We start from the raw sequence: 72089 nt of genomic DNA on the forward strand, positions 1-72089 counted from the left end.
AACTAAATAACAAAGAGTCTCTTGTGTCCCCAGCACACCCAATACAATGGTAAATTGTATAGGTGCACTAGTTCGGCGAAGAGATGGTGAAACAAGTGGTATATGGATGGTAGATAATAGTTTTTGTAATAATAAAAACAGCAAGGTAATAAGTGATAAAAGTGAGCGTAAACGGTATTGCAATGTGTTTAAACAAGGCCTAGGGTTCATACTTTCGCTAGTGTAAGTTCCCTCAACAATACTAACATAATTGGATCACATAACTATCCCTCAACATGCAACAAAGAGTCACTCCAAAGTCACTAACAGCGGAGAACTAACGAAGAGATTATGGTAGGGTACGAAACCACCTCAAAGTTATTCTTTCCAATCAATCCGTTGGGCTATTCCTATAAGTGTCACAAACAGCCCTAGAGTTCGTACTAGAATAACACCTGAAGACACAAATCAACCAAAACCCTAATGTCACCTAGATACTCCAATGTCACCTCAAGTATCCGTGGGCATGATTATACGATATGCATCACACAATCTCAATTCATCTATTAAACCAACACATAGAACCTCAAAGAGGGCCCCAAAGTTTCTACCAGAGAATCACGATGAAAACGTGTGCCAACCCCTATGCATAGGTTCATGGGCGGAACCCGCAAGTTGGTCACCAAAACATACATCAAGTGGCATGTGGTATCCCATTGTCACCACAGATATCCACTGCAAGACATACATCAAGTGTTCTCAAGTCTTTAAAGACTCAATCCAATAAGATATCTCCAAAGGGGAAACTCAATTCATTACAAGAGAGAAGAGGGGGAGGAGAAACATAAGATCCAACTATAATAGAAAAGCTCGCGATACATCAAGATCGTGCCAAATCAAGAACACGAGAGAGAGAGAGAGATCAAACACATAGCTACTGGTACATACCCTCAGCCCCGAGGGAGAACTACTCCCTCCTCGTCATGGAGAGCACCGGGATGATGAAGATGGCCACCGAAGAAGGATTGCCCCCTCCGGCAGGGTGCCGGAACGGGTCTAGATCGGCTTTTGGTGGCTATGGAGGCTTCTGGTGGTGGAACTCCCGATCTATTGTTCGTTTCGGAGGTTTTAGGATACGTGGGTATATATAGGCAGAAGAAGCACGTCAGGGGAGCCACGAGGGCCCCACGAGGCAGGGGGCGCGCCCTAGGGGGGTGGGCGCGCCCCCCACCCTCGTGGGCAGCTCCCGTATCTTCTGACGTGGGGTCCAAGTCCATCAGGTGTGTTTCCTTCCAAAAATAACTTCTCTAGTTGATTTCGTTCCGTTTCGACTCCGTCTGATATTCCTTTTCTTCAAAACACTGAAATAGGCATAAAACAACAAATCTAGGCTGGGCCTCCGGTTAATAGGTTAGTCCCAAAAATAATATAAAAGTGGATAATAAAGCCCAATATTGCCCAAAACAGTGGATAATATAGCATGGAGCAATCAAAAATTATAGATACGTTAGAGACGTATCAAGCATCCCCAAGCTTAATTCTTGCTCGTCCTCGAGTAGGTAAATGATAAAAAAGATAATTTTTGATGTGGAATGCTAGTTGGCATAATTTCAATGTAATTCTTCTTAATTGTGGTATGAATATTCAGATTAGAAAGATTCAAGACAAAAGTTTATATTGACATAAAAATAATAATACTTCAAGCATACTAACAAAGCAATCATGTCTTCTTCAAAATAACATGGCCGAAGAAAGTTATCCCTACAAAATCATATAGTCTGGCTATGGTCCATATTCACCACACAAAGTATTTAAATCATGCACAACCCCGATGACAAGCCAAGCAATTGTTTCATACTTTTGATGTTCTCAAACTTTTTCAATCTTCACGCAATACATGAGCGTGAGCCATGGATATATCACTATAGGTGGAATAGAATGGTGGTTGTGGAGAAGACAAAAAGGAGGGGAAGATAGTCTCACATCAACTAGGCGTATCAACGAGCTATGGAGATGCCCATCAATAGATATCAATGTGAGTGAGTAGGGATTGCCATGCAACGGATGCACTAGAGCTATAAATGTATGAAAGCTCAACAAAAGAAACTAGTGGGTGTGCATCCAACTTGCTTGCTCATGAAGACCTAGGGCAATTTTGAGGAAGCCCATCATTGGAATATACAAGCCAAGTTCTATAATGTAAAATTCCCACTAGTATATGAAAGTGACAACATATGAGACTATCTACATGAAGAACACGGTGCTACTTTGAAGCACAATATATGAGACTCGCTATATCATGGTGCTACTTTGAAGCACAAGTGTGGAAAGAGGATAGTAGCATTGCCCCCTTTTATTTATTTTCTTTTTTTTGGCCTTTCTTTTTTTGGCCTTCCTTTTTTTATTTGGCCTTTTTTGGGACAATGCTCTATTGAATGATGATCATCACACTTCTATTTATTTACAAATCGATGATTACAACTCGATTCTGAAACAAAGTATGACTCTATATGGATGCCTCCGGCGGTGTACCGGGATATGCAATGAATCAAGAGTGATGAGTATGAAGAAATTATGAACGGTGGCTTTGCCACAAATACTTATGTCAACTACATGATCATGCTAAGCAATATGACAATGATGAATGTGTCATGATGAACTAGATGGTGGAAAGTTGCATGGCAATATATCTCAGAATGGCTATGGAAATGCCATAATAGGTAGGTATGGTGCCTGTTTTGAGGAAGGTATATGGTAGGTGTATGATACCGGCGAAAGGTGCGCGGTATTAGAGAGGCTAGCAAAGGTGGAAGGGTGAGAGTGCATATAATCCATGGACTCAACATTAGTCATAAAGAACTCATATACTTATTGCAAAAATATAGAAGTTATCAAAGCAAAATATTACGCACATGCTCCTAGGGGTATAGATTGGTAGGAAAAGACCATCGCTCGTCCCCGACCGCCACTCATAAGGAAGACAATCAATAAATAAATCATGCTCCGACTTCATCACATAACGGTTCACCATACGTGCATGCTATGGGAATCACAAACCTTAACACAAGTATTCTTTAAATTCACAACTACTCAACTAGCATGACTTTAATATTATCACCTCCATATCTCAAAACAATTATCATGCTTCAATATTTTCTTAGTATTCAACACACTCAAAAGAGAATTTTATTATTCTTGAATACCTAGCATATTAGGATTTTAAGCAAATTACCATGCTATTTAAGACTCTCAAAATAATATAAGTGAAGCATGAGAGTTCATCTATTTCTTCAAAATAAAACTACCACCATGCTCTAAAAGGTATAAGTGAAACACTAGAGCATCGACAAACTACTCCGAAAGATATAAGTGAAGATCAATGAGTAGTTGAATAATTATGCAACTATGTGAAGACTCTCTAACATTTAATAATTTCAGATCTTGGTATTTTATTCAAATAGGAAGCAAAGCAAAAGAAAATGACATCTAATAATAGCAAACATCATGTGAAGAAGCAAAAGCTTAGGATCAACCGATACTAACCGATAGTTGTTAAAGAAGAAAGGCGGGATGCCAACCAGGGCATCCCCAAGCTTAGATGCTTGAGACTTCTTGAAATATTATCTCGGGATGCCTTGGGAATCCCCAAGCTTGATCTTTTGTGTCTCCTTAATTCCTCTCATATCACGGTCTCCCTAAATCTCAAAAGCTTCATCCACACAAAACTCAACAAGGACTCGTGAGATAAGTTAGTATAAACCATTGCAAAAACCTTACAATACTCTACTGTAGAAAATCACTAAAATTATTATTCAACATTGCATACTAAATGCCTCTGCATATTTAATAGTCCTATCCTCAAATAGAATCATTAAAGAAGCAACCATATGCAAACAATGCAAACATAACAGCAATCTGCCTAAACAGGATAGTCTGTAAAGAATGCTGCAACATCCATACTTCCCTACCTCCAAAAATTATGAAATAAAATTACCACTGTAGTAAATTTATCAGATCTTAATATGCAAATGGTTTCAACATTTTATCACATTCTGACTTTTCTAGGGAATTATTGCAACAGCGGTAAACTTTCTGTTTTTAAACAGCGACATGTATACTTGTAACATAGGCATAGTAAAGGCTATCAATGCCACTTTTATTGAAATAAAAGATGCAAAACATTGTTCTAAATAAAATCAAGCAAATACTAACAAAATAAATTTATGCTCCAAGCAAAACACATATCATGTGGCGAATAAAAATATAGCTCCAAGTAAAGTTACCGATGAACGAAGACGAAAGAGGGGATGCCTTCCGGGGCATCCCCAAGCTTAGGCTTTTGGTTGTCCTTGAATATTACCTTGGGGTGCCTTGGGCATCCCAAAGATTATGCTCTTTCCACTCCTTATTCCATAGTCCATCGAATCTTTACCCAAAACTTGAAAACTTCACAACACAAAACTTAACAGAAAACTCGTAAGCTCCGTTAGTATAAGAAAATAAATCACCACTTCAAGGTACTGTAATGAACTCATTCTTTATTTATATTGGTGTTAAACCTACTGTATTCCAACTTCTCTACGGTTTATAAACTATTTTACTAGCCATATATTCATCAAAATAAGTAAACAACACATAGAAAACAGAATCTGTCAAAAACAGAACAGTCTGTAGTAATCTGGATCAAACGTATACTTCTGGAACTCATAAAATTCTCAAATAAATTTCTGGACCTGAGGAATTTATCTATTAATCATCTTAAAAAATAATTAACTAAATATCACTCTCCAAATAAAAATGACAGCAGTTCTCACGAGCGCTAAAGTTTCTGTTTTTGACAGCATGATCAACAAGACTTCCCCAAGTCTTCCCAAAGGTTCTACTTGGCACACACACTAATTAAAAGCATAAAACCACATCTAAACAGAGGCTATATGAATTATTTATTACTAAACAGGAACAAAAATCAAGGAACTAAAATAAAATTAGGTTTCCTCCCAACAAGCGCTATCGTTTAATGCCCCTAGCTAGGCACGATGATTTCAATGATGCTCACATAAAGGATAAGAATTGAAACATAAAGAGAGCATCATGAAGAATATGACTAGAACATTTAAGTCTAACCCACTTCCTATGCATAGGGATTTTGTGAGCAAACAACTTGTGGGAGCAATAATCAACTAGCATAGAAAGGCAAAACAAGCATAACTTCAAAACTTTAAGCACATAGAGAGGAAACTTGATATTATTGCAATTCCTACAAGCATATGTTCCTCCCTCATAATAATTTTCAGTAGCATCATGAATTAATTCAACAATATAACCAGCATCTAAAGCATTCTTTTCATGATCTACAAGCATAGAAAATTTACTACTCTCCACACAAGCAAAATTCTTCTCATGAATAATAGTGGGAGTATCATAAGAGACTCGAATACTATAAATTACTTCCACATTAAAAGAGTAATGTTCAGAGAAGGGGTAATCATAATCATGACAAGTTTTATAAATATAATCACTACTTTTTATAGCATAAGTATCATCACAATAATCATCATAAGTAGGAGGCATGCTATCATCATTATAAACTTGCATATCAAAACTTGGGAGACTAAAAATATCATCTTCATTAAACATAGCATCCCCAAGCTTGGGACAAACATTAATTGCAGAAAATATATTCTCAAAAACATCATCTTCATCAAACATAGCTTCCCAAAGCTTGGGCCTTTTCATATCATAAGCATAATCACTCTCATCATTAATAGTATAGATAGCAGCAATAGTATAGCAATTATCATATTCTTCCAAGCAAGTGCCAAAAAGATTTTCAAGATCATAAGAAGTATCATTATCTTCCACAATTATATTTTCATGATGCACAATAGTAATAGGAGCAGCATTATTTGAGAGAGATATCTTTTTACCTCTCTTCCTTTTTCTTTTCTTCTTCTTCACCACATCATGTGTGGGTTCAATCCTCTTTTTGGAGCTCCTTATTAATGAGATTGGTTGAATAGGAGGCTCCTCCTCGTTACCTGATTCATCATAAGAAATAATAGGAGGATATTGGGAAGTCTCTTCCCTTTCATTAGTATTCTCTTCATCTTCTATTTGTTTTCTTTTCTTTATGTAGTTGGCAATATAAGGATTTTCAATGCAATTCACCGCACAATACATATAAATTTTCTCTAGATCAAAATCAAGAACTCTATCTAGATTAAACTTTGGAATACCCTCAGTTATATGTTTCATTTCTTCATAACCCAAAAGAAGGCTAAGCTCTTTATGATGCTCAAGGGTAATGAAATTATCACAATGTTTGGACATGACTTGATCATGAAACAAATAGCATTGGAGCTTTAAATGACCATGTTCATTGCAAAGTTCACAAGGGGAACGAAAATATTGAATCTTCCAGCACATTCATCTAGCCTTTGTTGCAACAATTTAGTTTCTAAGTACTTATGCCTCTTGCAATATCTATCTTCCCTTCTTGGTGTGTACTTACAAACCCAATGCACTCCACAAAAATTTACATATTTATAGGAGACATTTTCATCATAACTAGTGCAATCATCATTAGTATCATGGATATTCAAAGAATTCGTACTAACGACATTGCAATCATGCTCATCATTCACATATTTAGTGCCAAACATTTTATAGATTTCTTCTTCTAGCACTTGGGCACAATTTTCCTTTCCATCATACTCACGAAAGATATTAAAAAGATGAAGCGTATGAGACAAACTTAATTCCATTTTTTTGTAATTTTCTTTTATAAACTAAACTGGTGATAAAACAAGAAACTAAAAGACTCGATTGCAAGATCTAAAGATATACGTTCAAGCGCTAACCTCCCCGGCAACGGCGCCAGAAAAGAGCTTAGTTGACGGGGTGTGTTAGTGCCGCTTTCCTTGCCTCCTCGGCAACGACGCCAGAAAAGAGCTTGATGTCTACTACACAACCTTCTTCTTGTAGACATTGTTGGGCGTCCAAGTGCAGAGGTTTGATTTCCCTCAAGTGGATGACCTAAGGTATATCAATCCGTAGGAGGCGTAGGATGAAGATGGTCTCTCTCAAGCAACCCTGCAACCAAATAACAAAGAGTCTCTTGTGTCCCCAACACACCCAATAGAATGGTAAATTGTATAGGTGCACTAGTTCGGCGAAGAGATGGTGAAACAAGTGGTATACGGATGGTAGATAATAGTTTTTGTAATCTGAAATAATAAAAACAGCAAGGTAACAAGTGATAAAAGTGAGCGTAAACGGTATTGCAATGTGTTGAAACAAGGCCTAGGGTTCATACTTTCGCTAGTGTAAGTTCCCTCAACAATACTAACATAATTGGATCACATAACTATCCCTCAACATGCAACAAAGAGTCACTCCAAAGTCACTAATAGCGGAGAACGAACGAAGAGTATTTGGTAGGGTACGAAACCACCTCAAAGTTATTCTTTCCAATCAATCCGTTGGGCTATTCCTATAAGTGTCACAAACAGCCCTAGAGTTCGTACTAGAATAACACCTTAAGACACAAATCAACCAAAACCCTAATGTCACCTAGATACTCCAATGTCACCTCAAGTATCCGTGGGCATGATTATACGATATGCATCACACAATCTTAATTCATCTATTCAACCAACACATAGAACCTCAAAGAGTGCCCCAAAGTTTCTACCGGAGAATCACGACGAAAACATGTGCCAACCCCTATGCATAGGTTCATGGGCGGAACCTGCAAGTTGGTCACCAAAACATACATCAAGTGGCACGTGGTATCCCATTGTCACCACAGATATCCACGGCAAGACATACATCAAGTGTTCTCAAGTCTTTAAAGACTCAGTCTGATAAGATAACTCCAAAGGGGAAACTCAATTCGTTACAAGAGAGAAGAGGGGGAGGAGAAACATAAGATCCAACTATAATAGGAAAGCTCGCGATACATCAAGATCGTGCCAAATCAAGAACACGAGAGAGAGAGATCAAACACATAGCTACTGGTACATACCCTCAGCCCCGAGGGAGAACTACTCCCTCCTCGTCATGGAGAGCACCGGGATGATGAAGATGGCCACCGAAGAAGGATTGCCCCCTCCGGCAGGGTGCCGGAACGGGTCTAGATCGGCTTTTGGTGGCTACGGAGGCTTCTGGTGGTGGAACTCCCGATCTATTGTTCGTTTCAGAAGTTTTAGGATACGTGGGTATATATAGGCAGAAGAAGCACGTCAGGGGAGCCACGAGGGCCCCACGAGGCAGGGGGGCGCGCCCTAGGGGGTGGGGCGCGCCCCCACCCTCGTGGGCAGCCCCCGTATCTTCTGACGTGGGGTCCAAGTCCATTAGGTGTGTTTCCTTCCAAAAATAACTTCTCCAGTTGATTTCGTTCCGTTTCGACTCCGTCTGATATCCCTTTTCTTCAAAACACTGAAATAGGCATGAAACAGCAAATCTGGGCTGGGCCGCCGGTTAATAGGTTAGTCCCAAAAATATTATAAAAGTGGATAATAAAGCCCAATATTGCCCAAAACAGTAGATAATATAGCATGGAGCAATCAAAAATTATAGATACGTTGGAGACGTATCACTACTTTGAAGCACAAGTGTGGTAAAAGGATAGTAACATTGTCCCTTCTCTCTTTTTCTCTCATTTTTTTATTTGGGCCTTTCTCTTTTTTTATGGCCTCTTTTATTTTTATTTTTTTTTCGTCCGGGGTCTCATCCCGACTTGTGGGGGAATCATAGTCTCCATCATCCATTCCTCACTGGCACAATGCTCTAATAATGATGATCATCACACTTTTATTTACTTACAACTCATGAATTACAACTCGATTCTTAGAACAAAATATGACTATATGAATGCCTCCGGCGGTGTACCGGGATATGCAATGAATCAAGAGTTACATGTACGAAAGAATTATGAATGGTGGCTTTGCCACAAATACGATGTCAACTACATGATCATGCTTGCAATATGACAATGATGGAGCATGTCATAATGAAAGGAACGGTGGAAAATTGCATGGCAATATATCTCGGAATGGCTATGGAAATGCCATGATAGGTAGGTATGGTGGCTGTTTTGAGGAAGGTATTTGGTGGGTGTATGATACCGGCGAAAAGTGCGCGGTATTAGAGAGGCTAGCAATGGTGGAAGGAAGGAAAGTGCGTATAATCCATGGACTCAACATTAGTCATAAAGAACTCATATACTGATTGCAAAAATCTAGAAGTTATCAAAGCAAAGTATTATGCGCATGCTCCTAGGGGGATAGATTGGTAGGAAAAGACCATCGCTCGTCCCCGACCGCCACTCATAAGGAAGACAATCAATAAATAAATCATGCTCCGACTTCATCACATAACGGTTCACCATACGTGCATGCTACGGGAATCACAAACTTTAACACAAGCATTTCTCAAATTCACAACTACTCAACTAGCATAACTCTAATATCACCATCCTCATATCTCAAAACAATTATCAAGCATCAATTTCTTCTTAGTATTCAACACACTCATACGAAAGTTTTATTATTAATCATTCATACCAAGCATATTAGGATTTTAAGAAAATTACCATGCTATTAAGACTCTCAAAATAATCTAAGTGAAGCATGAGAGATCAATAGTTTCTATAAAACAAATCTACCACCGTGCTCTAAAAGATATAAGTGAAGCGCTAGAGCAAAATTATAAAGCTCAAAAGATATAAGTAAAGCGCATAGAGTATTCTATCAAATTCCTAATCATGTATGGCTCTCTCAAAAGGTGTGTACAGCAAGGATGATTGTGGTAAACTAATAAGCAAAGACTCAAATCATAAAAGACGCTCCAAGCAAAACACATATCATGTGGTGAATAAAAATATAGCTCCAAGTAAAGTTACCGATAGAAGTAGATGAAAGAGGGGATGCCTTCCGGGGCATCCCCAAGCTTTGGCTTTTAGGTGTCCTTATATTATCTTGGGGGTGCCATGGGCATCCCCAAGCTTAGGCTCTTGCCACTCCTTGTTCCATAATCCATCAAATCTTTACCCAAAACTTGAAAACTTTACAACACAAAACTTAAAGTAGAAAACTCGTGAGCTCCGTTAGCGAAAAAAAACAAAAGACCACTTCAAGTTACTGTAATGAACTCATTCTTTATTTATATGGGTGTTAAACCTACTGTATTCCAACTTCTCTATGGATTATAAACTATTTTACTAGACATAGACTAGTAATAATGTACGTGCAATGCACGTTTATATTAGGTAGGATATTAGTTGCACGTTATATTAGGTAAGGTGTATCTGTTGCACGTTGGTATTTGGTAAGATATCAATTACTTTTTCGCGGGAATGGTAGGATATTAATTACATGGCAGATTTCAAGGGATAGCGTTGAGTCAAAACGTGTTTATAACCAATGGCAGTGGTGGGTAATTAGATCGTTAAACGTGTTTGGTGATCAACATTGAAGCGATTTGAACCGCTAGATAACATGATTTAATGATCGAGATGGTTTGGATCTGCCCATTTGGGTCTTTTTATATTGGTATAGATTCATGAAAATAAGCAAACAACACATGAAAAACAGAATCTATCAAAAACAGAACAGTCTGTAGTAATCTGTAGCTAGCACAAGATCTGGAACCCCAAAAATTCTAAAATAAATTGCTGGACATGAGGAATTTATTTATTAAACATCTGCAAAAATAATTAACTAAATATCACTTTCCAAATAAAAATGACAGCAGTTCTCGTGAGCGCTAAAGTTTCTGTTTTTTACAGCAAGTTCAACAAGACTTTTCCCAAGTCTTCCCAACGGTTCTACTTGGCACAAACACTAATTAAATACAAAAAACACAACCAAAACAGAGGCCAGATAATTTATTTATTACTAAACAGTAGCAAAAATCAAGGAATAAAAATAAAATTGGGTTGCCTCCCAACAAGCGCTATCGTTTAACGCCCCTAGCTAGGCATAACAAGCAAGAATAGATCTAGGTATTGCCATCTTTGGTAGGCAATCCATAAGTGGCTCTCATGATAGATTCATATGGTAATTTTATTTTCTTTCTAGGGAAGTGTTCCTTGCCCTTTTTTAATGTAAATTGAAATCTAATATTCCCTTCCTTCATATCAATAATTGCACCAATCGTTCTAAGGAAAGGTCTACCGAGAATAATAGGGCAAGAAGGATTGCAATCTATACCAAGAACGATAAAATCTACGGGCACATAATTCCTATTAGCAACAATAAGAACATCATTAATTCTTCCCATAGGTTTCTTAATAGTGGAATCTGCAAGATGCAAGTTTAGAGAGCAATCATCAAAATCACGGAAATCTAGTAAATCACACAAAGTTTTGGGAATAGTAGAGACACTAGCACCCAAATCACACAAAGCATAAAACTCATAATTTTTAATTTTAATCTTAATAGTAGGTTACCACTCATCATAAAGTTTTCTAGGGATAGAAACTTCCAATTCAAGTTTTTCTTCATAAGATTGCATCAAGGCATCAACGATATGTTTAGTAAACGCTTTATTTTGACTATAAGCGTGAGGAGATTTTAACACGGATTGCAACAAGGAAACACAATCAATCAAAGAGAAATTTTCATAGTTAAATTCCTTGAAATCCATAATAGTGGGTTTAGCAACATCTAGGGTTTTAATTTCTTCAATCCTACTTTTATTAAATTTAGCATCAGTATCAACAAATTCCGAATTCTTAGAACGCCTTCTAGGTAAAGGTGGATCATATTCAGTCCCATCATTATCAAGATTCATATTTCAAAACAAAGATTTAATAGGGGACACATCAATAACTTTTAGATCTTCATCATTATTTTCATAGGAACTAAAAGAACACGCTTTTATAAAGGCATCTTTCTTAGCACGCATCCTAGCGGTTCTTTCTTTGCACTCGTCAATGGAAATTCTCATGGCTTTGAGAGACTCATTGATATCATGCTTAGGTGGAATAGATCTAAGTTTCAAAGAATCAACATCAAGAGCAATTCTATCAACGTTCCTAGCCAAATCATCAATCTTAAGCAATTTTTCTTCAATCATAGCATTAAAATTCTTTTGCGAAGAAATAAATTCTTTAATATTAGATTCAAAATCAGAGGGCATATTATTATAATTTCCATAAGAATTGTTGTAGGAATTACCATAATTATTAGAGGGATTACTAGGATAAGGCCTGGGATTGAAATTTCCTCTATACGCGTTGTTACCAAAATTGTTCCTACCAACAAAATTCACACCCATAGATTCATTATTATTCTCAATCAAAGTAGACAAGGGCACATCATTAGGATCATAAGAAACACTCTTATTAGCAAATAATTTCATAAGTTCATCCATCTTTCCACTCAAAACATTAATTTCTTCTATCGCATGCACCTTTTAGTAGATCTTTCAGTATGCCATTGAGAATAATTAACCATAATATTAGCTAGGAGTTTAGTAGCTTCTCCTAAAGTGATTTCCATAAAAGTGCCTCCCGCGGCCGAGTCTAAAAGATTTCTAGAAGCAAAATTCAATCCGGCATAAAATTTTTGTATAATCATCCACAAATTCAAACCATGAGCAAGGAAATTACGTATCATTAATTTCATTCTCTCCCAAGCTTGTGCAACATGTTCATGATCAAGTTGTTTAAAATTCATAATATCGTTTCTAATAGAGATGATCTTAGCGGGAGGAAAATACTTAGAGATAAAAGCATCTTTGCACTTGTTACATGAATCAATACTATTTTTAGGCAAAGAAGAAAACCAAGCTTTAGCACGATCTCTAAGCAAAAAAGGAAATAGCTTCAATTTAACAATATCATTATCGACATCTTTTTTCTTTTGCATGTCACACAAATCAACGAAGCTATTAAGATGTGTAGCGGCATCTTCACTAGGAAGGCCGGAGAACGGATCTTTCATGACAAGATTTAACAAAGTAGTATTAATTTCACAAGATTCAGCATCGGTAAGAGGAGCAATCGGAGTGCTAAGGAAATCATTATTGTTCGTATTGGTGAAGTCACACAATTTGGTATTATCTTGAGCCATCGCGACAAACAAGCAATCCAACACACAAGCAAATAAAGAGCAAACGGGCAAAAAGAGGCAAATAGAGAGGGAGGATAGAGAGAGAGAGGGGAATAAAACGGTAAGGGTGAAGTGGGAGAGAGGAAAACGAGAGGCAAATGGCAAATAATGTAATGCGGTAGATAGGGATTGTGATGGGTACTTGGTATGTTGAATTTTGCGCAGACTCCCCGGCAACGGCGCCAGAAATTCTTCTTGCTACCTCTTGAGCACTGTGTTGGATTTCCCCGAAGAGGAAGGGATGATGCAGCAAAGTAGCGTAAGTATTTCCCTCAGTTTTTGAGAACCAAGGTATCAATCCAGTAGGAGGCTACGCTCGAGTCCCTCGTACCTACACAAAAACAATAGCTCAACGCAACCAACGCGCTTAGGGGTTGTCAATCCCTTCACAGTCACTTATGAAAGTGAGATCTGATAGAGATGATAAATAATATTTTTGGTATTTTTGGTATAAAGATGCAAAGTAAATAAAGTAAAAGCAAATCAATAATAAAGTGATGGAGATTGATATAATGAGAAAGAGACCCGGGGCCATAGGTTTCACTAGTGGCTTCTCTCAAGAGCATAAGTATTCTACGGTGGGTGAACAAATTACTGTTCAGCAATTGACAGAATTGAGCATAGTTATGATGATATCTAGGTATGATCATGTATATAGGCATCACGTCCAGACAAGTAGACCGAAACGATTCTGCATCTACTACTATTACTCCACTCATCGACCGCTATCCAGCATGCATCTAGAGTATTAAGTTAAAAACAGAGTAACACCTTATGCAAGATGACATGATGTAGAGGCATAGTTTCATGCAATATGATAAAAACCCCATCTTGTTATCCTCGATGGCAACGATACAATACATGCCTTGCTGCCCCTTCTGTCACTGGGAAAGGACACCGCAAGATCGAACCCAAAGCTAAGCACTTATCCTATGGCAAGAACAACCAATCTAGTAGGCCAAACCAAACTGATAATTCGAAGAGACTTGCAAAGATAACCAATCATACATAAAAGAATTTAGAGAAGATTCAAATATTATTCATAGATAGACTTGATCATAAACCCACAATTCATCGGTCTCAACAAACACACCGCAAAAAGAAGATTACATCGAATAGATCTCCATGAGAGAGGGGGAGAACATTGTATTGAGATCCAAAAAGAGAGAATAAGCCATCTAGCTACTAGCTATGGACCCGTAGGTCTGAAGTAAACTACTCACACTTCATCGGAGGGGCTTGGATGATGATGTAGAAGCCCTCCGCGATCGATGCCTCCTCCGGAGCTCCGGAACAGGCCCCAAGATGGGATCTCGTGGATACAGAAAGTTGCGGCGGTGGAATTAGATTTTTGGCTCCGTCCCCGATCGTTTGGGGGTACGTGGATATATATAGGAGGAAGAAGTATGTCGGTGGAGCTTCGAGGGGCCCACGAGGCAGGGGGCGCGCCCTAGGGGGGGCGCCCTACCCTCGTGACCACCTCGTGGCTTTCTTGATGGAAGGTCCTAGTCTCCTGGATCTTATCTGATGAGAAAATCACGTTTCTGAAGGTTTCATTCCATTTGGACTCAGTTTGATATTCCTTTTCTTCGAAACCCTAAAGCAGGGAAAAAACAGCAATTCTGGTTGGGCCTCCGGTTAATAGGTTAGTCCCAAAAATAATATAAAAGTGGATAATAAAGCCCAATAATGTCTAAAACAGTAGATAATATAGCATGGAGCAATCAAAAATTATAGATACGTTGGAGACGTATCACTTATTCACGGGAGTGGCAACTTGCTTGCCATTCTTCTTGAAGTTCCCTTTCTTTCCCTTGTCCTTTTACTTGAAACTAGTGGTCTTGTCAACCATCAACACTTGATGCTTTTTCTTGACTTCTACCTTCACCAATTTAAGCATCGCGAAGAGCTTGGGAATCGTTTCTGTTATCCCTTGCATATTATAGTTCATCATGAAGTTCTAGTAACTTGGTGATAGTGACTAGAGAACTCTGTCAATCACTATATTATCTGGAAGATTAACTCCCACTTGATTCAAGTGATTCTAGTACTCAGACATTCTGAGCACATGCTCACTAGCTGAGCTATTCTCCTCCATCTTGTAGGAAAAGTACTTGTCAGAGGTCTCATACCTCTCGACTCAGGCATGAGTCTGAAATACCAATTTCAGCTCTTGGAACATCTTATATGCTCCGTGGCGTTCAAAACATTTTTGAAGTCCCGGTTCTTAACCGTAAAGCATGGCCCACTAAACTATCAAGTAGTCATCATACCGAGCTTTGCCAAACATTCATAACGTCTACATCTGCTCCTGTAATAGGTCCATCACCTAGCGGTGCATCAAGGACATAATTCTTCTGTGCAGCAATGAGGATAATCCTCAGATCACGGAGCCAGTCTGCATCATTGCTACTAACATCTTTCAACATAGTTTTCTCTAGGAACATATCAAAAAATAAAACAGGGGAGTTATACGCGAGCTATTGATCTACAACATAGATATGCAAAACCTATCAGGACTAAGTTCATGATAAATTAAAGTTCAATTAATCATATTACTTAAGAACTCCCACTTAGATAGACATCCCTCTAGTCATCTAAATGATCACGTGATCCATATCAACTAAACCATGTCTGATCATCACGTGAGATGGAGTAGTTTTCAATGGTGAACATCACTATGTTGATCATATCTACTATATGATTCACGTTCGACCTTTTGGTCTTAGTGTTCCGCGGCCATATCTGCATATGCTAGGCTCATCAAGTTTAACCTAAGTATTTCACGTGTGCAAAAGTGGCTTGCACCCGTTGTATGTGAACGTAGAGCTTATCACACCCGATCATCACGTGGTGTCTCGGCACGACGAACTGTCGCAACGGTGCATACTCAGGGAGAACACTTATACCTTGAAATTTAGGGAGGGATCATCTTATAATGCTACCACCGTACTAAGAAAAATAAGATGGATAAAGGATAAACATCTCATGCAATCAAATAAGTGATATGATATGGCCATCATCATCTTGTGCCTTTGATCTCCATCTCCAAAGCACCATCATGATCACCATCGTCACCGGCTTGACACCTTGATCTCCATCGAAGCATCGTTGTCGTCTCGCCAACTATTGCTTCTACGACTGTCGCTACCGCTTAGTGATAAAGTAAAGCAATTACATGGCGATTGCATTTCATACAATAAAGCGACAACCATAAGGCTCCTGCCAGTTGCCGATAACTTTTACAAAACATGATCATCTCATACAACAATTTATATATCATCACGTCTTGACCATATCACATCACAGCAAGCCCCGCAAAAACAAGTTAGACGTCCTCTACTTTGTTGTTGCAAGTTTTACGTGGCTGCTACGGGCTTAGCAAGAACCGTTCTTACCTATGCATCAAAAAACCACAATGCGGTATAGTGATTGCTTCTTGATCTTCAGAAAGAACCCTGTTCGTTGAATCCGATTCAACTAAAGTTGGAGAAATAGAGACCCGCCAGCCACCTGTGTGCAAAGCACGTCGGTAGAACCAGTCTCATGAACACGGTCATGTAATGTCGGTCTGGGCCGTTTCATTCAACAATACCGTTGAATCAAGAAACAAATAGTGACGACAAGCAATATGTATATACCCACGCCCACAACTCCTTTGTGTTCTACTCGTGCATATAACATCTACGCATAGACCTAGCTCTGATGCCACTGTTGGTGAACACAGTATTTCAAAATTTTACCTACGATCACGCAAGATCTATCTAGTAGAAGCATAGCAATGAGCGGGGAGAGTGTGTCCACGTACCCTCATAGACCGAAAGCGGAAGCGTTTAATAACGCAGTTGATGTAGTTGAATGTCTTCACGATCCAATGGATCCAAGAACCGAACACACGGCACCTCCATCTGCACACGTTCAGCTCGGTGACGTCCCTCGAACTCTAGATCCAGCTGAGGCCGAGGGAGAGTTTCATCAGCAGGACGGCGTGTTGACAATGATGATGAAGTTACCGACACAGGGGTTCGCCTAAGCACTATGATACTATGATCGAGGTGGAAATCTGTGGAGGGGGCACCGCACACGGCTAAGAAAAATCTTGGAGTGCCTTTGGGGTGCCCCCTGCCCATGTATATAATGGAGGGAGGGAGAGAGGCCGGCCCTCCTAGGGGTGCGCCAAGTGTAGGGAGTCCTACTAAGTCCTAGTAGGATTCCCTTTCCTTTCCGGAGTAGGAGAGAAGGAAATGAGGGAGAAGGAGAAGGAAAGGGGGGCCGCGCCCCCACCCCTTGTCCAATTCGGTTTGGGCAGGGGGGAGGCGCGCGCCACCTCGTGGCCCTTCTTCCCTCTCTCCACTAAAGCACAATAAGGCCGATTAACTTCCCCCGACGAATTCCCGTAACTCTCCGGTACTCCGACAAATACCCAAATCACTCAGAACCATTCCGATGTCCGAATATAGCCTTCCAATATATCGATCTTTACCTCTTGACCATTTTGAGACTCTTCGTCATGTCTGTGGTCTCATCCAGGACTCCGAACAAACTTCGGTTATCAAATCACATAACTCATAATATAAATCGTCATCGAACGTTAAGCGTGCGGACCCTACGGGTTCGAGAACTATGTAGACATGACCGAGACACATCTTCGGTCAATAAACAATAGCGGAACCTGGATGCTCATAGTGGCTCCTACATATTCTACGAAGATCTTTATCGGTCAAACCGCATAACAACATACGTATGTCACTTTGTCATCAGTATGTCACTTGCCCGAGATTTGATCGTCGATATCATCATACCTAGTTCAATCTCATTACCGGCAAGTCTCTTTATCCATTCCGTAATGCATCGTCCTGCAACTAACTCATTAGTCACATTGCTTGCAAGGCTTATAGTGATGTGCATTACCGAGAGGGCCCAGAGATACATCTCTGATACTCGGAGTGACAAATCCTAATCTCAATCTATGACAACCCAAAAAACACCTTCGAAGATACCTATAGAGCATCTTTATAATCACCCAGTTATGTGGTGACTTTTGATAGCACACAAGGTATTCCTCCGGTATACGGGAGTTGCATAATCTCATAGTCAAAGCAATATATATAAGTCATGATGAAAGCAATAGCAATAAAACTAAACGATCATTAAGGCTAAGCTAACGGATGGGTCTTGTCCATCACATCATTCTCTAATGATGTGATCCCATTCATCAAATGATAACACATGTCTATGGTCAGGAAACTTAACCATCTTTGGTTAACGAGCTAGTCTAGTAGAGGCATACTAGGGACACTCAATTTTTTCTATGTATTCACACATGTACTAAGTTTTCGGTTAATACAAGTCTAGGATGAATAATAAACATTTATCATGATATAAGGAAATATAAATAACAATTTTATTATTGCCTCTAGGGCATATTTCCTTCAATTTGGCTACCCTATGATGTTTGAGTAGATCTATTTTGTCCTATGGGTTAATCGTGATCTTGGTTGGTATGAGTGTATATTTTATTTATGGTGCTGTCCTACGGTACCCTCCGTGTCGCGAAATGAAGGGATCCTCGCTGTAGGGTGTTGCAATATGTTCATGATTCGCTTATGGTGGGTGGCGTGAGTGATAGAAGCACATACCCGAGTAAGTGGGTTGCTTCATATAGGAGTAAAGAGGACTTGATACTTAATGCTATGGTTGGGTTTCATGACCTTAATGATCTTTAGTAGTTAAGGATGCTTGCTAGAGTTCCAATCATAAGTGCCTATGATCTAAGTAGAGAAAATATGTTAGCTCATGCCTCTCCCTCCTATAAAATTGCATGAATGATTACCGGTCTAGTTATCAATTGCCTAGGGACAAATAAATTTCTTGTTGACAAAAGCTATCTACTTTTATTACCTTGCAATTTATTCGTAGTTTTATTCTCGCAAAGTACTCATAGTTTTATTCTTGCAAAATAGTTTCATACTTGTTTTCGGTAAAGCAAATGTCAAGTGTGCGTAGAGTTGTATCGTTGGGTTCGATGCTACCTCTTGAGCACTGCGTTCGTTTTCCCTTGAAGAGGGAAGGTGGTATAGTAAAGCAACGTAAGTATTTCCCTCAGTTTTTGAGAACCAAGGAATCAATCCAGTAGGAGACCACGCGCGAGTCACCTCATACCTACACAAACAAATAAGAACCTCGCAACCAACGCGATAAAGGGGTTGTCAATCCCTTCACGGCCACTTGCAAGAGTGAGATCTGATAGAGATGATAATAATAAGATAAGTATTTTTGGTATTTTTATGATATAGATTGAAAGTAAAGATTGCAAAATAAAATAGATTGAAAACTTGTATGATGGAAAATAGACCCGGGGGCCATAGGTTTCACTAGTGGCTTCTCTCAAGATAGCATAAGTATTACAGTGGGTGAACAAATTACTGTCGAGCAATCGATAGAAAATCGAATAATTATGAGAATATCTAGGCATGATCATCTATATAGGCATCACGTCCGTGACAAGTAGACTGACTCCTGCCTGCATCTACTACTATTACTCCACACATCGACCGCTATCCAGCATGCATCTAGAGTATTAAGTTCATAAGAACAGAGTAACGCCTTAAGCAAGATGACATGATGTAGAGGGATAAACTCATGCAATATGATGTAAACCCGATCTTTTTATCCTCGATGGCAACAATACAATACATGTTGTTTCCCTTTTCGTCACTAGGATCGAGCACCGTAAGATTGAACCCAAAGCTAAGCACTTCTCCCGTTGCAAGAAAGATCAATCTAGTAGGCCAAACCAAACTGATAATTCAAAGAGACTTGCAAAGATAAACCAATCATACATAAAAGAATTCAGAGAAGATTCAAATATTGTTCATAGATAAACTTGATTAGAAACCCACAATTCATTGGATCGCAATAAACACACCGCAAAAGAAGATTACATCGAATAGATCTCCAAGAGAATCGAGGAGAACTTTGTATTGAGATCCAAAGAGAGAGAAGAAGCCATCTAGCTACTGGCTATGGACCCGAAGGTCTGAGGTAAACTACTCACACATCATCGGAGGGGCCATGGAGTTGATGTAGAGGCCCAACGTGATCGATGCCCCCTCCGGCGGAGCTCCGAAAAAGGCCCCAAGATGGGATCTCTTGGGTACAAAAGGTTGCAACGGTGGAAATAGGGTTTCGTGGTGCTCCTGGATGTTTGCGGGGTATATGAAAATATATAGGAGGAAGAAGTAGGTCGGTGGAGCAACGAGGGGCCCGCGAGGGTGGAGGGCGCGCCCAGGGGGTTAGGTGCACCCCCTGCCTTGTGGCCTCCTGGTTGATTGCTTAGCACGATGACCGTTTAGTTTGTTGCTATTGCTTTCTTCATAACTATACATGTTCCTATGACTATGAGATCATGCAACTCCCGAATACCAGAGGAATACTTTGTGTGCTACCAAACGTCACAATGTAACTGGGTGATTATAAAGGTGCTCTACAGGTGTCTCCGATGGTTTTTGTTGAGTTGGCATGGATCAAGATTAGGATTTGTCACTCTAATTGTCGGAGAGGTATCTCTGGGCCCTCTCGGTAATGTACATCACAATAAGCCTTGCAAGAAATGTAGCTAATGAGTTAGTTACAGGATGTAGCATTGAGGAAACGAGTAAAGAGATTTACCGGTAACGAGATTGAACTAGGTATTGAGATACCGACGATCGAATCTTGGGCAAGTAACATACCGATGACAAAGGGAACAATGTATACCATTATGCGATTTGACCGATAAAGATATTTGTAGAATATGTAGGAGCCAATATGAACATCCAGGTTTCGCTATTGTTTATTGACCGGAGGCATGTCTCGGTCATGTCTACATAGTTCTCGAACCCGTAGGGTCCGCACGCTTAATGTTCGGTGACGATCGGTATTACGAGTTTATGTGTTTTGATGTACCGAAGATAGTTCAGAGTCCCGGATTTGATCACGGACATGACGAGGAGTCTCAAAATGGTTGAGACATAGAGATTGATATATTGGATGACTATGTTTGGACATCGGAAGGGTTCCGAGTAAGTTTGGATGAATACCGGAGTATCGGGGGTTACCGGAACCCCCCGGGGAGTGTATTGGCCCTCATGGGCCTTGGTGGAGAGAGGAAGGGGCGGCCAGGGCAGGCTGTGCGCCCCCTCCCCCTCTAGTCCGAATTGGACTAGGAAGGGGGGGCGGCGCCCCCATTTTCCTTCCCCCTCTCTTGTCCTTCCTTCCCTCCTACTCCTACTCATGGAAGGGGTGGAATCCTACTCCCGGTGGGAGTAGGACTCCCGTTGGGGCGCGCCTAGGAGGCTGGCCTCCTACCCCTCCTCCACTCCTTTATATACGGGGGAGGGGGCACCCCATAGACACACAAGTAGATCATTGATCTTTTAGTCATGTGCGGTGCCCCCCTCCACCATAATCCACCTCGGTCATATCGTAGCGGTGCTTAGGCGAAGCCCTGTTCCGGTAGCATCATCATCACCGTCATCACGCCGTCGTGCTGAAGAAACTCTCCCTCGAAGCTCTATTGGATCGTGAGTTCGTGGGACGTCACCGAGCAGAACGTGTGCAGATCGCGGAGGTGCCGTACCTTCAGTGCTAGATCGGTCGATCGTGAAGACGTACGACTACATCAACCGCGTTGTCATAACGCTTCCGCTTACGGTCTATGAGGGTACGTAGATGATACTCTTCCCTCTCGTTGTTATGCATCACCATGATCTTGCGTGTGCGTAGGAAATATTTTTAAATTACCACATTCCCCAACAGTGGTATCAGAGCCAGGTTTATGCATAGATGTTATATGCATGAGTAGAACACAAAGGAGTTGTGGGCGTGGGTATATACATATTGCTTGCCGTCACTAGTTGATTCTTGATTCAGTGACATTGTTGGATGAAGCGGCCCAGACCGACATTATGCTTACGCTTACGCGAGACTGGTTCTATCGACGTGCTTCGCACACAGGTGGCTAGTGGGTGTATGTTTCTCGAGCTTTAGTTGAATCGGATTCAATGAACAAGGTTCTTTCTGAAGATCAAAAAGCAGTCACTATACCGCGTTGTGGTTTTTGATGCGTAGGTAAGAACGGTTCTTGCTCAGCCCGTAGGAGCCACGTAAAACTTGCAACAACAAAGTAGAGGACGTCTAACTTGTTTTTGCAGGGCATGTTGTGATGTGATATGGTCAAGACATGATGCTAAATTTTATTGTATGAGATGATCATGTTTTGTAACACAGTTATCGGCAACTGGCAGGAGCCATATGGTTGTCGCTTTATTGTATGAAATGCAATCGCCATGTAATTGCTTTACTTTATCACTAAGCGGTAGCGATAGTCGTAGAAGCAATAGTTGGCGAGACGACAACGATGCTTCGATGGAGATCAAGGTGTCAAGCCGGTGACAATGGTGATCATGACGGTGCTTTGGAGATGGAGATCAAAGGCACAAGATGATGATGGCCATATCATATCACTTATATTGATTGCATGTGATGTTTATCCTTTATGCATCTTATTTTGCTTAGTTCGGCGGTAGCATTATAAGATGATCTCTCACTAAATTTCAAGGTATAGGTGTTCTCCCTGAGTATTCACCGTTGCTATAGTTCGTCATGCCGAGACACCACGTGATGATCGGGTGTGATAAGCTCTACGTTCACATACAACGGGCGAAAGCCAGTTTTGCACACACAGAATACTCGGGTTAAACTTGACGAGCCTAGCATAGGCAGATATGGCATCGGAACACTGGAGACCGAAAGGTCGAGCGTGAATCATATAGTAGATATGATCAACATAGTGATGTTCACCATTGAAAACTACTCCATCTCACCTGATGATCGGACATGGTTTAGTTGATATGGATCACGTGATCGCTTAGATGATTAGAGAGATGTCTATCTAAGTGGGAGTTCTTAAGTAATTTGATTAATTGAACTTTAATTTATCATGAACTTAGTACCTGATAGTATTTTGCATGTCTATGTTGTTGTAGATAGATGGCCCGTGCTGTTGTTCCGTTGAATTTTAATGCGTTCCTAGAGAAAGCCAAGTTGAAAGATGATGGTAGCAACTATATGGACTGGGTCCGTAACTTGAGAATTATCCTCATTGCTGCACAGAAGAATTACATCCTAGAAGAACCGCTAGGTGACAAACCCGCTGCAGGAGTAACGCCAGATGTTATCAACACCTGGCAGAGCAAAGCTGATGACTACTCGATAGTTCAGTGTGCCATGCTTTACGGCTTATAACCGGGACTTCAACGACGTTTTGAACGTCATGGAGCATAGGATATGTTCCAGGAGTTGAAGTTAATATTTCAAGAAAATGCCCGGACTGAGAGATATGAAGTCTCTAATAAGTTCTACAGCTGCAAGATGGAGGAGAATAGTTTTGTCAGTGAACATATGCTCAGAATGTCTGGGTACCACAACCACTTGACTCAACTGGGAGTTAATCTTCCTGATGATAGTGTCATTGACAGAGTTCTTCAATCACTGCCACCAAGCTACAAGAGTTTTGTGATGAACTATAATATGCAAGGGATGAATAAGACGATTCCTGAGCTCTTCGCAATGCTAAAAGCTGCAGAGGTAGAAATCAAGAAGGAGCATCAAGTGTTTATGGTCAACAAGACCACCAGTTTCAAGAAAAAGGGTAAAGGGAAGAAGGGGAACTTCAAGAAGAACAGCAAGCCAATTTCTTCTCAAGTGAAGAAACCCAAGTCTGGACCTAAGCCTGAGACTGAGTGCTTCTACTGCAAAGGAACTGGTCACTGGAAGCGGAACTGCCCCAAGTATTTGGCGGAGAAGAAAGATGGCAAAGTGAAAGGTATATTTGATATACATGTTATTTATGTGTACCTTAATAATGCTCGCAGTAGTGCCTGGGTATTTGATACTGGTTCAGTTGCTAACATTTGCAACTCGAGATAGGGGCTACAGATTAAGCAAAGATTGGCTAAGGACAAGGTGACGACGCGCGTGGGAAATGGTTCCAAAGTCGATATGATCGCCGTCGGCACGCTACCTCTACATCTACCTTCGGGATTAGTATTAGACCCAAAAAATTGTTATTTGGTGCCAGCATTGAGCATGAACATTATATCTGGATCTTGTTTGATGCGAGATGGTTATTCATTTAAATCATAGAATAATGGTTGTTCTATTTATATGAGTAATATCTTTTATGGTCATGCAACCCTGATGAGTGGTCTATTTTTACTAAATCTTGATAGTAGTGATACACATGTTCATAGTATTGAAGCCAAAAGATGCAGAGTTGATAATGATAGTGCAACTTATTTGTGGTACTGCCTTTTAGGTCATATTGATATAAAGTGCATGAAGAAACTCCATTCTGATGGACTTCTGGAATCACTTGGTACTTGCGAACCATGCCTCATGGGCAAGATGACTAAAACTCCGTTCTTCGGAACAATGGAGCGAGCAACAGAGTTATTGGAAATCATACATACTGATGTATGTGGTCCAATGAACATTGAAGCTCGCGGCGGATATCATTATTTTCTCATCTTGTAGCGACCCGACCTCAAACGGTCAAGTCTCTGTGCTTCAGTGTCATCCCTGGATCGGTAATGCTGACACACACAATACTTCGAGGATTTATAATAGAGTAGCAATCGCACACTTATTACATCGAATGTCTCCAAAGAGAACTTATTACAATAAATATGGCTTAAGGCCATCTAATACGATAACAACAGAAGGCTTGGAAGATAAAGTGAGTCCATCAACTCCAACGGCATAGTTGAGCTGCACGGCAACGACCTAACGAACCTTACTCCTCGTCTGAAAAGTCTGCAACATAACACCTTGCAGCCCGAAATGGGTCAGCACATGGAATATGCTGGCAAAATAACACAGTAGAGCATGAACAGAATAATGCTATCACTACATGCATATTTGGTTGGTGGAAAGCTCTATGGTTATGGTTTTGCGAAAAGCCAATTTATTCCTACAACAAAGGGATATATTTTATTTTAACTATCATGGTAGTTGAAACATCATTGAGAAGGTTCCTCCAACTCAATCCCAATTAAAGTAATTATCAACCCAACAATATTAAGTTAAAAGTGATGAGATACTTAAGATACTCCAAGTACTAGATACTCAAGATTTGTCCATAATCGGGGACACGGCTAACCATGATTAGTTTATACACTCTGCAGAGGTTTGCACACTTTTCCCCAAAAGACTCGATCTCTTCCGTTGATTTTCTCGCACTACAGGGTGTTTGAGAAACGGATGACCAAGACACAGTCTTTCAGAAACATTAACTCTCTACTCCGAGCAGACCATACCAAACCTACAATCCCAATACCTGCTGATCCACCTCTTCAAGTGCTTCACGTAACTTACTCAACTATGCTAGAGCCCATAATAGTTTGTGGCTGCACACGGAAGTTTCTAGCATGGATAATCTCAGTTCCCTTTGAGCCTGGGTGGCGGTCCATAGTTAGATCACACGGGTACTCCGGGATTTCCAAAAAATACAGGCAACACTGGGTACTCCAGGTGCCTCAATCCACCCAGATGTGTATTTAAGTTGCCACCTTAAGTTGAACCATTAATTAACAATCTCACATCTGTCATGGATTTCACTCACCCAAACCACGTCTACGAGCATAGCATAGCAATATAAGCAACGCGTAGAAGTAACTCCCAAGGGTTTGAATATAACAGGGTAATAGGTTCTACCTCATCAACTACTTCCCAACCCACATGTTAATGACATCCTAACCATGCAATGTTTGAGGATTGGAACTAATGCATAAAAACTGGGTGATAAAGGGGTATGATCAAAGTGTTACTTGCCTTGCTGACGATCCGCGTAACCTAGAGACTCCAAATAACACGCTTCACACTCCGGGAATTCTATCGCAAACAAAAAATAGCATACATAAGAAATCAAGCTAAGAAACACGGGTAAATCTCAAATAAGAAGATGTAACCAAAAATTTCAACTTAAGAACTCCGGTTGCAAAAAGAATCAAATCGAACGGAGAAACGAAACTCAAACGGCGAAAGAAACAAGATCCGTTTACTAATCTGGACCTAGGTCAAATTTTACCGTAGCAAAAACTTGTGCAAGTTGGTTAAGCGGAAAGAGGGTCTCGAGACGAAGATCTAGGCGATTGAATCACCTGATTCTGACTAACGAGCGAAAAGATAAGCTAGAACGAAAATCGGATCAGAAATCGCGATCAGAAATAATCGCGGAATAATCCGATAAAAGAAAACTGACGAACAGGCTAACGAATGAGCGTTCGTTGTCTGTAGCTAACGGGCAAAAACCGTTCGTTAAAACGAACATCCGCGAAAAGGAAAAACCGGAAAAAAATAGGCTAGGGTTTTTCTAAAAAAACCGGATTGGTTAAAAAAACAAACGGCGGCGAGGCGGCGTGGTACCTCCGGCGTGGCTCCGGTGAGCTGGGGCTAGGGCGGCGGGGCGCGGCTTGCAGCGGCGGCGGGCGCGAGAGGTGGCAGCGGCGCGACTCGGCTCAGGAGCGGGCTGCGGGGCGCGAGGTGGTGTTGGTGGCGGGGCTCGGCGGCAGCATTTAAAGGAGGCGGGGCGGCGGCTTGCTTGGGCGAGGGGGCGCCCGGGGAGGAGTCCGGCTCAGACTCCCCTCGGCGTCCGAGCTACGCATGGCAGCGCGCGCGAGGGAGACGGACGGGACGGGTCGGCTGGGCTTCGGCCCAGCTGGGCCCGGAAACTTTAAAAAAAAAAAATCCGCCGAAACTAAGAAAAATCCTAGAAAATAAAATAAAAATCTAAAAATGCCAAAACAAATTCTCTCTGTCTAAATAAAATATTTAGAACAAGATGAACATTTTCTTGGCCCTAAAATGCAATTTTGAAAACGTGCAATTTTTCTGATGCAAACAAAATTGCAATAAAATCCAAATGAAAGCAAAATTGATTTTAATATTTTTCCTCCAATATTTCATTTATTTTGGAGAAGTCATATTATCTCCTCTCATATATCTTAATATGAAATATTTTCGGAGAGAAAAATAATTAAACCAAAATCCTCGTTTTAAAATTTGATAAAATCAAATTCGAAAACCAGGGAAATCCCCAACTCTTTCCGAGGGTCCTTGAGATGCTTAGGGTTTCGAGGATCACGAGACGAAATGCAATAAAATATGATATGCAAGAATGATCTATGTATAACATTCCAAATTGAAAATTTGGGATGTTACAAACCTACCCCCCTTAAGATGAATCTCGCCCTCGAGATTCGGGTTGGCTAGAAAATAGGTGTGGGTGGTCTTTGCGAAGATCATCCTCTCGTTCCCACGTGGCTTCGTCCTCGGTATGGTGGCTCCACTGAACTTTGCAATACTTAATAACCTTGCTGCGGGTGACTCGACTGGAAAACTCCAAAATCTTGACTGGTTTCTCCTCATAAGTCATGTCATTGTCCAACTGAATCGCCTCCAAGGGTACGATATCTCTTAGTGGTATGTCGGCCATCTCAGCATGGCACTTCTTCAACTGGGAAACGTGAAACACATCATGAAATCCTGACAGTCCTTCAGGTAACTCCAACTTGTAGGCAACTTCTCCCATCCGTTCCAAAACACGATATGGTCCTACAAATCTCGGGGCTAACTTTCCCTTAACTCCAAAACATTTCACTCCTCGCAAAGGTGATACTCGCAGATATGCTCTATCTCCAATTTCATAGGTTACCTCCTTGCGTTTCGAATCTGCATAACTCTTCTGTCTGGACTGAGCTATCTTCATTCTATCCCGGATCAGTTTAACCTTCTCCTCAGACTCTTTGATCAAGTTTGGTCCAAACAACTGTCGGTCTCCAACTTCATCCCACATCAACGGTGTTCTGCACCTTCGTCCATATAGGGCTTCGAACAGTGGCATCTTCAAGCTGGCTTGGTAACTGTTGTTGTATGGGAACTCTGCGTAAGGTAGATTGTCATCCCAACTAGATCCATAATCTAGCGCACAGGCTCTCAACATGTCCTCCAGAATCTGATTGACTCTCTCGGTCTGTCCATCCGTCTACGGGTGAAATGCTGTACTGAACTCCAATCTCGTTCCCAAAGTCTGGTGCAGCTGATGCCAAAACTTTGAAGTAAACTGTGTTCCTCTATCCGATACGATGGTCCTCGGAACTCCATGCAGACATACGCTCCTGGTCATATATATCTTGGCCAACTTTAAACTAGTATAAGTTGTTTTCACTGGGATAAAGTGTGCCCCTTTGGTCAAACGGTCAACTACTACCCATATAGAACCATATCCTGATTTGGTCCTGGGCAATCCGGTGATAAAATCCGTGCCAAGTTTATCCCACTTCCATTTGGGTATCGGCATAGGCTGTAACAATTCTGCTGGCTTTTAATGCTCTGCCTTCACTCTCTGACATACATCACATACGGCCACGTACTCGGCGATATCCTTCTTCATCCCTGTCCACCAGAAACGTTCCTTCAAATCCAAATACATCTTGGTGTTTCTGGAGTGTATCGAGTATGGTGAGTCATGAGCCTCTTGAAGTATTAATTTCCTGATTTCTGTGTTATTGGGCACATAAACACAGTCCTCCAACCATAAGGTGTCGTGCTCATCCTCACGAAAACCTTTGGCCTTTCCTTCGCTCATTTTCTCTTTTATCTCGGCAATCTCTTTGTCACCCTTCTGAGCTTCTCGAATCTTTCACAAGAATGTAGAATGCACCAACATTGTTGCAATAAAACCTCTAGGAACAATCTCCAATCGAAATCCCCTGAGATCCTCTGCTAACTCCTTTGGCAATCCCGTGCTTATTAGGGTATTAGCATAGCTCTTCCGGCTCAAAGCATTGGCTACAACATTGGATTTTCCTGGATGATAGTGAAGCTTCATGTCAATGCTTTATAAGATCCAACCATCTTCTCTGCCTAAGGTTCAGCTCCTTCTGGGTGAAAATGTACTTCAAACTCTTATGATCCGTGTACACATCACAATGGTTTCCAATAAGGTAATGTCTCCAAGTCTTCAATGCATGCACTACGGCTGCTAGCTCCAAATCATGCGTGGCATAATTTAACTTGTGTGGCTTTAGTTGTCGCGAGGCATACGAAACAACTGTTCCGTCCTGCATAAGCACACTTCCAAGTCCTAAGCGAGAGGTGTCGCAATATACTTGAAAATCCTTACGTATATCTGGCAATGTCAGCACTGGGGCTGTAGTCAAACGTTTCTCCAGCTCCTGGAAACTTGCCTCGCAATCTTCTGTCAATTTAAACTTGGTATCCTTCTTCAATAATTCGGTCATGGGCTTTGCAGTCTTTGAAAAATTCTCAATGAATCTACGGTAGTATCCTGCGAGTCCAAGAAAACTGCGGATCTCGCTAACTGAAGTGGGTGCCAACCATTCAGTGACTGACTGAACCTTGGTGGGGTCCACTGCTATACCTTCTCCTGATATAACATGTCCAAGGAATCCGACTTCCTTCAACCAAAACTCGCATTTGCTGAACTTGGCATATAACTGATGTTCCCTGAGTTTCTCGAGAACTAAACGCAAATGCCCCTTGTGTTCCTCTTCATTCTTCGAATGTACCATTGTATCATCAATGAACACCACAACAAACTTATCCAAATATTCCATGAACACCTTGTTCATCATGCTCATGAAATAGGCAGGGCGTTAGTCAGTCCAAATGACATGACCGTATATTCGTATAGCCCGTACCATGTGGTGAAGGCTGTCTTTGGTATATCCTCCTCTCGTATCTTCAACTGATGATATCCTGATCGCAGATCGATCTTCGAAAACACCTTAGCTCCTTGCAGCTGGTCAAACAGATCATTGATCATCGGCAATGGGTACTTGTTCTTAATCGTCACTTCATTCAATGCCCGATAATCAACAACCATTCTTAGGGATTTATCCTTCTTTTCAACCAATAGCACTGGAGCTCCCCATGGTGATGAACTCCGTCAAATGTAACCTTTCTCCAATAACTCCTTGATTTGTTTCTTAATCTCCTCTAGATCATTCGCGGGCATCCTATAGGGTCTCTTGGATATTGGCCCTGTGCCTGGCAATAGCTCTATCAAAAACTCAATATCTCGGTCCGGTGGCATGCCTGGTAACTCCTCTGGAAAACATCTGGGTAATCCTTTACTACATGCACTTCTTCCTAAACAACTCCCGTGAGGGTATTTACTTGGCTACTTCTTGGCGCATGCCTAGATATATACTTGATCCTTTTTCCCTCCGAGGTGGTGAGCCAAATTGACTTGCTAACACAGTCAATGTTTCCTCCATACTTTGACATCCAGTCCATTCCTAATATCACATCCAATCCTTGTGACTCCAAGATAATTAGGTCGGCCGGAAAAACATGGCTACCAATGGTTAAGGGTATCTGGTCGCACCATCGACTAGCCATATACTCTGCTCCAGGTGAACTTACTAACAGAGGTCCTAAGGGTTTGGGTTGGTAGTCTAAACTTATCCACGAATCCCGTTGATATGTATGAATGCGATGCACCAATATCAAAAAGAACAAGAGCGGTAAATGACTTAACCAAAAACTTACCTATAACTGCGTCTGGCTGCTCTTCAACCTCCTCCACGTTAAGTGGTTTACTTGTCCTTTGTTGAATGGATTGGGTTTCTTCCTAGCGCTCCCGTTTCCGTTTCCATTCTTCCCTTCAGGGCACTCCGTGGCATAGTGTCCAGTCTTCCCACACTTCAAACAAGTAACATGGCTTAGGTCTCTCTTGGTGGGTGTGGCTGGATTTGGGCGGTTCTGATTGTTGCTTGCTCCATTCCCAGTCCCATTCCTAGGGCCAGTATGATTATGGTTACTTCCTCCATTATGGGTGTGGCCTCCATGGTTATGAACAAGTCCTCCCGAGTTCGGGGTTAGGCGAGGCTTCTGCCAAGCTCCCGAGTTATACCTCCCTTGTCCATACTTCCTCTTACGGCTCTCAATCTGCTGCTGCTTCCCTTCAATCATAAGAGCCTTATCTACCAACTCCTGGTAGTTGGTGAATGTTGCCACCATCAACTGCATAGTCATCTCATCATTCAGCCCTTCCATAAACTTCTCCTGCTTTGCGGCATCTATGGCCACATCATCAGGGGCATAGCGAGATAACTTGCTAAACTCATCCACGTACTGAGAAACAGTACGGTTCCCCTGGCGTAAGTTGCGAAACTCATGCTTCTTCAAATTCATGGCTCCAGTTGAGACATGGGCTGTACGGAAAGCTTGCTAAAACTTGTCCCATGTCACCGTGGCTATAGGGTAGGTGATAGTGTAATTCTCCCACCATGATGCTGCTGGTCCATCCAACTGATGTGCGGAAAAACACACCTTCTCAGCACCAGTACATCCTGCAGTGGTTAACTCCCTTCCAATCCTGCAGAGCCAATCATCTGCTACTGGAAAACACCGGCGGCTGCAACCTCAGAAAACGGGCTAAGTTGTTCACTGGTGGTTGTGGATTGTTGTTGTTGTTGTTTTTGTTGTTGTTGTTGTTGTTGCCTTGGTTCTGAACTAACAACTGCATCAGGGTATTCTGTTGCTGAATCAACTGAGTGAGCTCCGGTGGGAAAGCAAATCCGGGGTCACGTCTCGGAGGCATCTGATGGGTTTAGAGGGGAGAGATTAGAATAGAATGAGGTCTAATGAGAAAGCACTACCCATATGCACATGAGACAAACATAATCATTTCACTCAATCAATCAAACAAGGCATACAATCGGTCTAACTATCGTAAAAGTGCTCGAGCTATACTATTTACATGGTGGAATACTACTACTAATGTGGTGGTCTACTAAAAATATTCCTGGGTTGCAGACTCCATGATATCTGCTCCAGCTTCGTCTTCAAAGTCATCATCGCTAAGGTCGGAGTCGGTGTCGTCGATGATGATGTAGTCCTCCGGGCAAATCTCCTTGGGTTCTTCGTCTTCTTCTACTGGTGTGGGGTCTCCCATGAATATTCTGATCTTCTTAATCAGGACATCATTCTTCTCCACTAGTACGGTGATTTCCTCTTCATAATCTTCACGTGTAGCCTTGAGTTCTTCCTCCAGTTCCGCGATCCTAGTCATTGCCTTCTTCAGATCTATCATGCATGCGCACATCTGCGCACATCTGATTCTCCTGGCGTCGAATGTGCTGGTTTAGTTCCTGGATGAAAGCTGCAATTGATCTATCCTTCCTGGTGCTGATCATCTCCCATTGCTCATCTCGGCGCCCATAGATCTGGTAGATAGTATCCTTAAGCTCCTTGTGATAAACTTCTCCAATGCGTCCCATGGTGATGTGAGCTGCCATACTCTTTCCTAGACTCCAGGTTGGTGCATCGAAGGAAAACTCTATGGGTTTAGTGACTGGCGTGAAGGTTCTCCTGGAACTTGAACTTGAATCATCCATCGCTCCTCTTCTGGTAAAGTGGCGTTGTAGTCCCGGTGAAGCTTGGTATTCCTATGTTCAGGTACCTAGTGACTTCCTTCAAGTGTCGTCCAAAAGGTGCTTCTTCATCCGGTTGTGCAAACTTGTTCCTTGCATCCGCCATCCTAAAGAGTAGAAAATGGAGAGGAGTCAGAAATGAGAAGAGAATAGTGATATGTTAGCTTAGTGGTCGTGTCCTACACTCAGCGTGTGCTCTGATACCATCTTGTAGCGACCCGACCTCAAACGGTCAAGTCTCTGTGCTTCAGTGTCATCCCTGGATCGGTAATGCTGACACACACAGTACTCGAGGATTTATAACAGAGTAGCAATCACACACTTATTACATCGAATGTCTCCAAAGAGAACTTATTACAATAAATATGGCTTAAGGCCATCTAATACGATAACAACGGAAGGCTTGGAAGATAAAGTGAGTCCATCAACTCCAACGGCATAGCTGAGCTGCACGGCAACGACCTAACGAACCTTACTCTTCGTTTGAAAAGTCTGCAGCATAATACGTTGCAGCCCGAAACGGGTCAGCACATGGAATATGCTGGCAAAATAACACTAGAGCAAGAACGGAATAATGCTATCACTACATGCACATTTGGCTGGTGGAAAGCTCTAGGGTTATAGTTTTGCGAAAAGCCAATTTTCCCCTACAACAAAGGAATGGATTTTATTTAACTATCATGGTAGTTGAAACATCATTGAGAAGGTTCCTCCAACTCAATCCCAATTAAAGTAATTATCAACCCAACAATATTAATTTACAGTGATGAGATACTTAAGATACTCCAAGTACTAGATACTCAAGATTTGTCCATAACAGGGGACACACGGGGACACGGCTAACCATGATTAGTTTATACACTCTGCAGAGGTTTGCGCACTTCTCCCCACAAGACTGGATCTCTTCCATTGATTTTCTCGCACTACAGGGTGTTTGAGAAACGGATGACCAAGACACAGTCTTTCAGAAACATTAACTCTCTACTCCGAGCAGACCATACCAAACCTACAATCCCACTACCTGCTGATCCACCTCTTCAAGAGCTTCACGTAACTTACTCAACTATGCTACAGCCCATAATAGCTTGTGGCTGCACACGGAAGTTTCTAGCATGGATAATCTCAGTTCCCTTTGAGCCTGGGTGGCGGTCCATAGTTAGATCACACGGGTACTCCGGGATTTCCAAAAAATACAGGCAACACTGGGTACTCCAGGTGCCTCAATCCACCCAGATGTGTATTTAAGTTGCCACCTTAAGTTGAACCATTAATTAACAATCTCACATCTGTCATGGATTTCACTCACCCAAACCACGTCTACGAGCATAGCATAGCAATATAAGCAACGCGTAGAAGTAACTCCCAAGGGTTTGAATATAACAGGGTAATAGGTTCTACCTCATCAACTACTTCCCAACCCACATGTTAATGACATCCTAACCATGCAATGTTTGAGGATTGGAACTAATGCATAAAAACTGGGTGATAAAGGGGTATGATCAAAGTGTTACTTGCCTTGCTGACGATCCGCGTAACCTAGAGACTCCAAATAACACGCTTCGCACTCCAGGAATTATATCGCAAACAAACAATAGCATACATAAGCAATCAAGCTAAGAAACACGGGTAAATCTCAAATAAGAAGATCTAACCAAAAAGTTCAACTTAAGAACTCCGGTTGCAAAAACAATCAAATCGAACGGAGCAACGAAACTCAAACGGCGAAAGAAACAAGATCCGTTTACTAATCTGGACCTAGGTCAAATTTTACCATAGCAAAAACTTGTGCAAGTTGGTTAAGCGGAAAGAGGGTCTCGAGACGAAGATCTAGGCGATTGAATCGCTTGATTCCGACTAATGAGCGAAAAGATAAGCTAAACGAAAATTGGATCAAAAACCGCAATCAGAAATAATTACAGAATAATCCGATAAAAGAAAACTAACGAACAGGCTAACGAACGAGCATTCGTTGTCTGTAGCTAACGGGCGAAAACGTTTGTTAAATCGAACGTCCGGAAGAACGTCTGGACGAACGTCCGCGAAAAGGAAAATCAGAAAAAACAGGCTAGGGTTTTTCTAAAAAAAACCCGGATTGGTTTTAAAAAAACCGAACGGCGGCGTGGTACCTCCGGCGTGGCTCCGGCGAGGCGGGGCTAGGGCGGCGGGGCGGTAGGGTGGCGGGGCGGCAGGGCGGCTGCGGCGCGGCGCGGCAAAGCGGCGGTGGCGCAGCTTGCGGTGGCGGCGATGGGCGCGAGAGGCGGCGGCGGCTCGGCTCGGGTGCGGGCTGCGGGGCACGGGGTGGTGGTGGTGGCGGGGCTCGGCGGCGACATTTAGAGGGGGCGGGGGCAGCGGCTTGCTTGGGCGAGGGGGCGCCCGGGGAGGAGTCCGGCTCGGACTCCCCTCGGCGTCCGAGCTACGCACGACGGCCCGCGCACGAGGGAGACGGCCAGGACGGGCCGGTTGGGCTTCGGCCCAGCTGGGTCTGAAAACTTTGTTTTTTTAAAAAAAATCCGCCGAAACTAAGAAAAATCCTAGAAAATAAAATAAAATTCTAAAAATGCCAAAACAAATTCTCTCCGTCTAAATAAAATATTTAGAACAAGATGAACATTTTCTTGGCCCTAAAATGCAATTTTGAAAACGTGCAATTTTTCTAATGCAAACAAAATTGCAATAAAATCCAAATAAAAGCAAAATTAATTTTAATATTTTTCCTCCAATATTTCATTTATTTTGGAGAAGTCATATTATCTCCTCTCATATATCTTAATATGAAATATTTTCTAAGGGAAAAATAATTAAAACCAAAATCCTCGTTTCAAAATTTGATAAAATCAAATTCGAAAACCGGGGAAATCCCCAACTCTCTCTGAGGGTCCTTGAGTTGCTTAGGGTTTCGAGGATCACGAGACGAAATGCAATAAAATATGATATGCAAGAATGAGCTATGTATAACATTCCAAATTGAAAATTTCGGATGTTACACCTTCGCAGACGATTTGAGCATATATGGGTATATCTACTTGATGAAACATAAGTCTGAAACATTTGAAAAGTTCAAAGAATTTCAGAGTGAAGTGGAAAATCATCGTAACAAGAAAATCAAGTTTCTACGATCTGATCGTGGAGGTGAATATTTGAGTTATGAGTTTGGACTTCATTTGAAACAATGTGGAATAGTTTCACAACTCACGCCACCTGGAACACCACAGCGTAATGGTGTGTCAGAACGTCATAATCGTACTTTACTAGATATGGCGCGATCTATGATGTCTCTCACTGATTTACCGCTATCGTTTTGGGGTTACGCTTTAGAGACAACTGCATTCATGTTAAATAGGGCACCATCTAAATCCGTCGAGACGACACCTTATGAACTGTGGTTTGGCAAGAAACCCAAGTTGTCGTTTCTTAAAGTTCGGGGTTGCGATGCTTATGTGAAAAAAACTTCAACCTGATAAGCTCGAACCCAAATCGGAGAAATGTGTTTTCATAGGATACCCAAAGGAGACTGTTGGGTAAACCTTCTATCACAGATCCGAAGGCAAGATATTTGTTGCTAAGAATGGATCCTTTCTAGAGAAGGAGTTTCTCTCGAAAGAAGTGAGTGGGAGGAAAGTAGAACTTGATGAGGTAATTGTACCTTCTCCCTTGTTGGAAATTAGTTCATCACTAAAATCAGTTCCAGTGATTCCTACACCAGTAAGTGAGGAGGCTAATGATGATGATGATGAAACTTCTGATCAAGTTACTACCAAACCTCATAGGTCAACCAGAGTAAGATCATCACCAGAGTGGTATGGTAATCCTGTTCTGGAAGTCATGTTACTTGACCATGACGAACCTACGAACTATGAGGAAGCGATGATGAGCCCAGATTCCGCAAAATGGCTTGAAGCCATGAAATCTGAGATGGGATCCATGTATGAGAACAAAGTGTGGACTTTGGTTGACTTGCCCGATGATCGGCAAGCCATAGAAAATAAATGGATCTTCAAGAAGAAGACAGGCGCTGACGGTAATGTTACTGTCTACAAAGCTCGACTTGTTGTGAAAGGTTTTCGACAAGTTCAAGGAGTTGACTACGATGAGACCTTCTCACCCGTAGCGATGCTTAAGTCCATCTGAATCATGTTAGCAATTGCCGTATTTTATGATTATGAAATTTGGCAAATGGATGTCTGTCGGGGAACTAATCCACGAGCACCTATGGGACCGGCGGACCGAGCCCCTTTCGGTTCGGCGGGGGGGGGGGGCGGAGATCGCACAAAGAGCAGATTGAGACGAAACACACGAGCAATTTACCCAGGTTCGGGCCGCACGGATGCGTAAAACCCTACTCCTGCTTTGTGGTTTGTATTGAGTTCTTGCTCGGGAGCGCTGAGTGCTACAGTACACGCCAGCAGCTAACGAGACCGAGCGTGAGTGTTCTTTCTTTTCCCCTCCTCTTCTTCGTTGCGCACGGGCCTCCTTTTGTATGCTCAAGGGGTCACCGACAGGTGGCAACATAGACAAGGGTAAAAATGGAAAGGTGTTGTGGTTGGTGCAGCTACCTGCTACAGTGTATCATACCTAACCCTGACGGCAGGGGACAAGGGCATTAAATGCCCGTCTGCGTCACCCAAATAGTGCAAAAGGGACCGTCAGGGACGCCACCGCTCGCCACGATGGCAATCTTGTCAGCGCCGCTTGCCACCGCGTACCGCTGGCTGCACAGCCTCCCGCCACGTACGCCTAGAAGGGTCCCAGGGCGACACGTTGGTGGATGTGCTGGAGCGCGGGTACAGAGTGGTGGCTTGCCGCGGCAAGCGCCTTGCCGCGGTCGTTGTCTTTTTGCGTCCAGGAGCTTGTCACTCACCGGGCCTTGCCGGGACGCGTGGCGCGTCGCGGCAAGTTCCTTGAGATGCCTTGGTTGGCCTTCCCGGCAAGCTCCTCTTGCCGGGGTCTTGTCTCCTTGGCTTGGATACTTTGTCCTTGAATGGCTCCAAAGGAACCATGGAGGACCTTGGCGGTCACCCGGCAAGCCTTGCCGCGGGATGCTGCGACTGCCCGTGCACAAATTCGGGATACTAGGGTACCCCTACTCTAGTACACCGACAGGAGCCCCCGGGCCTGGGCCATACACGGTGCCGAGCGCTATTGGGCCAGGCCCAAAACAGGGCACGGGCACGTGCGGCCTGGGTTACGCCGTATCTCTCCCCGTATCCACCGTGCCGTCCCCGAACGGCACGCGTTGAATGTGGTCTCGTGGGAGAGATCGTGGGTGGTTTCTTTATTCGGAAAGGCGGAACGTCCGTCCCCTCCCTCCTTATAAGCAGGGGAAACAGGGGTAGTTCACCCATTCGCCAGTTGCTACTCCAATCTCGGAAACCTCCGCCGCTCCCCCGTCTTCCTAAAGCTGAAAGAGAGCAGCGCCCTGCCCCCCATCGCCACCAGCACCACCAACGCCGTCGACCTCCTCCACCACTTCTGCCATGGCTTCGAAAGCCGACAAGGGGAAGGTTGTGAAGTCGACCGAGGCGCAGCGGCTTGCGGCGCTACGAAAGGAGCGGGCAATCTTCCCCCCCAAGCTCGCCGCGAGGGAGCTGAGGGAGGATTACTACCTCTTCTAGTCGACGGAGACGCGAGCGCATCCGCGCACGAAGGTACTTCCAGCCATCGCTTGGAAAATGGCTCCAAATGGATATCCTTTCTTCGCCTTGTTCTTCTACTGCGGGCTCTGCCCACCTTTCTCTGAGTTTTTCTGCGATATTATGAACACCTACGGGTTCCGCCTCCTTGACTTCACCCCCAATGCTGTTCTGACCATGGCAGTTTTCGCACATCTCTGCGAAAACTTTGTCGGAGTCTATCCAAATGTAGCCCTTTTTCGCCACTTCTTTATGCCCCGAGTAGAGGGAGGAGAGCCTTTATCCGGCGGAATCGCCTGGATCTCGAGGGCCGGCAAGAAGGACACTTATCTGGAGGGTGAGTTCCGCAGCAAGTGGGAGGAATGGAGAGCAGACTGGTGCTGGATTGTCGAGGAGAACCCGCAGCCGTTTACCGCCCGGCGCCAAGCCCCAGTAGCACGCGGCAGCGATTGGAGCGACGTGGCCCCGGAAGACGATAGGCTGAAGATTGCCGTCACCCGGATCCAACGCCTCAGGCTTGCCGGGCTCACTGTAGGCGCTGTTGGCGCAGATTTTCTTCGCCGCCACATCGCCCCCCTGCAGGAACGGAGGAGACCCGTCTGGGAATTCAAGAATGCGGCGGATATCATGAGGCTGCGTCCGGGCCTCAACTTCAACTTCACTGTTTTGGAGCTTAACGCGATGCTCCAGGAGCTGTTCAAGTACGACCCTCAACATCCCGAAGTGTTCAGGTTGCCGAAGGGTGTCGTTCCGCTGTGCAACAACTCCGCGCTCGACCGCATCCGTGCGATGATGCCACTGTGCGATTCGCATGGAATTGTCCCAACTTGGCAAGAGCCTGCAGACGACGTCGTGCAGGAGTTCTTTGACGGCTTGGTAGAAGTGCCGGTCCGCTCCGACGAAAAGAAATGCCTCATTCGCGACACCACCGATGCGGAGATGAAACGCATCGCCACCAGGCTGGAAGAGGCGGCGGCAGCCGCAGCCGCGGGCGAGTTTGGATTCACCGTGGAGGAGGCAGAGGCAGCAGAGGCGGCAAGCCGCACCGAGCGAGAGGAGCTTGCCGGCGAGGAAGAGCTTGCCGGGCATGACGTCGAGTCGAGCGAGCCCGCCGAGGATATGAGCGGCTCGTTGGAGATCAACTCCTCTTCCTCCTCATCCTCAGACAGCTCGCCGCAAGCAGAGCCCCCAGCTCCAGCAAGAAGGCGTCTCCGCAAGGCCGAGGACATAGCGGGGCGGCGGGCGAGTCGACAGTCGCCGCGCCGTGTGACACACTCCACTGCGGCAAGCACTGTTGCCGCGGGAGCACCTCACGTTGCTGCGGCAACTGGAGCGGAGTCCACCCGGACCATCGCTTCTGCTCCTGCCGCTTCTCACGCCACGGCGGCAGCCGGAGCAGGGTCATCTCAGACCACCACCACTGTTCCCGCCAAGCAGCCAAGGGAACCTACTCCTCCGCCTCCTCGCGCCGGACGTGAGCCGGACTTCGACTTCTCCGCACTCAGCTCCGACGAGGAAGAAGAAGAGTAAGATTCTCTTGCTGTTTTGTCTTGTATCTCATTTGCTTTACTCTGAACTTATTCCTTTTTATGACTCTGGCCCAGAGAGCAGCGAAGGGAGCCAAGGTCCCGGTGATTATCATCGAGGACGAACCCACCGCGACAGCAGGGGGTGCGTCCGAGGCAACCTTGCCGGACCCGGCAACTGTTCTCCAGAGCAGCCCCCAGCGTAAGTATATGGTTCACTTTCCGCTGTTAGGCGCGCATGGATACTCTTTCTTTGCTGACATCTGACTGTTGGTTTGTGTAGGAGCAGAGCAGCCCCACCAGGAGCGCCCGGAGGCCACCCCCGAAATGCCAAGGGAGAGTCCTCCGGCAAGGGAGAGGTCTCCGGCAAGGGAGAGTTCTCCGGCAAGGGAGAAGTCTCCGGCAAGGGAGAGTTCTCCGGCAAGGGACAGCACCAGCGGCCTCCCGGCGGCGGAGACCACGACTGCAGAACCCGGTATAGGTAATCCTCTCGCTTCAAAACTTCCCTTGGGTTCTTCTTCTTTTTTTGGATATTTGCTTGACTCTTCTCCCTTTTTGGCCGTCAGACCCATCTGCTGCGGAGCCGATGGAGACCGAGGTTGCCGCCGACGACGCCGCTACCACCGAAGAAGCAGCCGGCGCTGACGATCCCGCCGGCGCAGAGGCCGCCAAAGCTGCCGCGGCAGAAGCAGGCGGGGGGTTTGGCGATCGCACTGATGGCCCTGAGGCCGCAGGAGCGCCAGGCGCTACGCCGACCGCCGATCCCTCTGCCGCTGCCGCAGCGTCAGGCTCCGAAGAGCCCCAGCCAGGCGTCTACTTGAAGGCCGGCGATGGCGTCTTCATCAACCTCCCCTGGGCGTCGAGCTCCAGGGTGCCGGTCAAAGGAGAGAGCTTTGACGGAGAGGTGCTCGCCTCCGCTGGGCTGACGCTGGTTGACGCGCCGAGCAGCAGCAGCGAGCCTGAGGAGGAGCGGCTGCTGCAGAAGCTGGTGTCGCTCTACCGTGCTCGGCAAGCCAAACTGGAATCCCGCGAGGCGCTTGTTGCGAAGGCGGGAGTGGACATCGAAAAGCGCACAGAGGAACTCCGGGGTCTCAAACAGGAAGCTCTCCGGTCCCTGGCAGAGGAGCGGGCGCAACTCGCCGAGGAGCAGAAGGCCTTCCTCCTCGAGAGGGCTGAAGTCGAAGAGCAACAGCGGCTTGCCGCTGAAAAGCTGTCTGCGCAGGAGGGCGAGCTGGTGCAGCGGAAGGTCAACCTTGACGCCCACGAGGAGGAGCTTGCCGTGTGCGAGCGAACATTCGGCGGAGCCCTCAAGCAAGCGGAGGATGCTGCAGCAGCTGCCGAGGCCGCCAAGAAGGAGCTGGAGACAAAGGTGGCGCAGCTGGAGGCCGATCTCAAGGCGAGCGGTGAGGAGCTTGCCGTGCTCAAGCATGAGCGGGAGAAGGATGCCTACAGCCACTCAGAGCTGCAGGCTCGTCTCGCCGAGAAGGGCAAGGAGCTCAGCGCCGCCATGGACTCCAACGCAGATCTTGAGTTGAAGCTGACTACTTTGATCAAGACGCTGGACGGCGCCAGGGAGCAGGAGGCGGCCTTGAAGGAGGAGGTCAAGGCCGACAAGGCGCTGCTGGCGAGTGCTGCTGCCGCCCAGAACACTTTTAGGGAGAATGTGAAGCACTGGACGGAGGGTCTCGTAAATGTTGCCGCAGACATTGACAGGGAGCTGGCGCAGCTGGGGATGGAGGATCTCGGGTATCCTTCCGACGAGAACCTCCAACCCAGCACCAAGCTCACCTTATTCTTCAAAGGCGTGGCGACGGCCCTCCAGCGACTCCGGGAGAGGATCCCAAAGCAGCTGGCCGACGAGTCGCGCAAGATCTGCGCGGGAGCTCTTCAAAAGGTGTTGGTGAAGGTGGCCTTCCGCAACCCGGGCCTCAACCTCACCAACGTCCTCAAGACCCTGCCGCCGGATGCTGACCTGGAGGCGCTCAAGACCCTTGTCGCACCCATTGTGGACAAGGTGAGCGGGATCAAGAGGATTGAGGACGATCGCGAAGACTAGGCCGCCCGTCTTCTTCTTTTCTTGTCGCTGCTGGTCATGTTATGAGAACAATCTGTTAGAGCCGCGACAAGCTACCTTGTAATATAACTCTATTCCGGGTAATGATTGCAATGTTATTTCCTTTACTTGATTCCTTCCTTTGTATGTTTTTGCCCTACGCTTTTAGGGAACTTGCCGGCGCAGGCACCTTAGCTGCGAGCGCTGAGTGCGGGACGTCAGCAGCCTGCTGGCGGTGCCGCTACCGACAAGAAACCTTGTCGCAACTAGTCGCAGCTCACTTAAGTTGTTGAGCGGACTCGAAACAAAGTAAGGGCGCAACTAGCTACGAGTTGGTTCCTCCGCGCACAGGTTTTCCATACAAAGCACGGTCGTTCAAGGAAGATAACTTAAAAATTTAAAAAATCTGATTGCTCAAACTTTGGCAACTTAGCTTTTCTGTTGTTTGCTTCCCGGTAAGGGGAAACTTTCTTGAACGACGCCTGGTCCATACCATTATCTTCTCCTTTCCCCCCGGCAAACTTGTGGGCGAGGGGACCTGCCTTTCCTTGAGAAAAAAGAAAGAGGAGAAAATAAAGATATGGAGCCTTATGGCTTGTTGTTGCTTACCGGGGGTAGGTGCTGCACAAAGTGTCAGATAACACATGCAAAAAATAGAAAGCATGAAATTGACAAGATGTGCGGAGCACATGAGCTTTATGCACGGGGTCTGCGCCGGGCTTTGTACAAAGGATTACATGCAACAGCGGCAAGACTTGTACAAAAGGTGGTTGCCGGAACGGGTTCCAGCAACCGCGCCTTACGGGTAAAACTTACGAAGATGCTCAATGTTCCAGGAGTTGCTCACCGGAATGCCATCTTCGGTCTCAAGCCGGACAGCGCCAGGCCTAGTGACTCGTTTCACCCGGTAAGGGCCTTCCCACTTCGGCGTCAACTTGTTGGAATTCTTGGCGGACTGAACACGCCGAAGAACAAGGTCGCCTTCCTCGAGACTTCTGGCGTTAACTTTGCGGCTATGGTAGCGGCGCAAAGCTTGCTGGTAGCGAGCAGCTCGCACAGCAGCCTGAAGACGGTCTTCCTCAAGGAGCAGCGCGTCATCTTGTCGCAGCCGCTCTTGCTCAAGCTCATCATAAGCAAGCACTCGAGGTGACCCGTATTCGAGTTCCATGGGGAGAACTGCCTCTGCTCCATAGACTAGAGCGAAAGGTGCCTGGCCAGTGGCTCGATTTGGCGTCGTGCTGATCGACCAAAGAACCACCAGCAGCTCCTCAATCCAGTTTCTTCCGCACTTGTGCAGCCTGTCGAAAGTCCTGGTCTTGAGCCCACGCAGCACTTCAGCATTTGCCCTCTCCGCTTGACCGTTGCTTCTCGGGTGAGCAACGGAAGCGAAGCAGACCTTGGCGCCAAGATCTTGGATGTACTGCATGAAGGTGCGGCTCGTGAATTGCGTACCGTTGTTGGTGACTATCTTGTTAGGGATCCCGAAGCGGCAAACAATCGACCTGAAGAACTTGACTGCTGACTGTGCTGTCACCTTCCTCACTGCTTCCACTTCCGGCCACTTTGTGAACTTGTCGATTGCAATGTACAAGTACTCAAAGCCCCCGACTGCTCGGGGAAAGGGGCCGAGGATGTCGAGCCCCGAGACCAAAAATGGCCAGGATAAAGGGGTCGTCTGGAGAGCTTGAGCTGGCTGGTGTATCTTCTTGGAATGGAACTGGCACGCTTCACACTTGGTTACTTGTGCAGTTACATCCTGGAGGGCTGTCGGCCAAACGAAACCTTGCCTGAATGCTTTGTCGGCAAGTGCTCTTGCGCCAATGTGGTGACCACATATGCCTCCATGTATCTCTGCCAATAGCTTCTGTCCATCTTCCCGATGAATACACTTCAATTTCACACCGTTGAGTCTTCTTCTGTACAGTGTGTTGTCGACAAACTGGTACATACTTGACTGCCGGGCTACTCTTTCCGCTTCTTCTTGCTCTTCGGGAAGTTCTCCTGTCTGAAGGAAACGGACAATCTGCTGTGCCCATGCTGGAGCTTGTGGCTCGACAACAAGGACTAAAGGCACATCTGCTGCTGCGGGAAGATCCGCTTCTACGGCGAGAACCTGCAGCTCAGCCGGAGCTTGACGTTCCCCGGCAAGCTTGCGGGAGAAAAACTTGTCGGGAGCCTCTGCTTCAACGGAACAAACTCTAGGGCTTGCCGGAGCAGACTACTCCTCGGCACTCTTGGTGTTGATCTTGGGGACCTTCTTGCAGCTCTGGAGGTCATGGCCCTTGGTGCGGTGGATCTTGCAGTACTGCTTGTCGTCGCCGTCCTGCTTGTCGGCGACCGCCACAGCCTGGCAGTTGGTGCATGCGGCAATATCCTTGCCGGAGCTACCAGCTTTGGCTTTCTTGGCGCCACTTCGTTGCCGGACTGCTCAATGACTAGCACATCTTTGCCTTTCTTCTTCCTGTTGTTCCCCCGCCGGTTTTTCTTTGCCGGGGCAGCATCCTCGCTGTCAGATCCTCCTGCTCCTGTATTCTCTCCGGGGAGTTTCCTCCCTTCCTCAGCACGTGCACACTTGTCGGCCAGGGCATACAGCTCACTGACGTCTCTGATCTTGCACATCGCCATCTCCTCTCGCATCCTGCGGTTACGCACGTTCTGATGGAACGCGCTGATGACCGCGGCAGGGTGGACATCTGGGATGTTGTGCTGTACACGGCTGAATCTCTGAATGTACTTGCGCAGGGGCTCTCCTTCCTTCTGGGCGAGCAGGTGAAGGTCACTCTCTTGGCCATGAGGTTTGTGGCCGCCTGTAAAGGCGCCGACAAACTGATGGCATAGGTCTACCCAGGAGGATATGGAGTTGTCCGGCAAATGCATGAGCCAGGACCTGACGTTGGGCTTGAGCACCAGCGGGAAGTAGTTGGCAAGGATCTTGTCGTCCCGCCCCCCGGCAGCTTGCACCGCGATGGTGTAGATGCTGAGGAACTCCGATGGATGCGACTTGCTGTCGTACTTCTCTGGTACATCTGGCTTGAAATTCTTCTTGCTGGGCCACTGGACTTGCCGCAGCTCACGAGTAAACGCAGGGTAACCTACCGCGTATGGCAAGTCGCCTGGTTCCCCTGGCGCATGCATGTCGACAGAGGGCCCAGCGCGCTGGTCTGATTGACGCTGCGCTTCTCTTCGGTGCTTGATGCGAGTACGAGCGTCTTCTTGCTGTCGTTCGTGAAGAACTTGGCGCTGATCGGGACGAGCTCGTGGATCTGATGACGCGGTGGAGTCGATGTCGAGGTGGATCCGGCGAGTCGGCGATCTTGGCCTTCGGGGCGGAGAGTGCTCGGTGGTTGCACCCCCACCAGTCTTGTCGCCACCGGCTCGTGCCTGGCTGACTTGCCGCGGCTGCGATGTACTCGGCTGCCGTGGAGTGTCGCCGTTGGCGAAGCCGATGAGACTCTGAATGGTGGCCCTCCAGTCGTCGATCTTGTCTGCCGCTGGAGGGTAGTCTAGGAGCATTTGAGCTCACGCCAAAGCTTCTGCTGAAGTGGCGGGTGGCGGCGGCGAACGGTGTGAGGAGCGGGATATGCTCGGACTTCTAACTATGTTAGAAGGAGCAGTATCTCGTCCAGGCGACCGTGCCCCGCTCATGCCAGCATTGTGGCGTGCATGCTGGTCTTGAGCACTCCGAGATCCACCAGCTCGATCTTGGTCCAGCAAACGTATGGTACCGTGAGTACCATGACGCTGCCGGTCCCGCGCCTCCTGGGATGGGCGCGGTGCATGTACGGACGCCGAGGTCTTGGAGTGCACCCGGTCGTTGTGGGAGTCGACTGCGCCGCCAATGGGCAGCGCAGCCTTGTCCTTGGATCTGGCAGCACCGTGAGCTCCCTCGTCGACGCCCATTCTTCCGCCGGCGTCTACCCCACCAGCCGTTTGCTCCAGCGGTGGTGGGTTCGGCGCGGACGGAGCAGCCGCCTCCGAAGCCTTCTTCTTCGGCGGCATGTCGATGAAGACGATGAAGATTTAGCTCGTGCGAACGCCGGATCAGGTTCACACAACGTCGACGCACCCCCTACCTGGCGCGCCAAAGATATCGGGGAACTAATCCACGAGCACCTATGGGACCGGCGGACCGAGCCCCTTTTGGTTCGGCGGGGGGGGGGGGGGAGCCACACGAAGAGCAGATCGAGGCGAAACACACGAGCAATTTACCCAGGTTCGGGCCGCACGGATGCGTAAAACCCTACTCCTGCTTTGTGGTTTGTATTGAGTTCTTGCTCGGGAGCGCTGAGTGCTACAGTACACACCAGCAGCTAACGAGACCGAGCGTGAGTGTTCTTTCTTTTCCCCTCCTCTTCTTCGTTGCGCACGGGCCTCCTTTTATATGCTCAAGGGGACACCGACAGGTGCAACGTAGACAAGGGTAAAAATGGAAAGGTGTTGTGGTTGGTACAGCTACCTGCTACAGTGTATCATACCTAACCCTGACGGTAGGGGACAAGGGCATTAAATGCCCGTCTGCGTCGCCCAAATAGTGCAAAAGGGACCGTCAGGGACGCCACCGCTCGCCACGATGGCAATCTTGTCAGCGCCGCTTGCCACCGCGTACCGCTGGCTGCACAGCCTCCCGCCACGTACGCCTGGAAGGGTCCCAGGGCGAGACGTTGGTGGATGTGCCGGAGCGCGGGTACAGAGTGGTGGCTTGCCGCGGCAAGCGCCTTGCCGCGGTCGTTGTCTTGTTGCGTCCGGGAGCTTGTCGCTCACCGGGCCTTGCTGGGACGCGTGGCGCGTCGCGGCAAGTTCCTTGAGATGCCTTGGTTGGCCTTCCCGGCAAGCTCCTCTTGCTGGGGTCTTGTCTCCTTGGCTTGGATACTTTGTCCTTGAATGGCTCCAAAGGAACCACGGAGGACCTTGGCGGTTACCCGGCAAGCCTTGCCGCGGGATGCTGCGACTGCCCGTGCACAAATTCGGGATACTAGGGTACCCCTACTCTAGTACACCGACAATGTCAAAACTGCATTCCTTAATGGATATCTTAAAGAAGAGTTGTATATGATGCAACCATAAGGTTTTGTCGATCCAAAAGGTGCTAAGAAAGTGTGTAAGCTCCAGCGATCCATTTATGGACTGGTGCAAGCCTCTCGGACTTGGAATATATGCTTTGATAGTGTGATCAAAGCATATGGTTTTATACAGAATTTTGGAGAAGCCTGTATTTACGAGAAAGTGAGTGGGAGATCCGTAGCATTTCTGACATTATATGTAGATGACATATTGTTAATCAGAAATGATACTGAATTTCTGACTAGCATAAAAGGATACTTGAATAAGAATTTTTCAATGAAAGACCTCGGTGAAGCTGCTTATATATTGGGCATCAAGATCTATAGAGATAGATCAAGACGCTTAATTGGACTTTCACAAAGCACATACCTTGATAAAGTTTTGAAGAAGTTCAAAATGGATCAGGCAAAGAAAGGGTTCTTGCCTATATTACAAGGTGTGAAGTTGAGTCAAACTCAATGCCCGACCACTGCAGAAGATAGAGAGAAAATGAAAGGTGTTCCCTATGCTTCAGCCATAGGCCCCATCATGTATGCAATGTTGTGTACCAGACCTGATGTGTACCTTGCTATAAGTTTAGCAGGGAGGTACTAAAGTAACACAGGAGTGGATAACTGGACAGCGGTCAAGAACATCGTGAAATACCTGAAAAGGAATAAGGATATGTGAGGGAGTCCTGGATTTGGGGGTGTTCGGGTAGCCGGACTATACCGTCAGCCGGACTCCTGGATTATGAAGATACAAGATTGAAGACTTCGTCCCGTGTCTGGAGGGGACTTTCCTTGGCGTGAAAGGCAAGCTTGGCAATGCGGATATTCAAGATCTCCTACCATTGTAACCGACTCTATGTAACCCTAACCCTATCCGGTGTCTATATAAACTGGAGGGTTGTAGTCCATAGGACAGAATCAACTCCATACACAATCATACCATAGGCTAGCTTCTAGGGTTTAGCCTCCTTGATCTCGTGGTAGATCTACTCTTGTACTACCCATATCATCAATATTAATCAAGCAGGAGTAGGGTTTTACCTCCATCGAGAGGGCCCGAACCTGGGTAAAACAAAGTGTCCCCAGTCTCCTGTTACCATCCGGCCTAGACGCACAGTTCGGGACCCCCTACCTGAGATCCGCCGGTTTTGACACCGACATTGGTGCTTTCATTGAGAGTTCCTCTGTGCCGTCACAATCAGGAAGGATGCCTTCTCCCGTCTTCAAAGACGGCACCGTTGCTAAGGGAGCCTTGGCTGTTGGCCAAACCCTCCGGCTAGGTGGTTTCCTCATGACCGCCTGTTCGGCTGTTGCACCGACGGTGACCTCTCGGGTCATCAAAAGCAATCTACACGTCAGCTCGGAGCTCGTCGAGCAGTTAGATCCAATGGAGCTCTCTTCCGTAAACGAGCTCTTGGATCGCATCGCTGCCCTGGGGGTCGCTACGGATTACGACCAGGTTGGGCTTAAGCCCGATCTAAGAGAAATTAACTCTCCTCAAGTCACCCACCACGTTGCTGTGGTAGACGCGCAGTGCGGCGACCCTTCATATATTTTAAGGACTAGTTACGTCCGAATTCCCGATCCCTCCAAGCCGGATACCCGCGGAGGGGAGGATGTAACTCAAGACCTGAGCTTAGAATCAGGCAACGGGCCGGATTCGTTGGATAACGTCCAGGAATCCGAACTTCAGAATTCGGAAACTCTTCAGCCTCCGAATCTTGGATTGGGTGAGGTTTCAGATTCAACGAGACCCACCCACCCGAACATAAGCGATCTGTCCCAAGTCAGGCAGAGGCCCGACGAAACAGTACATCATTTCTGGGCCAGATTCCTCCTGGTTATGAACAGTATAAAGGATTACCGCGAGGGAGATGCAATATCAATCTTCTGCAGTAATTGCACGGACGAGGGAATCCTTAACGCCATAAGTCGTCGTGATATTACACGCTTCGCTAACTTGGCGTCCATAGTACAAAAGTACTGTGCGATGGAAAGTGCCTGGAAAACCGAAATAAAATTTTGGGATAATCCGACCTTGAATAATAACCCCGTACGAACTAAGAGGGTGCATCACCATAAGACACCCGGGATAAAAAGCAAAAAACCAAAACCCTTTTTAGGGCATGGAACCGTACTGGAAAAGTGGCTTGATGGACCCTGTAAAATTCACAGTACAGAGGATGCCACACCAACTCACAGCCTTAGAGCCTGTTGGATACTCCGGCAGGTAGCCAAAATTGGCGAGGACCTCTTAAATCGGGAGGCCGCAGAAAGCCAGCCCGAGGATACCAGTACCTTTCTTACAGTCTTCGAGACTTTCGCATCAAACAATATGCGAAAAGAACACTCCGCAGCCTCACCGAAGTCTATCAAGTTGAAACAATAAATCCATGGAGCGACACTGCTATCACCTTCAACGCAAGCGATGAACCTAGATTCTGAACAGCCTGAGCACCAGCCGCATTGGTCCTCAGTCCCATAGTGGATGGCTTTCGCCTCACCAAGGTGCTCATGGATGGAGGCAGCGGACTGAACCTCATTTATGAGGAAACCCTTCAAAAAATGGGAATAGACTGGAACCGCGTCGAGCAAAGCAGCACAACCTTTAGAGGAATAATCCCCAGTCGGGAAGCGCGCTGCACAGGAAAAATCACACTAGATGTGGTGTTCGGCACGCCGGATAATTACAGGTCCGAAGAAGTCACGTTTCAGGTGGCCCCGTTTAAAAGCGGACATCACGCCTTACTAGGGCGGGAAGCATTCACAATCTTCCAAGCGATACCCCATTATGGGTACATGAAGCTTAAGATGCCCGGGCCGAATGGAATTATCACTCTAGCTAGTGATCCGGACATAGCACTCCGCGCCAAAAACAACACGGCCGCATTAGCCCTTGAGGCACTATCCGAAGCCTTAGCGGCCGAGGAACTAACCGCGCTGCGCTCCACGGTTAACAGGGATGACGTGATACTCAACAAAAGACCCAAATCCACATCCTAAGCCAGCTGACGAAATAGTCAAATTCCAGGTCCATCCAACGGACCCGAACAAAACAGCTTCCATCGGGGCACGACTGAACCCCGATGTTGATGCCGCACTGCGAGAGTTCCTACGAGAGAATTGGGACATTTTTGCCTAGCACCCTTCAGACATGCCAGGGATCCCACGCAGGCTGGCCGAACACAGCTTAAATATCCTAAAAGGATTCAAGCCTGTCAAACAAGCCCTTCGGCGTTTCTCCGAACCCAAGAGACAGGCTATGGGAGAAGAGCTAGCCAAGCTATTGGAGGCCAGACTCATTAGAGACATAAAACATCCGGACTGGCTAGCAAACCTGGTGATGGTACCAAAGAAGGACAAATCCTGGCGCCTGTGTGTCGACTTTAAAGACCTTAACAAGGCTTACCCAAAGGATCCCTTCCCCCTCCCCCGTATCGATCAAATTATCGATGCCACCGCAGGACACGACTCATCGTGTTTCCTCGACGCATACTCCGGTTACCATCAAATCAAGATGGCAGAATCAGACCAAGCTGCAACAGCATTCATCACACCATACGGCCCATTCTGCTTCAACACAATGCCCTTCGGGCTAAAAAACGCCGGTGCAACATATCAGCGCATGATCCAGACATGTCTGGCAAATCAGATGGGCAAAACTGTGGAGGCATATGTGGATGATGTGGTCATCAAATCAAGACATGTCGAATCTCTAGTAGACGACTTGAGGCTCACATTTGATAACCTCCGAAAATATGACATCAAGCTCAACCCGGAAAAATGCGTCTTCGGCGTTCCAGCCGGAAAGCTCTTGGGCTTCATCGTATCCGGTAGAGGAATTGAAGCAAATCCAGCCAAGATCCGAGCTTTGTCACAATTGGATATCCCAAAGGACCTCAAACAAATACAAAAGCTAACCGGATGCGTGGCGGCTCTAAGCCGCTTCATCTCCCGCTTGGGAGAAAAGGCACTGCCCCTTTATCGCCTACTCCGGCGCACCGAACACTTCGAGTGGACGGACGCCGCCACGGCCGGACTCGAGGAAATAAAAGCCATACTGGCAACAAACCCAGTCTTGGCCGGGCCTAACACTGGCGAACCAATGCTATTGTACATTGCAGCAACACATCAAGTTGTCAGCGCAGTGCTCGTTGTCGAGCGGGAAGCGGACGGACACAAACTCCCCCTTCAAAGGCCGGTCTACTACGTGTCCACTGTCCTCACTCCATGCAAATCACGGTACCCGCATTATCAAAAAATTGCATACGCAGTATTCATGGCATCACGAAAGCTACGACACTACTTTCAAGAGTGTTCCATAACAGTAGCCTCGGAAGTACCACTTAACGATATTATCAACAACCGCGATGCAACGGGCCGGATTGCAAAATGGGCCATCGAGCTCCTCCCGTTCGACATAACCTATAAGCCACGGCGAGCTATCAAATCGCAAGTTTTGGCCGACTTCGTCGCAGAATGGACGGAGGCCGAACTCCCTAAAGAGTACGGCACATACTCAAACTGGATCATGCATTTCGACGGCTCCAAAATGTTGGCCGGACTGGGGGCTGGCGTCGTTCTGACGTCCCCCATAGGAGACACAGTCCAGTATGTACTCCAAATTATGTACACGGACTCCAACAACACAGCCGAATACGAGGCCCTTCTACATGGCCTCCGGATGGCAGTATCCATGGGCATTCAACGCCTAGAGGTACGCGGGGATTCGAACCTCGCGATATCCCAAATAAATGGCGACTTCGACACCAAGGACCCAAAAATGGCAGCTTACCGCAACGCCGTCCTAAAAATGTCAGCTCGGTTCGAAGGGCTGGAATTTCATCATATAGCCCGAGAAAACAATCAAGCAGTGGACGTCCTGGCACGCATCGGAGCTAAACGCGATGCGGTCCCCCCAACATCTTTTTGGAAAGATTGTTCAAGCCATCTATAACATGGGAGGGGGAACCCGAAAATAACAGCCCGGACCCAGCCGCACTACTTGACGCCGAACAATCTGACACAATTGGAGGCTCTGCCAATGAAATTATACCTTCAGCCCACGTAATATTGGCGGTCATCGCCCCGTGGACAGAACCATTCCTAGCCTACCTTACTAGGCAGGAACTCCCGGAGGATCAAAATGAGGCCCGCTGCATAGTGCGGCGATCTAAAGCCTACAGAGTCCATGAGGGAGAGCTTTATAAGAAAAGCACTACCGGAGTCCTTCAAAGGTGCATCTCCGAAGAGGAAGGGCGGAACCTTCTGGCTGAAATTCACGCCGGACTCAGTGGTCACCACGCCGCTGCTCGGTCCCTTGTTAGCAAGGCTTTCCATACAGGCTTTTATTGGCCGACGGCCTGGGCAGACGCTCAGGACTTAGTCCAACGATGCGCTGGTTGCCAACTTTTTGCCAACCAAAGCCATATGCCACCAACCGCACTCCAAACTATACCAATTACCTGGCCTTTTGCGGTTTGGGGGCTTGACATGGTCGGACCCCTTAAGGGCGGGACCGATAGGAAAAAATACTTACTGGTCATGGTGGATAAATTCACCAAATGGATAGAAGCCAAGCCTGTTAAAACAGCCGAATCCAGACCTGTGATAGACTTCATATCCGGGGTTGTACACCGTTATGGCGTCCCCCACAGCATCATAACCGATAACGGTACAAACTTTACCGCAGACGAGGTAAAACTCTGGTGCAAAAACATGGGCATCATGCTTGATTATGCTTCCGTCTATCACCCACAAACCAACGGCCAGGTCGAACATGCAAATGGTCTCATTATGAGCGGCATCAAACCCAGATTAGTGCGGTCCCTTAAGGAATCTGATACGCACTGGGTAGAGGAGCTCGATTCCATACTCTGGGGGCTGCGGACCACGCCAAATCGCACCACCGGATACACACCATTTTTCATGGTATACGGCACAGAGGCAGTTCTGCCCTGCGACATAATTCATGACTCACCTAGAGTGTGCATGTACGAAGAAAGAGAAGCTGAGCTCGATCGGCAGGACAACTTGGACGCCTTGGAGGAGGAGCGTGATGTGGCAAAAGCCCGTTCCGCATTTTATCAACAGCAGGCCCGAAGATATCAAAGCAGAGAAGTACGGGCCAAAAATTACAATGTTGGCGAACTAGTTCTACGCCTGCCGGATAAGAAAAAGGACAAACTCAAGCCCAAGTGGGAGGGTCCATTCATAATCGACCAAGTCCTGAATGGCGGGGCATACCGCCTGCGAGATGCGTCGGATAACTGACTCGAGCCGAACTCGTGGAACGCCACCCGTCTCAGAAGATTCTATGCCTAGCGCCGGACTCTGTGTTCGTCTCCTTCCTCTGTCCATTTTTTGCATTTTTTCTGTCTTACATTTCTCTCCTTCCCCTCTTTTCTTTTATAGCCCTTAAAGGCTTATCTAGTGACGCGCCACTCGCGCTCATTAAACCTGGGGGCTTCTTTAACAGAAGCTTATTTATACGGGCTTCATGCCCAACACATGCGTCAAACGCAGACTAAGGCATAGCCTAGTGGTTGGAAGGGGCTGATGCCTTCCCACCCACCCAGGTTCAAGGCATGGTACTTGCAATTTGGGGTTGTTGCACCAATTATACTGTAGGGGGTTCCCTTACAGTCTTTCTGTAAAAAAAACATGCGTCAAACTTCCGCATATACCTTTTCCTTCACCATTATATGCATCGATATGACTTAAGTTTTGGCCAAGCTGGGTTGCCTGGCTCCTGTGCTTACCCCTACGTTCCCGATTGTTCGGCTAGGCGGTAAAGGGAGCACCTCTGCGATTGTTACTGCCGGGTCAGCTAGATGTGTACCTCAGACTGGGTGAAGCCGAAAGCTAGCGTTCTTAAGGGAATATTCGGTCGGTGATATAAAGATGATCTTTTTACCCATTTTACACGCCCCCATATGCTTTTTTTTCTGCGTCCTTCTACGCAGTCCGGACATGCACTTTAGGGCATGCCTCCCAGCGAAAGGAACCCCTAACGGAACTATTCTCTCTGGAAGATGTTTCTTACTAACCATGTAATATAACATAACTAGTTGGGCACTTGTCTGATAAAGCACTAATGACCCCTACGCCTGGTCTCCACGCATACCACGGTTCTTATATAACCGCTATGGTATTCGAACACACCCCGGACCGTCAGGTCCCGAGGTCGAAGCGAAAAGGTCGGCAACGACAAACGATTTACAATCTGGCTAGAAGGCATTACACATGTCAATTCAATATTACATAGTCATTCCGACTAATTGTATTCCTCTTCTATACCATCTAACAGGCTGTCTAGTTTATAGTCCTGCTGGGAATACTTCGCGGCCAACTCTACCTGGCCGTATACTAAGCTCACAGGGATCTCCTTCCCGTCAGGCCCCACTGGTCCGACCTCGGCCATGTGGTTTGGATCAGACTTCGTAAAACGGGTCTTCACCATGGCCCAGGCTTCCCGAGCGCCTTGTCGGCAGGCCGATATCTTCCACAAACGGAAGCGTCGCCGAGCTCCCTTCAGCTTCTCCGCAAGCGCTCCAAGACCCTCGGGCACAGAGTGGGCAGGCCATAAGGCTTGGGCAACGCCTCACATCGCCTGCCGAACTCGCTCGTGCAGTTGCATGAGTTCGGGAAGAAGATCACCCGTAGAACCGGGCATCTCCTCTGTAGGACGACCTGTGAGCATACCTACAGACATTACTCTGTTAGTCGACTTCCTCGCCGAACTCTTTTTTCAAGGTTCGTTCAAGCACTTACTAAAAATGCCGCGTCGAAGCCGCTGATTCTCCTTCGTGGAATCCAAAAGCTGGCCGCGAACATCTTTAAGCTTGACGTCCAGCTTGGTGTTGGCATCCTGAAGATCATTCTTCTCTCGCCTCACCCTCGTCAACATACTCTCACCGGCCTTTAGCTGATGTAAGAGTTGTTGCTTGTCCGGATCGAGTCCGGCACCATCTGCAATTTGATTTGTCAGATTTGCACCCACACCGCACAACACTAGTCTCTCAAAGTGTATTTTACCTGAGGGGGTCTCTTGGGGCTCCCCTGCTGCGGCTAGTGCGGCCTCTAGTTGGGCCTTGCACTTTTCCAGCTCCTGGGACAGTACAGTATTCTTCTCTGTAAGAACCTGCATATTAAATGATCCTTAAATCAGTTGGTCTAACTGTTTCAAGTCTCGGGGGCTACTGGCATGTGTGCATATTTAGCCAAAATTTTCTTACCCGTATGTCTTTCACATACTGCTCCATGGCTCTGGTTAAACCATTTTGAGCAGCACGGAGGTACGCATCTCCTGAATTAAAGGCATCTAAAGCCTCTCGGGAGAAACAAGCGTCGTGTAGAGTTGTCCGGCGACGCCTGTGGTTCATGGCACTCTCCACTTCTGAATGTGTGGCGGACAGCCTATCCGCATCCTTTGTCGGAGGAACGTCCGGTGCGCGCCTTGTACTCGTCTCCGCTTCCTGGCCAGACGTTGGAGCCTGGCTGGTGGAGGCGCGATTGGCAACCTCTTCGGATGCAGTCCGGCGAGGTCTCTTCGTCCTGAAGATAGAACGAGCGTTAATATACCCTGATAGAGTAACTTCAGGGAAACAAAGGGTGCACTATACCTTTGCGCCGACATTTCAGTCCGGACTTCATTTCTTTTTGCCCTACGGGGCTCTGCGGCCCCTCTTTGGCTGACCGCCGTAGATTCGGCCTCCTGCCTCGGAAATCTCCCCTGCAAAACACGGTTGACGTCAGAAACACCGAAATACGCGAGAGTGGAATCCCTCTCAAGGGAATAAGACTCCGGTTTCCGTCACCTGGGAGGTCAGAATTAACCCCGGGTAATCCGCCGTGATGGCTACCAAGGTATTGTCCTTGCTTAGTTGATAAAACACCCCGTCGATTGAAGGAAATATGTCCTAGAGGCAATAATAAAGTTATTATTTATTTCCTTATATCATGATAAATGTTTATTATTCATGCTAGAATTGTATTAACCAGAAACATAATATATGTGTGAATACATAGACAAACAGAGTGTCACTAGTATGCCTCTACTTGACTAGCTCGTTAATCAAAGATGGTTATGTTTCCTAACCATAGACAAAGAGTTGTTATTTGATTAACGGGATCACATCATTAGTTGAAGGATCTGATTGACATGACCCATTCCATTAGCTTAGCACCCGGTCGTTTAGTATGTCTCTATTGCTTTCTTCATGACTTATACATGTTCCTATGACTATGAGATTATGCAACACCCGTTTACCGGAGGAACACTTTGTGTGCTACCAAACGTCACAACGTAACTGGGTGATTATAAAGGTGCTCTACAGGTGTCTCCAAAGGTACTTGTTGGGTTGGCGTATTTCGAGATTAGGATTTGTCACTCCGAATGTCGGAGAGGTATCTCTGGGCCCTATCGGTAATGCACATCACATAAGCCTTGCAAGAATTACAACTAATGAGTTAGTTGCGAGATGATGTATTACGGAACGAGTAAAGAGACTTGCCGGTAACGAGATTGAACTAGGTATTGAGATACCGACGATCGAATCTCGGGCAAGTAACATACCGATGACAAAGGGAACAACGTATGTTGTTATGCGGTCTGACTGATAAAGATCTTCGTAGAATATGTAGGAGCCAATATGAGCATCCAGGTTCCGCTATTGGTTATTGACCAGAGACATGTCTCGGTCATGTCTACATTGTTCTCGAACCCGTAGGGTCCGCACGCTTAGGGTTTCGATGACAGTTATATTATGAGTTTATGAGTTTTGATGTACCGAAGGTTGTTCGGAGTCCCGGATGTGATCACGGACATGACGAGGAGTCTCGAAATGGTCGAGACATAAAGATTGATATATTGGACGGCTATATTCGGACACCGGAAGTGTTCCGGGTGATTTCGGATAAAACCGGAGTGCCGGAGGGGTTACCGGAACCCCCGGGGAAGTAATGGGCCTTATTGGGCCTGAGGGGAGAGAGAGGGCAGCAGCCCAGGAGGTGGCGCGCCCCCCCTCATGGGGAGTCCGAATAGGACTAGGAGGGGGGGCCCCTTTCCCTCTCCCTCTCCCTCTCTTTCCTTCCCCCTCTCTATTCCTAGTTGGACTAGGAAAGGGGAGTCCTACTCCCACTAGGAGAAGGACTCCCCCCTCTCTCCTTGGCGCACCAAGGGCCGGTCGGCCTCCCCCTTGCTCCTTTATATACGGGGCAAAGGGGGGCACCCTAGAACACAGAAGTTGATCTTCGTGATCGTTCCTTAGCCGTGTGCGGTGCCCCCTCCACCATATTCCACCTCGGTCATATTGTAGAGGTGCTTAGGTGAAGCCCTGCGACAGTAGAACATCAAGATCGTCACCACGCCGTCGTGCTGACGAAACTCCTCCCCGACGCTTTGCTGGACCGGAGCCTGGGGATCGTCATCGAGCTGAACGTGTGCTAGAACTCGGAGGTGCCGTAGTTTCGGTACTTGATCGGTCGGGCCGTGGAGACGTACGACTACATCAACCAAACGCTTCCGTTGTCAATCTACAAGGGTACGTAGATCACACTCTCCCCTCTTGTTGCTATGCATCACCATGATCTTGCATGTGCGTAGGAATTTTTTTGAAATTACTACGTTCCCCAACAGTGGCATCCGAGCCTAGGTTTTATGTGTTGATGTTATATGCACGAGTAGAACACAAGTGAGTTGTGGGCGATATAAGTCATACTGCTTACCAGCATGTCATACTTTGGTTTGGCGGTATTGTTGGACGAAGCGGCCCAGACCAACATTACGCGTACGCTTACGCGAGACCGGTTCTCCCGACGTGCTTTGCACAGAGGTGTCTTGCGGGTGACAGTTTCTCCAACTTTAGTTGAACCAAGTGTGGCTACGCCCGGTCCTTGTGAAGGTTAAAACAGCACCAACTTGACAAACTATCGTTGTGGTTTTGATGCGTAGGTAAGATTGGTTCTTGCTTAAGCCCGTAGCAGCCACGTAAAACTTGCAACAACAAAGTAGAGGACGTCTAACTTGTTTTTGCAGGGCATGTTGTGATGTGATATAGTCAAGTCATGATGCTAAATTTTATTGTATGAGATGATCATGTTTTGTAACCGAGTTATCGGCAACTAGCAGGAGCCATATGGTTGTCGCTTTATTGTATGCAATGCAATCACCCTGTAATGCTTTACTTTATCACTAAGCGGTAGCGATAGTCGTAGAAGCATAAGATTGGCGAGACGACAACGATGCTACGATGGAGATCAAGGTGTCGCGCCGGTGACAATGGTGATCATGACGGTGCTTCGAAGATGGAGATCACAAGCACAAGATGATGATGGCCATATCATATCACTTATATTGATTGCATGTGATGTTTATCTTTTATGCATCTTATCTTGCTTTGTTTGACGGTAGCATTATAATATGATCTCTCACTAAATTATCAAGAAGTGTTCTCCCTGAGTATGCACTGTTGCCAAAGTTCGTCGTGCCCAGACACCACGTGATGATCGGGTGTGATAAGCTCTACGTCCATCTACAATGGGTGCAAGCCAGTTTTTGCACATGCAGAATACTCAGGTTAAACTTGACGAGCCTAGCATATGCAGATATGGCCTCGGAACACGGAGACCGAAAGGTCGAGCGTGAATCATATAGTAGATATGATCAACATAATGATGTTCACCATTGAAAACTAATCCATTTCACGTGATGATCGGTTATGGTTTAGTTGATTTGGATCACGTAATCACTTAGAGGATTAGAGGGATGTCTATCTAAGTGGGAGTTCTTAAGTAATAGGATTAATTGAACTTAAATTTATCATGAACTTAGTCCTGATAGTATCTTGCTTATGTATGTTTGATTGTAGATAGATGGCCCGTGCTGTTGTTCCATTGAATTTTAATGCGTTCCTTGAGAAAGCAAAGTTGAAAGATGATGGTAGCAATTACATGGACTGGGTCCGTAACTTGAGGATTATCCACATTGCTGCACAGAAGAATTACGTCCTGGAAGCACCGCTGGGTGCCAGGCCTGCTGCTGGAGCAACACCAGATGTTATGAATGTCTGGCAGAGCAAAGCTGATGACTACTCGATAGTTCAGTGTGCCATGCTTTACGGCTTAGAATCGGGACTTCAACGACGTTTTGAACGTCATGGAGCATATGAGATGTTCCAGGAGTTGAAGTTAATATTTCAAGCAAATGCCCGGATTGAGAGATATGAAGTCTCCAATAAGTTCTATAGCTGCAAGATGGAGGAGAACAGTTCTGTCAGTGAGCATATACTCAAAATGTCTGGGTATAATAATCACTTGATTCAATTGGGAGTTAATCTTCCAGATGATTGCGTCATTGACAGAATTCTCCAATCACTGCCACCAAGCTACAAGAGCTTCGTGATGAACTATAATATGCAAGGGATGAATAAGACTATTCCCGAGCTCTTCGCAATGCTGAAAGCTGCGGAGGTAGAAATCAAGAAGGAGCATCAAGTGTTGATGGTCAACAAGACCACTAGTTTCAAGAAAAAGGGCAAAGGGAAGAAGAAGGGGAACTTCAAGAAGAACAGCAAGCAAGTTGCTGCTCAAGAGAAGAAACCCAAGTCTGGACCTAAGCCTGAAACTGAGTGCTTCTACTGCAAGCAGACTGGTCACTGGAAGCGGAACTGCCCAAAGTATTTGGCGGATAAGAAGGATGGCAAGGTGAACAAAGGTATATGTGATATACATGTTATTGATGTGTACCTTACTAGAGCTCGCAGTAGCACCTAGGTATTTGATACTGGTTCTGTTGCTAATATCTGCAACTCGAAACAGGGACTACGGATTAAGCGAACACTGGCAAAGGACGAGGTGACGATGCGCGTGGGAAATGGTTCCAAAGTCGATGTGATCACGGTCGGCACGCTACCTCTACATCTACCTTCGGGATTAGTATTAGACCTAAATAATTGTTATTTGGTGCCAGCGTTGAGCATGAACATTATATCTGGATTTTGTTTGATGCGAGACGGTTATTCATTTAAATCAGAGAATAATGGTTGTTCTATTTATATGAGTAATATCTTTTATGGTCATGCACCTTTGAAGAGTGGTCTATTTTTGATAAATCTCGATAGTAGTAACACACATATTCATAATGTTGAAGCCAAAAGATACAAAGTTGATAATGATAGTGCAACTTATTTGTGGCACTGCCGTTTAGGTCATATCGGTGTAAAGCGCATGAAGAAACTCCATACTGATGGACTTTTGGAACCACTTGATTATGAATCACTTGGTACTTGCGAACCGTGCCTCATAGGCAAGATGACTAAAACACCGTTCTCCGGTACTATGGAGAGAGCAACAGATTTGTTGGAAATCATACATACAGATGTATGTGGTCCGATGAATGTTGAGGCTCGTGGCGGATATCGTTATTTTCTCACCTTCACAGATGACTTAAGCAGATATGGGTATATCTACTTAATGAAACATAAGTCTGAAACATTTGAAAAGTTCAAAGAATTTCAGAGTGAAGTTGAAAATCATCGTAACAAGAAAATAAAGTTTCTACGATCTGATCGTGGAGGTGAATATTTGAGTTACGATTTTGGTGTACATTTGAAACAATGCGGAATAGTTTCGCAACTCACGCCACCCGGAACACCACAGCGTAATGGTGTGTCTGAACGTCGTAATCGTGCTTTACTACATATGGTGCGATCTATGATGTCTCTTACTGATTTACCGCTATCGTTTTGGGGTTATGCTTTAGAGACGGCCGCATTCACGTTAAATAGGGCACCATCAAAATCCGTTGAGACGACACCTTATGAACTATGGTTTGGCAAGAAACCAAAGTTGTCGTTTCTTAAAGTTTGGGGCTGCGATGCTTATGTGAAAAAGCTTCAACCTGATAAGCTCGAAACCAAATCGGAGAAATGTGTCTTCATAGGATACCCAAAGGAGACTGTTGGGTACACCTTCTATCACAGATCCGAAGGCAAGACATTCGTTGCTAAGAATGGATCCTTTCTAGAGAAGGAGTTTCTCTCGAAAGAATTGAGTGGGAGGAAAGTAGAACTTGATGAGGTAACTGTACCTGCTCCCTTATTGGAAAGTAGTACATCACAAAAACTTGTTTCTGCAACATCTGCACCAATTAGTGAGGAAGCTAATGATAATGATCATGAAACTTCAGAACAAGATACTACTGAACCTCGTAGATCAACCAGAGTAAGAACCGCGCCAGAGTGGTACGGTAATCCTGTTCTGGAAATCATGCTACTAGACCATGATGAACCTACGAACTATGAAGAAGCGATGGTGAGCCCAGATTCCGCAAAATGGCTTGAAGCCATGAAATCTGAGATGGGAACCATGTATGAGAACAAAGTATGGACTTTGGTTGACTTGCCCGATGATCGGCAAGCAATTGAGAATAAATGGATCTTCAAGAAGAAGACTGACGCTGACGGTAATATTACTGTCTACAAAGCTCGACTTGTCGCAAAAGGTTTTCGACAAGTTCAAGGGGTTGACTATGATGAGACCTTCTCACCCGTAGCGATGCTTAAGTCTGTCTGAATCATGTTAGCAATTGCCGCATTTTATGATTATGAAATTTGGCAGATGGATGTCAAAACTGCATTCCTGAATGGATTTCTGGAAGAAGAGTTGTATATGATGCAACCGGAAGGTTTTGTCGATCCAAAGGGAGCTAACAAAGTGTGCAAGCTCCAGCAATCCATTTATGGACTGGTGCAAGCCTCTCGGAGTTGGAATAAACGCTTTGATAGTGTGATCAAAGCATTTGGTTTTATACAGACTTTTGGAGAAGCCTGTATTTACAAGAAAGTGAGTGGGAGCTCTGTAGCATTTCTGATATTATATGTAGATGACATATTACTGATTGGAAATGATATAGAATTTCTGGATAGCATAAAGGGATACTTGAATAAGAGTTTTTCAATGAAAGACCTCGGTGAAGCTACTTACATATTAGGCATTAAGATCTATAGAGATAGATCAAGACGCTTAATTGGACTTTCACAAAGCACATACCTTGACAAAGTTTTGAAGAAGTTCTAAATGGATCAAGCAAAGAAAGGGTTCTTGCCTATGTTACAAGGTGTGAAATTGAGTAAGACTCAATGCCCGACCACTGCAGAAGATAGAGAGAAAATGAAAGATGTTCCCTATGCTTCAGCCATAGGCTCTATCATGTATGCAATGTTGTGTACCAGACCTGATGTGTGCCTTGCTATAAGTTTAGCAGGGAGGTACCAAAGTAATCCAGGAGTGGATCACTGGACAGCGGTCAAGAACATCCTGAAGTACCTGAAAAGGACTAAGGATATGTTTCTCGTGTATGGAGGTGACAAAGAGCTCATTGTAAATGGTTACGTTGATGCAAGCTTTGACACTGATCCGGACGATTCTAAATCGCAAACCGGATACGTGTTTACATTAAACGGTGGAGCTGTCAGTTGGTGCAGTTCTAAACAAAGCGTTGTGGCGGGATCTACATGTGAAGCGGAGTACATAGCTGCTTCGGAAGCAGCAAACGAAGGAGTCTGGATGAAGGAGTTCATATCCGATCTAGGTGTCATACCTAGTGCATCGGGTCCAATGAAAAACTTTTGTGACAATACTGGTGCAATTGCCTTGGCAAAGGAATCCAGATTTCACAAGAGAACCAAACACATCAAGAGACGCTTCAATTCCATCCGGGATCTAGTCCAGGTGGGAGACATAGAGATTTGCAAGATACATATGGATCTGAATGTAGCAGACCCGTTGACTAAGCCTCTTCCACGAGCAAAACATGATCAGCACCAAAGCTCCATGGGTGTTAGAATCATTACTGTGTAATCTAGATTATTGACTCTAGTGCAAGTGGGAGACTGAAGGAAATATGCCCTAGAGGCAATAATAAAGTTATTATTTATTTCCTTATATCATGATAAATGTTTATTATTCATGCTAGAATTGTATTAACCGGAAACATAATACATGTGTGAATACATAGACAAACAGAGTGTCACTAGTATGCCTCTACTTGACTAGCTCGTTAATCAAAGATGGTTATGTTTCCTAACCATAGACAAAGAGTTGTTATTTGATTAACGGGATCACATCATTAGTTAAATGATCTGATTGACATGACCCATTCCATTAGCTTAGCACCCGATCATTTAGTATGTTGCTATTGCTTTCTTCATGACTTACACATGTTCCTATGACTATGAGATTATGCAACTCCCGTTTACCGGAGGAACACTTTGTGTGCTACCAAACATCACAACGTAAATGGGTGATTATAAAGGTGCTCTACAGGTGTCTCCAAAGGTACTTGTTGGGTTGGCGTATTTCGAGATTAGGATTTGTCACTCCGAATGTCGGAGAGGTATCTCTGGGCCCTCTCGGTAATGCACATCACATAAGCCTTGCAAGCATTACAACTAATGAGTTAGTTGCGAGATGATGTATTACGGAACGAGTATAGAGACTTGCCGGTAACGAGATTGAACTAGGTATTGAGATACCGACGATCGAATCTCGGGCAAGTAACATACCGTTGACAAAGGGAACAACGTATGTTGTTATGCGGTCTGACCGATAAAGATCTTCGTAGAATATGTAGGAGCCAATATGAGCATCCAGGTTCCGCTATTGTTTATTGACCAGAGACATGTCTCGGTCATGTCTACATTGTTCTCGAACCCGTAGGGTCCGCACGCTTAAGGTTTCGATGACAGTTATATTATGAGTTTATGAGTTTTGATGTACCGAAGGTTGTTCGGAGTCCCGGATGTGATCACGGACATGACGAGGAGTCTCGAAATGGTCGAGACATAAAGATTGATATATTGAACGGCTATATTCGGACACCGAAAGTGTTCTGGGTGATTTCGGATAAAACCGGAGTGCCGTAGGGGTTACCGGAACCCCCCCGGGAAGTAATGGGCCTTATTGGGCCTGAGGGGAGAGAGAGGGCAGCAGCCCAGGAGGTGGCGCGCCCCCCTCATGGGGAGTCCGAATAGGACTAGGAGGGGGGGGGCGGCCCCCCCTTTCCCTCTCCCTCTCCCTCTCTTTCCTTCCCCTCTCTATTCCTAGTTGGACTAGGAAAGGGGAGTCCTACTCCCACTAGGAGAAGGACTCCCCCCTCTCTCCTTGGCGCACCAAGGGCCGGCCGGCCTCCCCCTTGCTCCTTTATATACGGGGGCAAGGGGGGCACCCTAGAACACAGAAGTTGATCTTCGTGATCGTTCCTTAGCCGTGTGCGGTGGCCCCCTCCACCATATTCCACCTCGGTCATATTGTAGCGGTGCTTAGGCGAAGCCCTGCGACAGTAGAACATCAAGATCGTCACCATGCTGTCGTGCTGACAGAGCTCCTCCCCGACGCTTTGCTGGATCGGAGCCCGGGGATCGTCATCGAGCTGAACGTGTGCTAGAACTCGAAGGTGCCGTAGTTTCGGTACTTGATCGGTCGGGCTGTGGAGACGTACGACTACATCAACCAAACGCTTCCGTTGTCGATCTACAAGGGTACGTAGATCACACTCTCCCCTCTCGTTGCTATGCATCACCATGATCTTGCGTGTGCGTAGGAATTTTTTTGAAATTACTACGTTCCCCAGCATTGATAAGCTCCACCGATATATCCGGATCCTCTTCGGAGTCCGGATCGAGGGACCGTTCTGGGTCCTCGGGTTGTGGAGGGCGGCAGCTTATGTTCTTTACCTCCTGTCGCAGTCCCTGCATTGAAGTCGTTAGACTACCTATCTAACCACGGGGGTATAAAACAAAAGGGCAAGCGCAGTTGTCCACTTACCCAACTTGGAGGATCGTTCATACTGAATCCGGCCCGTGGATTGACGCGGAGGAATTCCTCCTTTTCGCCCTTGTACAGAGAGGATAAGGTCTTTTCTAGAACGGCGGCCGAGTCCGGCCCTTTATGACCGTAACGGGTGGCGTCATCCTCCCCGTTGAATTCCCACATTGGGTGGCCTCTATATTGAAGTGGTTGTACCCCCCGCATAATGCATGAGGCCATGACTCCAATCATGGTTAGTCTGGAATGAGCTAACAGCCTTATCCGGCCCATCAGGTAAAGGACGTCTCTGTCATTTTCTCTCTGAGAGCTCCGCGCACGCCAGCTCAAGCGTTTCTTCAATGGAGCACTGTTGAACTCAGGGAGACCGGCCCGGATAGGGTCCGGTAGCGGGACATCCTCTATATAAAACCATTCCGAAGGCCAGCCCTCGGATGCTTCCTTTGGGGTTCCGGATAGGTATCCGGTCCCGGCGATGCACCATACTTCGGCTCCGCCCACTTGGTATATGGACCCCTTCTGAGAACGGGGCACCAGGCAGAATAACCTCTTCCACAGTGCGAAATGGGCTTCAACGCCTAAAAATAGCTCGCAGAGAGCGACGAAACCCGCAATATGCAATACGGAGCCGGGCGTGAGATTGTGCAGCTGGAGGCCGTAAAACTCCAGAAGCCCGCGGAGAAATGGGTGAATCGGAAATCCCAGTCCCCTTAGCAGATAGGGGACAAGGCACACCCGCTCTCCTTTAGAAGGATTGGGGGTGCTCTCCGCTTGTTTTCCGCCATTATAGGTGGCGAGACCGGCTCGGACCGGGACCATGCATGCCTGAGGGAGAAATCCCTTGGCCTGAAGCGATGCTAACTCACTATGTGGGATGGTGCAACTCTCCCAGTCCCCGGGTTTGGGACCGGAGGGGCGAGGGGAGGAGCTGCGACGGCTGGTCATGTTGGAATAGACCTTTGCTGGAGGCGCTTTGATGATTACTCGCGGAAGGGAGAAGGTGTGGTTTGGATCTAAATCCCCATCCCGTTAAATAGACGGCTTGTTTATGCGGCTAGGGGTGTGAATGTAAAAAGCCCGACTGTTCGCATTTGTTTTACACGTGGAAGACGGCCATTATTGGGCGGGGAAGCCGAGGAGCACTACATTACAAGAATCAGACATTATTCCTACAGGTACACAAGATTTGGAGAAGAACCCGCCTTGCAATGCCGAACAATTTGCGTGCTGGACTCGTCGTCATTGAAGCCTGGTTCGGGGGCTACTGAGGGAGTCCTGGATTTGGGGGTGTTCGGGTAGCCAGACTATACCGTCAGCCGGACTCCTGGATTATGAAGATACAAGATTGAAGACTTCGTCCCGTGTCCGGAGGGGACTTTCCTTGGCGTGAAAGGAAAGCTTGGCGATGCGGATATTGAAGATCTCCTACCATTGTAACCGACTCTATGTAACCCTAACCCTATCCGGTGTCTATATAAACCGGAGGGTTGTAGTCCGTAGGACAGAATCAACTCCATACACAATCATACCATAGGCTAGCTTCTAGGGTTTAGCCTCCTTGATCTCGTGGTAGATCTACTCTTGTACTACCCATATCATCAATATGAATCAAGTAGGAGTAGGGTTTTACCTCCATCGAGAGGGCCCGAACCTGGGTAAAACAAAGTGTCCCCAGTCTCCTGTTACCATCCGGCCTAGACGCACAGTTCGGGACCCCCTACCCGAGATCCGCCGGTTTTGACACCGACAATATGTTTCTCGTATATGGAGGTGACAAAGAGCTTTTCATAAACGGTTACATTGATGCAAGCTTTGACACCGATCTGGATGACTCTAAGTCACAAACCGGACACATGTTTTTATTAAATGTTGGAGCTGTCAGTTGGTGTAGTTCCAAGCAGAGCGTCATGGCGGGATCTACATGTGAAGCGGAATGCATAGTTGCTTCGGAAGCAGCAAATGAAGGAGTCTGGATGAAGGAGTTCATATCCGATCTAGGTGTCATACCTAGTGCATTGGGTCCAATGAAAATCCTTTGTGACAGTACTGGAGCAATTGCCTTGGCAAAAGAATCCAGATTTCACAAGAGAACCAAGCACATCAAGAGACGCTTCAATTCCATCTGCGATCAAGTCAAGGAGGAAGACAAAGAAATTTGCAAGATACATACTGATCTGAATGTTGCAGACCCGTTGACTAAGCCTCTCTCACGAGCAAAACATGATCAGCACCAAGACTCCGTGGGTGTTAGAATCATTACAATGTAATCTAGATTATTGACTCTAGTGCAAGTGGGAGACTGGAGGAAATATGCCCTAGAGGCAATAATAAAGTTGTTATTTATATTTCCTTATATCATGCTAAATGTTTATTTTTCATGCTAGAATTTTATTAACCGGAAACTTAGTACATGTGTGAATACATAGACAAACAAAGTGTCACCAGTATGCCTCTACTTGACTAGCTCGTTGAATCAATGATGGTTATGTTTCCTAAACATAGACATGAGTTGCCATTTGATTAACAGGATCACATCATTAGAGAATTATGTGATTGACTTGACCCATCCGTTAGCTTAGCACGATGATCATTTAGTTTGTTGCTATTGCTTTCTCCATAACTATACACGTTCCTATGACTATGAGATCATGCAACTCCCGAATACCGGAGGAACACTTTGTGTGGTACCAAACGTCACAACGTAACTGGGTGATTATAAAGGTGCTCTACAGGTGTCTCCGATATTGTTTGTTGAGTTGGCATGGATCAAGATTAGGATTTGTCACTCCGATTGTCGGAGAGGTATCTCCGGGCCCTCTCGGTAATGTACATCACAATAAGCCTTGCAAGCAATGTAGCCGATGAGTTAGTTACGAGATGTAGCATTACGGAACGAGAAAAGAGACTTGCCGGTAACGAGATTGAACTAGGTATTGAGATACTGACGATCGAATCTCGGGCAAGTAACATAGCGATGACAAAGGGAACAACGTATACCGTTATGCGGTTTGAGCATCCATGTTCCGCTATTTGTTATTGACCGGGGACATGTCTCGGTCATGTCTACATAGTTCTCGAACCCGTAGGGTCCGCACGCTTAACGTTCGGTGACGATCGGTATTACGAGTTTATGTGTTTTGATGTACCGAAGATAGTTCGGAGTCCAGGATTTGATCACAGACATGACGAGGAGTCTCGAAATGGTCTAGACATAAAGATTGATATATTGGATGACTATGTTTGTGAAGGAAATATGCCCTAGAGGCAATAATAAAGTTATTATTTATTTCCTTATTTCATGATAAATGTATTAAACAGAAACTTAGTACATGTGTGAATACATAGAAAAATAGAGTGTCACTAGTATGCCTCTACTTGACTAGCTCGTTGAATCAAAGATGGTTAAGTTTCCTAGCCATAGACATGAGTTGTCATTTGATTAACAGGATCACATCATTAGAGAATGATGTGATTGACTTGACCCATTCCGTTAGCTTAGCACTTGATCGTTTAGTATGTTGCTATTGCTTTCTTCATGACTTATACATGTTCCTATGACTATGAGATTATGCAACTACCGAATACCGGAGGAACACTTTGTGTGCTACCAAATGTCACAACATAACTGGGTGATTATAAAGGTGCTCTACAGGTGTCTCCGATGGTACTTGTTGAGTTGGCATAGATCAAGATTAGAATTTTTCACTCTGATTGTCGGAGAGGTATCTCTGGGCCCTCTCGGTAATGCACATCACTATAAGCCTTGCAAGCAATGTAACTAATGAGTTAGTTGTGGGATGATGTATTACGGAACGAGTAAAGATACTTGCCGGTAACGAGATCGAGCTAGGTATTGAGATACCAACGATCGAATCTCAGGCAAGTAACATACCGATGACAAAGGGAACAACGTATATTGTTATGCGGTTTGACTAATAAAAGATCTTCATAGAATATGTAGGAGCCAATATGAACATCCAGGTTCCACTATTGGTTATTGACCGGAGACATGTCTTGGTCATGTCTACATAGTTCTTGAACCCGTAGGGTCCGCACACTTAAAGTTCTGTGACGATCGGTATTATGAGTTTATATGTTTTGATGTACAGAAGGTAGTTCGGAGTCTCGGATGTGATCACGGACATGACGAGGAGTCTCGAAATGGTCGATACATAAAGATTGATATATTGGAAGGTTATATTCGGACACCGGAAGGGTTCCGGGGGTTACCGGATAAATACCGGAGTACCGGGGGTTACCGGAACCCCCCGGGGGCTTAATGGGCCTACATGGGCCTTAGTGGAAATAGAGGGCAGCAAGGGGAGTGTGGGGCGTGCCCCCTGAGGGAGTCTTGGACTAAGGGGTCCTCGGGCGTCCGGCCTGTTATCCATGGGCCGGACTGATGGGCTGTGAAGACATGAAGGCCGAAGACTGTACCTGTGTCCGGATTGGACCCTCCTTGGCGTGGAGGGCAAGTTTGGCGACCGACTATGAAGATTACTTCTTATGTAACCGACTCTATGTAAACCCTAGATCCCCACGGTGTCCATATAAACCGGAGGGGTTAGTCCGGAAAGGATATACTCATTACCATAGTCATACAGGCTAGGCTTTTAGGGTTTAGCCATTACGATCTCGTGGTAGATCAACTCTTGTAAACACTCATATTCATCAAGATCAATCAACCAGGACGTAGGGTATTACCTCCATAGAGAGGTCCCGAACCTGGGTAAACATCGTGTACCCCGTCTCCTATTACCATCGATCCTAGATGCACAGTCCGGGACCCCCTACCCGAGATCCGCCGGTTTTGACACCGACATTGGTGCTTTCATTGAGAGTTCCACTGTGTCATCGATGAAAGGCTCGATGGCTCGCCTTGTGTTGGGGATATTACTACTGGATATAAATCGTCCAGGAGTAGCCGGGTTAACTCCATGAAGATTAGAAGCCCATGAAGACGTAAGGATGGTGGCGCTTTACGAAGGCCCAAGGCCCAAAGGTGAGTTAAGGCATGTAGATGTAAACCGACTTTCTCATGTAACTTGCATTGTAAGATAGGAAGGATAGAGACCGAGCCGGACACGTTTATGATCCGGCCTCGGGACTCTGTAAACTGGCAGGCGTCAACCTGTGTATATAAAGGGACGACCTGGCAGCGGTTTAGGGACAACACACAACAACTCGAGAACCAGGCAAAGCGAATTCGCCCCCTGGTCATCGAAACCCTAGCAATACCAACACAACTAGACGTAGGCTTTTACCTTCATCAAAGGGGCCGAACTAGTATAAAAACCCTCGTGTCCCTTATCCGGTTTAACCCCTTTATGCTAACCCGTAGCGATGGCTCCACGACTAAGTCCTTTCACGAGGACATCTGCCGTGACAAAACCACAAGAGTTGGAGCCCACCGTGGGGCTATTACACGATGTTTCAAGGTCTTGAAGGGCAGCTTCGAAGGACTCAAGGGATACGCTATGGGCCGGATGACTAAGAGTCGTCACGGCAAGCTCTACATCGACGACACAGGATGTGGTCCCGAGGCCGGTTCAATTGAATACGGGTACCGGGTCCCCTTTGGCGGGATTCACGCCTTCATCGGCAAGATCGGGGAACCGGGCCCTGAGCCGGACACCTGCACTGACATCATCGAGACGGCTCAATGTGCAAGCCCTGCCTAGGTTCAGCCCGAGGCAAGGCATGTTTTTGTAGGTGTCATTCGTGGAGCATAATATGAGGATGGACCGGCATCTGATGGGGAAATCGTTGTCTGTTCTGACGACGAGTCTTCAACCGGAGAGACCGAGTCGCTATATCAGCTGCAGGACAGCCGGATTAGTGGAGGTTCCGATGGCAACAGTATTCCGGACCCCCTCGATCTGCCAAGCCGGGTCGCGGTCTTCATGGCCGATACATAACCAGCGCAACTGAGGGAGTCCTGGATTAGGGGGTCTCCGGACAGACGGACTGTATCCTTTGGCCGGACTGTTGGACTATGAAGATACAAGATTGAAGACTTCGTCCTGTGTCTGGATGGGACTCTCCTTGGCATGGAAGGCAAGCTAGGCAATATAGATATGTAGATCTCCTCCCTTGTAACCGACCTTGTGTAACCCTAGCCCCCTCCGATGTCTATATAAACCGGAGGGTTTAGTCCGTAGGACAACATACAATCATACCATAGGCTAGCTTCTAGGGTTTAGCCTCTACGATCTCGTGGTAGATCAACTCTTGTAAGACTCATATCATCAAGAACAATCAAGCAGGGCGTAGGGTATTACCTCCATCAAGAGGGCACAAACCTGGGTAAACATCGTGTCCCCTGCCTCCTGTTACCATCCGCCTTAGATGCACAGTTCGGGACCCCCTACCCAAGATCCGCCGGTTTTGACACCGACATTGGTGCTTTCATTGAGAGTTCCATTGTGCCGTCGCCAAAAGGTTTGATGGCTCCTTCGATCATCGGTAATGATATGGTCCAGGGTGAGGTTTTCCTACCCGGACAGATCTTTGTATTCGGCGGCTTCGCACTGCGGGCCAATTCGCTTGGCCATCTGGAGCAGATCGAGAGCTACGCCCCTAGCCGTCAAGTCAGATTCGGAAACTTAAACTACACTGCCGACATCTGCGGAGACTTGATCTTTGACGGATTCGAGCCCGTGTCAGGTGCGCCGCACAGTCACGATGAGCACGACGTAACTCTGTCGTCAGACAGTGTTCGGGAGATCGCATCTGCAACTACTCTGGCCTTCAATCCAGAGCAAATTGCGACATCCAAGGACGGAGGGATAGACCCCGCCATGGAGGCCGCACTCTCAGTGGCGATGGAGCCGGATACTGACTTCACCCCTTACGAGAGCCGTGTCGCCAAACCACTGGATTCGTCTCCGGCCACGGACTCCGAACCGCCTGCATCCGTGCCCATCGAATCCGACTGGGTGCAGATCATGGAGTTCACCTCCACGGATATCTTTCAGCACTCGCCTTTCGGCGATGTGCTAAATTCATTAAAGTCTCTCTCCTTGTCAGGAGAACCTTGGCCGAACTATGTCCGGCTAGAATGGGATACGGACGACGAAGAAATTTGCTGCCCGCCCACCACCCACTTAGTAGCCACTGTCGACGACTTAACCAACATGCTCAACTTCGACTCCGAAGACATCGACGGCATGGATGAAGATGCAGGAGACGAACAGGAACCAGCGCCCACAGGGCGCCGGACAGCCACTTCGTCACATGACATTTACATGGTGGATACACCCAAAGAAGGCAATGGCGAAGAGATAGTGGAGGATGGCCCCTCCAAGAAGCAACCCAAGTGCCGATGTCAGTGGCGCCACTCTAAGTCCCGCCATAGCAAAAATAGCGATAACATCGCAAGAGAAAATAACTCTCCAGTCGACT

The sequence above is a fragment of the Triticum urartu genome, chromosome 5, assembly GCF_003073215.2.
Source record: "Triticum urartu cultivar G1812 chromosome 5, Tu2.1, whole genome shotgun sequence".
In the NCBI taxonomy this organism is placed as follows: domain Eukaryota; kingdom Viridiplantae; phylum Streptophyta; class Magnoliopsida; order Poales; family Poaceae; genus Triticum; species Triticum urartu.